The 72,089-nt window shown below is 43.7% G+C and overlaps 2 protein-coding genes and 1 long non-coding RNA gene across 3 annotated transcripts; all 3 read right to left on the bottom strand.

Moving 5' to 3' along the window:
- Positions 1–47,729: 47,729 nt before the first annotated feature.
- Positions 47,730–62,811, bottom strand: LOC123731461 (uncharacterized). The gene is made up of 3 exons (XR_006762594.1): positions 62,419–62,811; positions 48,684–48,766; positions 47,730–47,987 (listed from the first exon to the last, which is right to left on the bottom strand). It is a non-coding gene; the product is annotated as an uncharacterized lncRNA (long non-coding RNA).
- On the bottom strand, positions 55,929–58,212 carry LOC106589284 (homeobox protein Hox-B5b). The gene is made up of 2 exons (XM_014179049.2): positions 57,408–58,212; positions 55,929–56,886 (listed from the first exon to the last, which is right to left on the bottom strand). Exons 1-2 carry the CDS (start codon positions 57,997–57,999, stop codon positions 56,639–56,641), a joined length of 840 nt encoding a protein of 279 aa, XP_014034524.1. The 5' UTR covers positions 58,000–58,212; the 3' UTR covers positions 55,929–56,638.
- Positions 58,603–60,779, bottom strand: LOC106589285 (homeobox protein Hox-B6b). The gene is made up of 2 exons (XM_014179050.2): positions 59,982–60,779; positions 58,603–59,441 (listed from the first exon to the last, which is right to left on the bottom strand). Exons 1-2 carry the CDS (start codon positions 60,406–60,408, stop codon positions 59,170–59,172), a joined length of 699 nt encoding a protein of 232 aa, XP_014034525.1. The 5' UTR covers positions 60,409–60,779; the 3' UTR covers positions 58,603–59,169.
- Positions 62,812–72,089: the final 9,278 nt, after the last annotated feature.

Raw genomic sequence — 72,089 nt, 5'->3', positions numbered from 1 at the left:
ACGTAACAAAATCTGGAAAAGTCAAGGGCTCTGAATACTTTCCGAATGCATTCTATGTCAACAAATCATGCCCCCTTTCGCCAAGCTCCAAATGCAAATTACTTCTTCGCCCACTTTGCTTCCCTTCATTGAATGGGGCTCTGTTGATTTGTTGTTTTGTCCAATTTATCACCTCTAAAATGTACATAAAACACTATTAAGAGTGTGTATAACGTCTCATTACATACCTATTTGATGGTTTGTGTCGAATTTGAAAAGGGTTTATCTTCACAAGTGATCAACTGTGTTTTGTTATTCTAAACTAAACTGTTGTTCTGGTCTGTCCTCTCTCAAGGTTATGGCGAAGATGACCACAGATGGTATTCTGTCATGCTGCCAGCATCTCTTCAGGAGCAAGTCAAAGTAGTCCAAATCAGCGGGTGCAATTCCCCTTTTAAAAAATATGTATATATAAAAAAAATTGTGCCTAGCACTGGGATTGAACATGCAACCCTCGGAGCCGGAGTCTGCGGCTGGTTCAAGTACTTAAATTAAGGGTTAAAACCACTAAAAGTCTAAGCCTTTGGGGGGTTCTACTAAGCTAACATATGGAATTGTTTTAACATGGTCATAGAATGTATCATTTAGCTATTTGATTTAGAATTGTAGGGACCCTGTAGGTATTTTAAATATATATATATATATATATATATATATATATATATTGCATTTGGCCTTTACTACTAATGTATAGCCCGAAGAAATTATTTGAATAGCACATTCCTAGAGCAAAGTGAATACCATCGTGTTCGTTAGAATCTCATAATTGTAGGCCAAACCGTTCGGACACTACATACATTTTCGTGAGAAGACCGATTTTCGGGATGTCTCATGGTCTGACAAACACCGCTGTAGCTCGGCCAACTTCCACCACAGATGCGGTAGGCCAACATAGACGGATGTGGTGGATTGAGATGCAACCCATATCTCTATCTTAAACTGAGGGATTTTGATAGGGATTTTTTTTATTATATTACAGTTGCGTCAATAGCCTCTTAAGGATTAAGGTTTGGGAAAGGCTTAAAACAAAAACCAGTGCCTAGCGCTAGCTTTAAACACCCATCCACCATCCCCCATCCACAACACCCTAGCAAGCCTCAAGCCTACTTTAAGGTAATAGGCGCTCACGGTGCCTCTAGTGGGTGATATAGCTTCCTCATTTTGCCTGGTCAAAGCGTGATCTGCTACCTGCAGAATCGGCATCTCCTGGCATATTCCAGAAGAGAATGGTATGAAAATCAATCAATGACTAATGCCAAATGTTAGAAGAGAACGTAAAAACTCATGTAGATGTATTTCAAATCCTCAGGGCTTGCCTGCTGACTAGCTGTTCAAACAGTCTGAAGAGGGAAATGGGAGGAAGAGAGCTTGAAAAAGAGAGAGACAATGAGGGAGGAGAAGATGGCATGGGTTGTGGGCGGCTGGAGGCAATGAGGCAGATATGCCTTTTAATGAAATTATCATCATCTAGCACGAGTTCCATCTTGGTTAACAATTAATGGTAACATTTTGAAAGGAACTATGATGATTATCCACTTCAATTGTCTAACAAGCCATACAATATGTAGATGAAAATATATCCCCTGCCATTTTTAGCCTCGAATATTAAAGGTAAAGAAAAAGAAGAGAGGGAGACCTGTAGTTGACTCTTCGAAGCCATTCTGGTGTCCTGACAGATTGACTAGAGGCCTTCGTGAATCCATTTGTGGGTGAACTTTGAATGAACCTCGGCTTTGGTGGAGAGGGCACTGACAGGCCAGTGCCTCTGGGGGCAGGAACTGTGCAAACCTAACAACCAGTGCAAATATTGAGAATGCCTATACCATCCGGAGATGAATGAACAATTATAACAATCAAAGAAAAAGTGGCAAGTGCAAGTGAGAAACTGTGCTAATTGTTTGTGGATCTCAGGGCATATGTTTTACAATTGTAAATATGAAAATAAAAGCTTCCAAATGAAACACCTTTATGTTATTGTTTAATAAACCAGTACATTTATTTGTGTCAGCGCTGTCCACTCAGTAGTAGGACTGGTGTTGATATATATATATATATTTTTTTTTTTTTTTAACCTTTTTTATTTAACTAGGCAAGTCAGTTAAGAACAAATTCTTATTTTCAATGACGGCCTAGGAACAGTAGATTAAGTGCCTTGTTCAAGGGCAGAACGACAGATTTGTACCTTGTCAGCTCGGGGATTCGAACTTGCAACCTTTCGGTTACGAACCCAACACTCTAACCACTAGGCTACCCAAATTTCGGTCTTAGCTGAGCTACTTTACATATATATTTTCCTTTCTACTTCCTAATTTTCGACATCTGTTTGGCATGGATCTTTTAATAAAAACAGCCTTTTATCCGTTGATTTATACTTTTTTGATTTTGTCAGTCAGCTGTTCATAGTGCTAATTGCTATGTTTTTCAGGTGCGCGCGGATATTGCTGTTCTCCTTGCCATCTGTGGCCAGAAGTAGTAGACCATTTATTTACCTTTATTATTTTCTATCGATATTTGTGGTCGACAATATGATGGTCGAGAATATCACTAGACAACTAGCCTAGAGCTAGACACAAATGCGCATCCAATCCATACAACAAGTATGCTATGCGTTAATGACAGTAGGCCTATAAGGTGACTTTCAGTTAGAAGAGGTTTAACGCTCGGTTAGAAGCATGTGATTTTGCAATGGCATAGACCTACAATGTTTTGGATGTGTGTGCCCATGAGAACTGTTTTCACAGCGAAACGTGTAATATAGGCATAGCTACACTTACAGGCATAGTTACACTTACAGTGCATTTTCCCCCGAGATCTCCAAGATCCATAATTTGTACAGGCTTTAAATGCAATGTTCTATTTGAATTGTTGAATGCTTAAGAATTACAAATAGCCTAACACTGTCATAAATGTCCTTAACGCAAGGAAAGAAAGGTAGTATATTATGTAACAACATCTGTGAAGACTCCAGGCATTAACTCGTGAATTACGGACAGCTGATGAACTAGGGTGTAAGACATGTTTTGATTCAACTCATGTATTATATTGAATGTAGGTTACCTGTTCTGCGTGTGTTCATGTGTGTATAATTGCCTCGGCTTACAGGGTAGGCTACCGGCGGTGGTGTAGTCTTAGTAAACGCAAGTAAGCCCCGTTTACCCACCTTTTTCAGAAAAATGCAGTGAAAGTATACGGACCATTACTTAATATATTTAATGTACTTAATGTTTACCCACATATTTTGTATTACCACTAGCCTACATCACTGGCTACCAGTAGGCCAATTTGAAGTTCATGGTAATACACATTTTAGCCTAGTCTAGTAAGTTGACCGTGTGGGTTAGGGTGACCATCACGTTTTTCCTGGGACAGACCCACTTCAGTTTCAGACCCACTTCAGGTGTCCCGACTTTTCAGGCTACAAAAATTGTAAATTGGTCAACAAGATGAATCAATTAATTTAGGCCTAATCAATGACAATTGCTGAATGTCATTAGGCACACATTTTGGTGTTTTGTAACAGATTTATATTTACATTCATCAAATGGCTCGAGTATACATGCAGTTTGGATGCTGGAATTATTTTGGAGTGGAAGAACATGCACAGGTAGCCTACTTTTTGAAGTGATTTGTTTGACAAACAGATGAAAATATAATGACTGGTTGTGTTCATGCCACATTAAAAGGTAATTCATTTTGACCGTTGAAATTGTATTTTTATTAGCCCCATAAACAATTTGGTACTCTGGTAACACTTCTAGTGTGAAACCTAGCGCCCTGCAGTTTGTTGTCATGTTTAGAACCCCTGGAGGTATTCCGAGGTGTAGAAGTCATTAGTAGCCACCCCATCCATGTGTGGTGAAAGACCTCTCGTGTCACATTATGCAAAGAAAAATAATGAGTAAAACTCAACTGAAAAGAGAGACAGAACATTGTATATTAGTTGTAGTTGTATTAAAATATATATATATATATATATATATATATATATATATATAGAAATCAATAATACGAGATTGTCAATCGATCTGATTCCTAATTTCCTGAGTAGCCTGATTTAAAATAGCTTCACAAAACAGCGATATATTTTGCTTTCAAAATACTATTTGCATAAAAAGAACACCAAGAAGAACTATAGATTTATGTTCTTGTGCACCATATCCTTATTGTCATACTTTATAGCCTACTGTATGGGAACATTCTGTTCACTCACAAATATGCAAATCATCACAAATACAGACTTACATTTTCAAAACAAATATTTCATTCATTTTATTTCTCGCATAATTAGTTAAATTATAAAACGAATTTGTCTGAAAATGCCATGTGTGAATAGTGCAAACCTTACACTGAATTGTTTGCAGAAATTAGTGCGCCTTAATCCTACCTGTAAAACCTGAGTTATCCTTGAAAATGTGATAAGCAAAGTGCAGCACCCTGAGTGCGGTATTTCAAATATTATTTGTAAAATGATTGCTTTTGGTCTTTGAGCTTGGTGACACATCAGGAGAAGATGAGGTGATCTCTACCACATCATTTGCCGGTGCTGCTGTGTTTATAAAAACCGCGCCTACTTTCTCACGCTTTTTCTGCTTCATCCTGCGGTTTTTGGAACCAAATTTTAACTTGAGTTTCGTTGTGCTCTTGAGTAACGGCAATTTCCACTCGACCGTTGTTGAAATGGAACTCCTTCTCGAGCTCTGTCAGCTGCTTTGTGATGAAGTTGGTGTGGATTACATTCTTTTGGCCAGGGACTCCATATTGTTAAACTGTAAAAGTGAATGAATGGATGAAGGAACTAATTGAATAAATGTCATTTTGAACGAAGAAATGAAAACAGGAATCAACTATGTAGACTTATTATGATTATGTGATCATTGTGAGCAGCCAAGCAAACAGTGCAGTTATACAAATACACATTCTATATTTGATCATTTATTTTACGCATCACGGTACATTTTTTTTATGCACAAACATGGACAGCACACACATTGATTAGGCAGTGTCTCTGTTAAATGTCCTAAAAAAATATATATATTTTGTAATGTTGTCTATAAATTTTGTCATGACAATGTTATTTCTGACCATGTCCCAGTAGTTAACCAACCTGTTTTACGGCATTCCTCTTAACTTTCATCCAGTCGAAAGTTTTTTTTAAACGTTTGATCAGCCGAATCCGTATCACTAGATTGGGAAGGAACTAATCTCGAGTAAATACTCTCCAAGTCTTCTTGCTGCCCCTGTTTCCCACTGCTAAAGTGAAGATACTAGCTGCTTGGTGCAGACCCTGGCCCACTGTTTTCCTCGTCCGGGGGGGGGGGCATGTTCGTTCCAATGGCTGAAACAGGAATCCCAGGCGACAGAATCAAACCTCGTTCTTACTCATGATTGAGAGCGTATTGATGAAGTCCATAGTCCAAGTTTGGCCCTGTTGGCAAACAATACACCGAGTTTCCCGTTGTGCCAAACTGGAGATCTATGTGGCTGATGCTGGTGGAGAATGTGGCTCGAAGTCTTTTGCTGAGGCACCGAAGAACCACCAACTAACCGCCCATCGGACACGTAACTATCACTTGTTGCGCATGAATTGGAAGACTAGGATATGTAAACATTGTTTCAACTGTGGTATCCGGCCTTGGCATTGAATATGTTCATCCCCCGGTTATTACTTGTATAATCTAAGTAAGAGGTCGTACTGTAATGTTATGGCAAAAATAATGAAGACGGATCATTTATCTTCCCTGTGCCCTACAACCTGTATGTCAAAGCTGTAAAACTGCCTACCAAAGCTCATATCACCTTAGTGACAGGCCATGTGACTCACTTTAAGTAAATGGAAAGGCACCTATAGCAGTTTGTCAAGTCAGGCTCATCCATCAAACGTCTGACATTTACATGACAAATGGTTGAATCAAACTCACCAATCAATTTGATAAGAACACGAACACGTAACAGAGATTCTGCAAATACCTTCTGGTCAGACTGTGGGAGAATGATAAAGTCTTAAAAAATGAAAGATTTCGTTTCTCGATATTTCATAGTTTGAAGCAATCGGTTGATTTGGATGGGCTATGTGATCGAAGTAGTCAATTAGCTGTGCTTTTTTTTTTTACGAGTGTGCTAAGAATAGGCCTATGTAAGTTCAGTGAACTGAAATGTTCCATTGTCATTCATGCAGTTAACAAGATGATACATGATTGGTGTATGATCCCCTACCATGCATCTTCCATGAAAATTATGTTCCCAATGTGTATAAGTGAAGCAGCTCGTGAATTATTTTATTAACTCGGCGTGTTTTACTGGCTGAGAGAGATTTTAGAGAGGAGGCTTGAATGCAATGATCAATCTTCCGCTCCTCTAAACGCTTGACAGCTGGTTCTTCAATTTGTTCGAGCGGGAACAAAGAAACGGCAAAATCATTGTGCCTTTTTAGACTTTTAACCATTTATTATTGCATACAATTTTCACCAGACTACACTTCGTGTGGCCTATTTCATTTGACATATTTTAACATACTTTTCATGTATTTTACATTTAGTTGATTTGTAGCTAGGGCATGCTCTTTTTTGAAAACAATATGTGTCATAAATAAACACACAGGTGCTGTAGAAAGTCTGAACAACACGTGCATTTCATTCAACAATACGACAATTCTTCGTCAGCATATAGCCTACATGCACTTGATAGGGTATATAAAAGGATATCACAATTAAATTACATTTTGAGGAACATTGATTGATTCATCGGTCCCTCGAGCATAAGAGAGTCAGTCTGTCTGTAAACACTAAGCCCTATGATAAAAAAAAGAGAAGAAATTCCCATAAATTCAATTAATAAATAGCCTATAAATAACACAAAATAACATTGTAATAAATATGTTTCTAATATTCCAATGCATGCCTGGTCCAATTACAAAAGTTCACCATGTCAAGTCTAGCACAAACACACAAGTGAGAAACGTTTTTGCTTGATATTGATTTAAATTTGAACTACATTTGATGTTTTACATTAACCTGTGGTTTCAGATAATTGGATAAGACACCAACATAATATAAATAGAGAACTGTCCAACAGGATCAATAGCCTGCAGGTGCTGCATGCATTTGGATATTGCGAGTAATGTGCCTTTGCGCAAAAAACAAAATGTTTTAATTGCACAACCTGAAGTTTGGATTGCATCAACTAATGAGCGTGCTTGATTCTTTCTTGAGAAGAATTATGCCCCAACAGGTATGATGTGTTTGGATCACAGTGTATGTTTATGTTGCCTTGATGTCATCTGTGTCATCTATTACACAAGTTATGTATCCCATATGCTGTGAATGGCAAGTTCACGTCAACATAAACAGGGCCATCTTGAGCATTATGAATAAAATAGTATAATTGTCCTGCATACTGCATGGAGCATATTCTGGGGTTGTGTTGGCATATTTCTGTTGGGCTTTCATTGAGTTTGAATAGACTGATGCACTGACATATTTTTTTATTTGAAGCTTCTTAAATTGAACTAAATACAATCTACTTAAATCCCCCAAAGCAATTATTTATCATGAGAGGGCCATAAACAATAACTAGTAATGCTACATACTCCAAGAAAGGTTCAAATCTTACCTTTCTAGTAAAAATAGTTGTACATTGCTGAGGTGTAGTCACTTTTGAGGACAAGCTCAAGAACACAGTACAAATATGATAAAAGATGGAAATATGAAAATACGAAACAGTATTTCCTATTCAACAAAACTGTATGAATAAGGCTTCACATATTTTTCTAAATATAGTATAATCAATTTATAAAACAACTAACTATAAGATTTCACCTTCCTTATAACTGTAAAATACATATTTGTATATTTAGAGTTAGAGAAAAGGTTCATATTTTCTAAAGGTCTCTCTTGATCAAAACCTCTGCCCCTATTGCGGTGAATGTCTCAAAGAGCTCTAGCTTGGTTCACTGAACTCCTAAGGAACTTGCATTTCATCTCATATTGATGTTATCCATCCATGACAAACAGAAAGTGGTTTTGTTTAAAATCCATGAATTATTTTAGATTACTGGCTATAAATCGATCTCTGAATGTGCTACAGCAACGAAAAACACTCTCTCCTTCTGCATTACGATGTAAGGATTCCAGGCATATGTGGTGTTAGTGTCGTTGACATAGGGTTCAGCTCGGAGTTGATGGACAGTTGGAAGAGCAAATGAAATGGTAGGAGGGACATCCCAGCTTCAAGTGGAGTCAGATTTCAAATCCAGCTTCATACAGGCAGAAGATACATACTCCTGTGTCAGTAAGAAACAGGGCTACCATTCACTGCAAACCATTTCCACATATCGATTTATGAGCAACAATGTCGGTCGGAACCAGTACCAGAACCAAGCAGGTCCCCTAAACAGGGGATTTTACATCAAAGGGCTTTTAAAAGTGCAATATGCAGATATCGCTCTGCCATTTCCTGGTTACTAAACTTCTAATAGTTCCCCAAATTTCAGTTTATGTGACAAAACAAGCAATGCATAGTGTAGAGAATCATTGTACCAGCTAAACCACTGTGAAATATATAGTCAACAACCCAAAATATTGTATTTTCAGCTGTTTAAAGCTGGTGTACAAAACCTAAAGCTAAAGACCCAAAAACGAAACTTAAGAATGGGAAGCATAGAAATAGCACAAGTAGAACAGATCTACTGCTTCTTAGACTTGCTGTCAATGATAATGACATATCTATAACTCCCATTTCTATGTGAATTTGGTCAGTCACCCAGAAAATTACATATTGCAGCTTTAAAGACGGCGGGGAAATAGCATCATAATCATCATCATCATCATCATCATCATCCTCACCCATTGTATTAATATAACCAAGGATGGTAAAGAGCTTCTGGGCTACCTGATGAAGAGCACAGTCCTTCAACTTTTAATCTTTCTTGCACTTTCTTGTACTTCTCAGATTTTGAAACCAAATCTTGATCTGCCTTTCCTTTAAATTGAGTTGGTTAGGCATCTCCACGCGCCTGGGATGGCACAGGAAACAATTTAAGTGGAACGCCTCGAAGTCCACCAACTGTCCGCTTGTGTACGCAGTGCACACCCTTTTTAGGCTGTAGTTGTTGGGCTTTCCTCTTTACCAGAGAGTTCTGCCAAGATAAAATTAAATGTAACATAATCATAAATGGAATTTTATCAACATTATATTATATTACATTATATCAACATTTAAGCATCAGTCAAAACTGGGAATAGGCTACAACTAGCCATCGCCCATTGGCTGTAATCACCAAATAATATTAGCATTTATCAAGCTTAAAAATGTATTATTTGTAAATGGGATTTCGCCTACTGTCCATCTGTTTGGCTACGCATTTGAATACACACCATATACTTTTACGGGTTTGTCTCGGTTGTTCTTTTTACAGCTCTGCCTTGTCGACTCCTTCATCCATGGGAAGATGCTTTTGGTGAAGGTAGAATTTGAGTTAGGGTCACGCTCCTTTGGGTGCTGTGGATGATGTGATTTGTTGTTGCCGTTTAACTGCGATGAGCAATCCAACTCCTTCTTTTTGCTCTGGCTCTCCAGGTGGGCCAAGGGTTGGTGGGCTGGTGCGTCATGATTGTGTCTAAACCCATTGACACCTTGGTATGGGGAATCTCCAAATATATACGTAACAAAAATATAAACGCAACATGCAGCAATTTTTACGATATTGCTGTTATAGTTCATATAAGGAAATCAGTCAATTGAAATAAGTTCCTTAGGCCCTAATCTATGGATTTCAGATATGCATCTGTTGTCACAGATACCTTAAAAAAAATGGGCCTCACAATGGGCCTCTGGATCTAGTCATGGTATTTTTCTGCATTCAAATTGTCACCAATAGGTCCTCCCGAGTGCCGCAGCGGTCTAAGGCACTGCATCGCAGTGCTAGAGGTGTCACTACAGACCCGGTTTCGATCCCGAGCTGTATCACAACCAGCCGTGATCAGGAGTCTCATAGGGTGGCGTACAATTGGCCCAGCATCATCTGGGTTAGGGGGGGCTTTATCGCGCTCTAGCGACTTCTTGTGGCAGGCCGGGTGCCTGCAGGCTGACCTCAGTCATCAGGTGAACGGTGTTTCCTCCAACACATTGGTGCGGCTGACTTCCAGGTTAAGCTGGCGGGTGGTAAGAAGCGCTCTTTGGCAGGTCATGTTTCGGAGAAAGCATGACTTGACCTACGTCTCCCGAGCCCATTGGGGAAACCATAGGGGAGTCCGTTGGAGAGTTGCAGCGATGATTCAATGAAAGGGAGGCGTTCCAATGCCATCTATAAAATTGTCTTTGTTGTCCGTAGCTTATGCCTGCCCATACTATAACCACACCGCCACCATGGGGGACTCTGTTCGCAATGTTGACATCATCAAACCGCTCGCCCACACAATGCCATACACATGGTCTGTGGTTTTGAGACCGGTTTGATGTACTGCCAAACTCTCTAAAAGACTTTGGAGGCGGCTCACTAACAGGCATGTAAACAAATCTGTGCTCAAAATTTGAGAGAAATAAGCTTTTTGTGCGTATGGAAAATGTCTGGGATCTTTTATTTCAGCTCATGAAACATTGGACAAACACTTTACATGTAGCGTTTACATTTTTGTTCAGTGTAGTAGTTATGACGTCATGGTAGGTGTATATTTTTCAGCATTGCCAAGAAAGGCCTCACCAGCTACTGGGGACCTTTTGACCTTCTGAAGGATCATCGGCACCCAGAAGTCACGTGATAGTTTTCTTCCAATGACCTCTTGGTTGCTGTCCTGAAAGGTTATGAAAAAAGACAGAATCAATGAAACAATCAAATTTATTTATAAAGCCCTTTTTACATCAGCCGATGTACAGAAACCCAGCCTAAAACCCCAAACAGCAAGCAATGCAGATGTAGAAGCACGGAGGCTAGGAAAAACTCCCTAGATAAGATGGATTCATGCTGTCACCCTTATCATCTCAATAGCATCATGACGTGAATAGGACACTTTCAAGCGACTTAGAGGCAATGTCAGACTAACCTACACTACCGTTCAAAAGTTTGGGGTCACTTTGAAATGTCCTTGATATTTAAAGAAAAGCAAATTTTTTGGTCCATTAAAATAACTTCAAATTGATCAGAAATATAGTGTAGATATTGTTAATGTTGTAAATGACTATTGTAGCTGTAAACGGCAGATTTTTGATGGAATAACTACATAGGCGTACAGAGGCCCATTATCAGCAACCATCACTCCTGTGTTCCAATGGCACGTTGTGTTAGCTAATCCTGTCACAATGGGTGGCTTGTGGATTCCGAAGAGTCAGGCGCAGGAGACAGAAAGATTCCGTTAATGAATTTAATAAAAATATCCACACGGAAAATATGCAAGGTATGGAGTGCAAGGTGTGCAAAAGTAATGCACCACCCTTAAAAGAACGTAACCAGGGACGCAGCCCAAAAGGAATAGCGTAACTCCACAATATACAGAACCACATGAAACACACCCTGACAAACGAACAATCCCGCACAAACAACAAACCTAACTAACTAGCCTAAATACCCCTCCCCACTAACAACTAACACAAAACAGGTGCGCAACTAACCTAGGCCTAACTAACAGAACGTGAAACATAAATCGATGGCAGCTAGTCGGCCGGCGACGACGGCGCTCGGCGGGGGCGCCACCTTCTGTAGGTGTCGTGACAGTACCCCCCCCGACACGCGGCTCCCGCAGCGCGCCGACGCCGGCCTCGAGGACGCCCCGGAGGACGAGGCGCAGGGCTATCCGGATGGAGGCGGTGGAAGTCCTGGATGAGCATAGGGTCCAATATGTCCTCCACCGGTACCCAGCATCTCTCCTTCGGGCCGTACCCCTCCCAGTCCACGAGGTACTGCAGACCCCTCACCCGGCGCCTGGAGTCCAAGATGGACCGGACTGTATACACCGGGGGACCCTCGATGTCCAGGGGGGGGCGGAGGGACCTCCAGCACCTCATTTTCCTGCAGCGGACCAGCTACCACCGGCCTGAGGAGAGACACATGAAACGAGGGGTTAATACGATAATAAGAAGGAAGTTGTAACCTGTAACACACCTTGTTTATTCTCCTCAGGATTTTAAATGGCCCTACAAACCGCGGACCCAGTTTCCGGCAGTGCAGGCGGAGGGGCAGGTTCCGGGTTGAGAGCCAGACTCTCTCCCCTGGGGCAAACACTGGAGCCTCACTGCGGCAACGGTCCGCGCTCTTTTTTTGTTGTCCCCTGGCCCGTTCCAGTGACTCCTTAACGGCGTTCCAGGTTTCCCTTGAGCGCTGGACCCAGTCTTCCACCGCAGGGGCTTCTGTCTGGCTCTGATGCCAGGGCACCAGGACCGGCTGATACCCCAACACACATTGGAAAGGTGACAGATTGGTTGAGGAGTGGCGAAAAGAGTTCTGAGCTAACTCGGCACGAACCTCGCCCACTCCCCTGGCCGGTCCCGGCAGTAGGACCGCAGAAACCTGCCCACATTCTGGTTTATCCTTTCCACCTGCCCATTAATTTCGGGGTGAAAACCTGAGGTCAAACTGACCGAGATCCCCAGTCGCTCCATAAATGCACGCCACACCCGGGACGTGAACTGGGGACCCCGATCCGAAACGATGTCCTCAGGCACCCCGTAGTGCCGGAAAATGTGGGTGAATAGTGCTTCCGCGGTCTGCAGGGCCGTAGGAAGACCGGGTAAAGGAAGCAGACGGCAGGACTTAGAGAACCGGTCCACAACGACCAGAATCATGGTGTTGCCCTGGGACGGTGGGAGATCAGTGAGGAAATCCAACGCCAGGTGGGACCAGGGTCGCTGCGGAACCGGGAGGGGCTGTAATTTCCCTCTAGGCAAATGCCTAGGAGCCTTACTCTGGGCGCACACCGAACAGGAGTAGACATAGCGCCTCACGTCCCTCACCAAGGTGGGCCACCAGTATTTCCCACTAAGACCACGCACCATACACTCAATCCCCGGGTGACCCGAGGAGGGTAGCGTGTGCACCCACCGAATCAATTGATCGCGGACACCAAGCGGGACATACTTACGACCCACGGGACACTGAGGAGGAGTGGGTTCCGCCCGTAACGCCCGCTCGATATCCGCATCCACCTCCCAGACCACCGGTGCCACCAGGCAGGAGGCTGGAAGTATTGGAGTGGGCTCGGCGGATGGTTCCTCAGGGTCATGGAGACGAGACAGTGCGTCGGCCTTAGTGTTCCGGGAACCTGGGATATACGAGATTGTGAACTGAAATTTCATAAACAACATCGCCCACCTGGCTTGACGAGGGTTCAATCTCCTCGCTGCCCGGATGTACTCCAGGTTACCGTGGTCGGTCCAGATGAGAAAAGGGTGACGTGCCCCCTCAAGCCAATGTCTCCACACTTTCAGGGCTTTTACCACAGCCAGCAAATCCCTGTCCCCCACGTCATAGTTACACTCCGCTGGGCTTAACTTCTTAGAGAAGAAAGCGCAGGGGAGAAGCTTCGGTGGCGCGCCCGAGCGTTGTGATAGCACAGCTCCCACCCCAGCCTCGGACGCATCCACCTCTACTATGAATGGCAAAGAGGGATCCGGATGCGCCAACACCGGCGCATCGGTGAACAGAGCCTTCAGCCGACTAAATGCCCTGTCCGCCTCCGCCGACCACCGCAGCCGCACCGGGCCCCCCTTCATCAGTGAGGTAATGGGAGCCGCCACCTGCCCAAAACCCCGGATAAACCTCTGGTAGTAGTTGGCAAAACCCAAGAATCGCTGGACCTCCCTCACCGTGGTGGGAGTCGGCCAATTACGCACGGCCGAAATGCAGTCACATTCCATCTCCACCCCGGACGTGGAAATGCGATATCTCAGGAAAGAGACGGCTGGTTTGGAAAACTCACATTTCTCCGCCTTGACGTATAGGTCATGCTCAGCCAGTCGTCCAAGCACTTTACGAACCAGAGACACATGCTCGGCTCGTGTGGCGGAGTAAATCAGAATATCATCGATGTATACCACCACACCCTGACCGAGCAGGTCCCGGAGTACATCGTTCACAAAGGATTGAAAGACGGCGGGAGCATTCTTTAACCCATACGGCATGACGAGGTACTCATAATGGCCAGATGTGGTACTAAATGCTGTTTTCCACTCGTCTCCCCCTCGGACACGCACCAGATTGTATGCACTCCTGAGATCTAACTTCGTGAAGAAGTGCACCCCGTGAAATGACTCTATCGCTGAAGCGATGAGAGGTAGCGGGTAACTGAAACCCACCGTGATGGCATTTAGACCTCTATAGTCGATGCACGGGCGCAGACCCCCCTCCTTCTTCTTCACAAAGAAGAAGCTCAAGGAGACGGGTGAGTTAGATGGCTGGATGTATCCCTGCCTCAAGGACTCAGTGACGTATGTTTCCATAGCCACCGTCTCCTCCTGAGACAAGGGATACACGTGACTACGGGGAAGTGCAGCGCCTACCTGGAGATCTATCGCACAGTCTCCTCGTCGATGAGGTGGTAATTGGGTCGCCTTCGTTTTAGTGAAGGCGATAGCCAAATCGGCATACTCTGAGGGAATGTGCACGGTAAAGACTTGGTCTGGACTCTCCACCGTAGTCGCACCGACGGAAACCCCTATGCATTTGCCCAAGCACTCCCTTGACCACCCCTTAAGAGCCCTCTGTCCCCACGAAATCTTAGGGCTGTGAGTGGCTAGCCAGGGGATCCCTAGTACCACCGGAAACGCCGGGGAATCAATGAGGAAGAGACTGATACTCTCCTCATGACCCCCCTGCATTTTCATTACCAGCGGCACGGTCGCCTCCCTGACCAGACCGGACCCTAGTGGTCGACTATCTAGGGCGTGCACGGTGAAGGGTTGGCCCAACTGAACCAAGGGAATCCCTAACTTAGTTGCGACCCCACGGTCCATAAAACTCCCGGCCGCGCCTGAATCGGCTAGTGCCTTAGGCCGGGAGTGAGGGGAAAAAGCGGGAAAGGACACTAATACATGTGACTGACAGAGGGATCTGGGTGAGGCTGGTGCTGACTCACCTGAGGTGTCAAAGAAGTGCTCTGCCTACCATCTAGACTCCCGGGTGAGTTCCTCCAGCACCGGTCCACAGTGTGTCCTCTGCGACCACAGGCGGTACAGGAGAGACCCCCCCCCCTCCAACCTTCCTATCGGCAGCCCCCCCATCTCCATAGGCGTAGGAGCAGGAGGGCTAGGAGGTGGAATGAGCAGGGCCCGGTTCGGACGCCCGCGGGCCGCCAGCAAATTGTCCAAACGGATCGACAAGTCAATCAGCTGGTCGAGAGAGCCAGCAGTGTCCCTACATGCTAACTCCCGGCGGACGTCCTCCCTTAAACTACACCTGTAGTGATCTATAAGGGCCCTCTCATTCCACCCCGCCCCAGCAGCCAGGGTCCGAAACTCCAGAGCAAAGTCCTGCGCGCTCCTCGTCTCCTGTCTCAGGTGGAACAGCCGCTCCCCTGCCGCTCTCGCCTCCGGGGGATGATCGAGCACTGCCCGGAAGCGACGGGTGAACTCCGCGTAGCTGTCCCTGGCTGAGTCCGGACTGTCCCAGACGGCGTTGGTCCATACCAGGGCTCTACCCGTGAGACACGAGACGAGGACACTGACACTCTCCTCCTCCAAGGGAGGAGGACGGACGGTCGCTAGGTACAACTCCAGCTGGAGTAAGAACCCCTTACATCCAGCGGCCGTGCCATAATACTCCCTGGGAGGGGAGAGTTTAACCCCGCTGACACTGGCTACTGGAGATGCTGGTTGAGGTGTCGGCTGTTGGACCGGCTGGTTAGTGGGGCCGGAAGCGCTTCGGTCCCAACTCTCTAGGCGTGCCAGCACCTGGTCCATAGCAGTACCCAGACGGTGGAGGAGGGTGGAGTGTTGATCGATCCGCTCCTCTATGGACGGGGCTGGTGTTGACGTTCCTGCTGACTCCATGTGGGTGCGGGATTCTGTCACAATGGGTGGCTTGTGGATTCCGAAGAGTCAGGCGCAGGAGACAGAAAGATTCCGTTAATGAATTTAATAAAAATATCCACACGGAAAATATGCAAGGTATGGAGTGCAAGGTGTGCAAAAGTAACGCACCACCCTTAAAAGAACGTAACCAGGGACGCAGCCCAAAAGGAATAGCGTAACTCCACAATATACAGAACCACATGAAACACACCCTGACAAACTAACAATCCCGCACAAACAACAAACCTAACTAACTAGCCTAAATACCCCTCCCCACTAACAACTAACACAAAACAGGTGCGCAACTAAACTAGGCCTAACTAACAGAACGTGAATCATAAATCGATGGCAGCTAGTAGGCCGGCGACGACGACCGCTGAGGGGCGCCACCTTCCGTAGGTGTCGTGACAAATCCAAATATAAAAAGGCTAATTGATCATTAAAAAAACCTTTTGCAATTATGTTATGTGGCAAACCTCTTCAAAGTTAGGAGCGTTTGTCACAAATTAAGTGGGAAACTGTCACCAAAGTCAGCCCAGAATGAAAGTTCTTTCGAACATGACAATACCTGTGTGTTTGTTTCGCTGTCCTGGTCCACCCAGGCCGCAGGTAAGGTCAAGGATAGCAGGGTTCGGTACACAAATCTGGTTCTCGGTAGGTCCAGGTCTAAACGCCAACAGGTAAGTCCAAAACAGTCCAGCTCGTACACGGTAAATCCAGCCAATGTATATTGTCTCTTTCTCTATGGTTCATAGATCCTTCCCGCCCTCTCTCTCTCTTCCTGGTTTCTCTTGCCCTTTTATCTGTGGGTCGGCTCCACCTTCTGAGGGTTCCCCTTGCTTCTGGGAATTGTAGTTTTGGCAGTCGGCCATTTTGTGATCTGTAGTTCTGATCGGGGTGGCCATTTTAGTGATCGGGCAGAGCCTGTTTATTAGTTCTGCCCTCACATATCTGCCATTTATCACTCGACCCCCTTCTTTGCCACACATCTCCCCCCCTAGATCCGACCCCCTAGGTCGGGCTACCGCAGCAAAATATGCGTGCATGCGGGATAACCCATCCACATTTCCCATTTCCTTTCCTGCTCTGTGTGAAACGGTTGGAGACTCAAAAACCACCGCATCACCCGAGCGTTCTTCTCTTTAGCCCTATGCATCCAGGTGAGTGGTGCATGGTCACTGATGAGGGTGAAGTGGCGGCCCAGCAGGTAGTATTTCAGGCTTTCCAGAGCCCACTTTACTGCCAGCGCCTCTTTCTCAACAACTGAGTAGTTGGTTTCCCGTGGGTCCAGCTTCCTGCTTAAAAACAGGATGGGGTGTTCCACCCCTTCTACCTCTTAGGACAGCACTGCTCCCAAGCCGACCTCTGAAGCATCCGTCTGAACCACAAACTCTCTCTAAGTCTGGTACCACCAGCACTGGATTACAGCAGAGGGCCTCCTGTAATGTCCTAAATGCTTTGGTGGCCCTTTCATCCCACTTGACCATGTTTGGCCCTCTGGCTCTAGTCATGTCGGTGAGTGGGGCGGCCACTGTGGCATAACTTGGGATGAACTTCCGGTAGTACCCGGTCAGCCCTAGGAAGGCTCGAACCTGCTTCTTATTTACTGGTTTCGGCCATTCTCTAATTGCCTCCACCTTCTTACGTTGGGGTTTGATTAATCCTCTTCCCACTGTGTATCCCAGATACTCCGTTTCCTCTAACCCCACATAACACTTGGCAGGGTTCGCCGTGAGCCCTGCCTTTCTAAGGGCGTCTAACACCGCCTGTACCCGGGGTAAGTGGGATTCCCAATCTGGGCTGTAGATCCCCACGTCATCTAAATAAGCTGCGGCGTATGTTTGGTGCGGTTTTAGGACCTTGTCCATGAGCCGTTGAAAGGTGGCTGGGGCCCTGTGTAGGCCGAATGGCATGACGGTGTATTGAAACAAACCGTCAGGGGTTGCAAAGGCTGTCTTTTCTTTGGCCCTGGGGGTCAGAGGAATTTGCCAGTACCCTTTTGTCAGGTCCAGGGTCGTAATGTACCGAGCTTTACCAATTTTCTCCAGTAGTTCGTCTACTCTCGGCATGGGGTAGGCATCAAACTTGGATATTTCATTTACCTTCCGAAAGTCGTTACAGAACCGCAAAGACCCATCGGGCTTGGAGACCATCACAATTGGGCTAGACCACTCACTATGTGACTCTTCGATCACTCCAGCTGTCAACATTTTCTCCGTCTCTGCTCTAATCGCTGCCTGTCGTGCCTCAGGTACCCGATATGGCCTCATGCTCACTTTTCTCCCTGGTAGGGAAACGATATCATGAGCTGTAACCTCAGTTCGGCCGGGTACTTCTGAAAACACATCTCTGTTTTTCTGGATCAGGGTCTTTACTTCCTGTACTTGTGCTGGGGACAAAGTAGGTGAAATATTTACTTCAGCTGTCTCCTGAGTGTGTGTGGGGTACGTGACCATTAGTGTTTCTCTCTCTCTCCATGCTTTTAACAGGTTTATGTGATAGATCTGTTCCTGGGGCCGTCGACCTGGCTGTCGGATCCGATAATTAACTTCTCCTATTCTCTCCAGTACTTCATATGGTCCTTTCCATGTGGCTAGTAGTTTGCACTCTACCGTGGGGATCAGCACTAACACCTTATCTCCCGGTTGAAATTCCCTCAGGGTAGCCTGCCGGTTATAAGTGTGCCGCTGGTGCTCTTGTGCTTGTCTCATGTGCTCTCTGACGATGGGCATGACTGTGGCTATCCTGTTTTGCATTGCCGTGACGTGCTCTATGACACTAGTATACGGGGTGGATTGGTGTTCCCAGGTTTCCCGGGCGATGTCTAAGATTCCCCAGGGGTGCCTCCCATATACCAGCTCGAAGGGAGAAAACCCCAGCGAGGCTTGAGGAACCTCTCTAATGGCAAACATCAGATATGGCAACATGCAATCCCAGTTTTTCCCATCCTTGTCGATTACCTTCCTGAGCATTGACTTCAGGGTCCAGTTGAATCTCTCAACCAGCCCGTCCGTCTGTGGATGGTAAACCGATGTCCTCAACTGTTTCACCTGCCACAATTTACAAAGGTCCGCCATAAGGCGGGACATAAAGGGGGTCCCCTGGTCAGTAAGGATCTCCTTTGGGACCCCAACCCTGGTGAACAATAGCACTAGTTCCTTGGCGATATTTTTGGAAGCCATTGTCCGAAGGGGAATGGCTTCTGGGTAGTGAGTGGCATAATCTAGAATGACCAGAATGTATTGGTGCCCTCTGGCAGATTTGGGTAGTGGGCCCACTATGTCCATCGCTATCCTCTCAAATGGCGTTTCGATTATGGGGAGTGGCACTAACGGGCTTCTAAACGCTGGTCGGGGAGCTGTTACCTGGCACTCCGGGCACTCTCCACAATGCCGAGCCACTTCAGCCTGAATTCCTGGCCAGTAAAACCTCCTTACAATCCGGTCTCGGGTTTTATCGATACCAAGGTGTCCACCCAGAATGTGCCCATGAGCTAGATCCAGTACTGTCTTCCTGTACCGGGTGGGGACCAACAACTGTTCCACCACATCAACCCCTATTTTTGAGACTCTGTACACCAAACCATTTTTCATGATGAAGTGGGGAAAACTATTAGGCATCATCCTATCATTTATGGGAGTACCATCTACGACCTGCACGTCTGCTCTGGCTTGCTGCAGGGTTGGATCCTGGTGTTGGGCCGTCCCGAAATTAGTCATGGACCCTGCCAGGTCTGCTGGTTCTAGATAGTCGTCCTCTGGATTCAGATCGACCCCAGCCCCACTAGTACTGGGCTGTTCATTATCAACGAGGTTTGCCACTTCATCCTCATCCTCCCCTACTAGTACCTGTGAGGTTGGCCCCTGGGAGACCTCTTTTCTTGGCCTTGGTTGAAGGCCCCATGCTTCTTCCGGCTTAGTCAGGGTTGTTGACTTCTAAAGTATGCCGTTCATTTGATCCTAATTTCGCAACAGTTAAAGTATCTAAGCAATATTACATCATATGGCATCTTTGGGACCACGCCGACCTCATAATCCAGCAGACCATCCTCTGTTTGTATGCTCACTAATGCTGTGGGGTACAGACGGGTATCACCATAAATGCACGTAACACTGATATCCTGACTTGTATCCAGTTTATGCGTCGGCACTAGGTTTGCAACGACCAGGGTTAGCATACTGCCGGAATCCAGTAGTGCTTCAACCTCCTTCCCTTCAACCTTCACCCTGCACATATGTTTGTTTCTTGATCTTTCAAGTACAGTGGTTACCACGGGACCTGCATACCATATCTCATCTTCTTTTTCACCGAGGTTACATTGCATTGGCTCTTCTTTAATAGGGCAGTAGGCTGCAATATGTCCCGGTCGATTACAATTGTAACAGATAATAGGGTTCCGGGGGGGAGACCTCCTCGACCCCCAGTCCCGGTTTCCGGTTTTTCCCTTAGTGTCTCGGCCCGATTCTGATTCTTTCCTCATGGCCCCACGCTGCTCTCCTCCCCCTCCCCCTGTTGGGACAGTCTTACCCTGTCCGCTGGTTCGCCCAGGCCTGGGGAATGGGAATCTTTCCTCCTGCGCCTGCTCAGCTGTTCCTGCCGTACAATACCGTTCAACCAGGCCCACGAGATGGTCGGCGGAAAGTACCTCGTTCTGGCCAACCCATCGTCGCACTTCTTGGGGTAGACCTCGCTGAAACTGGTTGAGTACGATGGTCTCGACGACCTCGGCGGACGAACGGGTCTCCGGTCGCAACCATTTCCGTGCCAGGTGAATCAAGTTGAACATCTGTGTTCGGGGGGGTTGTCCCGGTCTGTAGGACCACTGGTGGAAGCGGTGTGCCCTCACGGTATCAGTCACTCCCAGTCTAGTCAGAATCTCTCCCTTGAGTTTATCGTAATCCTGTGCATCCTTCAACTCCAGGTCGAAATATGCTTTTTGAGCGTCCCCTGCCAGGTATGGTGCCAGAAGCCCTGCCCATTCTTCTTTCGGCCACTTCTCCCTCTCTGCCGTCCTTTCGAAGGTGGTAAGATATGCTTCCACATCATCCTGCGCTGTCATTTTTTGAAGAAAATTATTGACCCACCTTTGGGTATTTGCAGCTGGTAACTGAGCCCCAATTTGGTCCGCTAGCCCCTTTAGGCCTTCTCTTAACTCCCGGGTGTTTCTCTCTTGCTCTTCTCTGAGCAGCTGGTTGGTGCGGTGCTGGACCTGTAACGTGTCCTGATACATTCGCATTGCATCCTGATGAGCTATTTGTTGAGCTCTAGTTGCCTCTTGTTGGGCGGCCGCCGCTTGTAACAGGGCCTGTATGGCTCCCTCCATACTCATTTTCCTGAAAAAACTGTCCTAACCAAACAAAGCCAAAAAAAAATCAAAATTAAAAAAAAAACTTGACTCCCCTTTGGAGTGCTAACTAAACTTTATTTTTATTTTAATTTTTTTAAATAATTTTTTCTACCTAACCAGCGGTATGGTTAATCCAGTGCCCACACTCTCCACCACGTGTGGCAAACCTCTTCAAAGTTAGGAGCGTTTGTCACAAATTAAGTGGGAAACTGTCACCAAAGTCAGCCCAGAATGAAAGTTCTTTCGAACATGACAATACCTGTGTGTTTGTTTCGCTGTCCTGGTCCACCCAGGCCGCAGGTAAGGTCAAGGATAGCAGGGTTCGGTACACAAATCTGGTTCTCGGTAGGTCCAGGTCTAAACGCCAACAGGTAAGTCCAAAACAGTCCAGCTCGTACACGGTAAATCCAGCCAATGTATATTGTCTCTTTCTCTATGGTTCATAGATCCTTCCCGCCCTCTCTCTCTCTTCCTGGTTTCTCTTGACCTTTTATCTGTGGGTCGGCTCCACCTTCTGAGGGTTCCCCTTGCTTCTGGGAATTGTAGTTTTGGCAGTCGGCCATTTTGTGATCTGTAGTTCTGATCGGGGTGGCCATTTTAGTGATCGGGCAGAGCCCGTTTATTAGTTCTGCCCTCACATATCTGCCATTTATCACTCGACCCCCTTCTTTGCCACAGTTAGCACAGCTGAAAACTGTTGTTCTGATTAAAGAAGCAATAAAACTGGCCTTTAGACTAGTTGAGTATCTGGAGCATCAGCATTTGTGGGTTCGATTACAGGCTCAAAATGGCCAGAAACAAATAACTTTCCTCTGAAACTCGTCAGTCTATTCCTGTTCTGAGAAATTCAGGCTATTCCATGCGAGAAATTGCCAAGAAACTGAAGATCTCGTACAATGCTGTGTTAAATGAATAGACAAATGAATAAAACTAAAACTAATAAATATAGCTGTTACATAATAATAACATTATTACAACTATCTATAGATATTTATCCAACAAAACTCCACAAAAAAAACAAGATAAGCCTGTCAATAGTCTTGATCATAAGGTCCCATTTACAGAAAAACATAAACAAAACCCTAACTTGCCACTGGCAGACTACACATTTCTTTATTCAATATCAGATACAGTGCCTTCAGAAAGTATTCACACCCCTTGACTTGTTCCACATATTGTTGTGTTACAAAGTAGGATTAAAAGAGATTTAACTGTCATTTTTGTCAACTATCCACACAAAATACTCTGTAATGTCAAAGTGGAAGACAAATTATTACATTTGTAAAAAATAAAAAATAAAAAAAACACTAATATAACACTTGATTAGATAAATATTCATCCCCCTGAGTCAATACATGTTACGTGAAGAGCTGACACTGGTCAACCACAGTACAACTACAGGTCAAGGTCATTGGTACCTCTGAACATAATGAATCTGGATGATCATATGAGTATATCACTGTGCTCTCGCCAGCTGTTCCATTTCATTACTCTAGAATTATGCTAGAATTGCATTGAAAACAGGTTTACTGGTTGAGAAGGAAAGCTGCCTACCAACCATATTGCTCATTCACAATTGGCTACAGTTCCAGCATGTTACCCCATTGCCCCTTTGGCAAAAATGTCATAATCTCTGAAGCGTGATGGGTTTATGGTAGCCTTCCCTTAACACCTTGGTCTATGGTGGAATGTACCGTCTGTAACTTGGGTTATGAGAGTGTACACCAATAGGGGCTCAAGTAGGTAACCGGCCCAAGCTTTTTAGGTTTGGTACACTGCAGGTTCTATTCTCCAAATATTCTAAGAATGGACCATGAAGCAGGCTATGGTTTATCGTCCTTATTAAAGCAGTGTGGAAGAGGCCTGGCGGACGCAGAGGAGAAGGGGGAGGGGGGCTGGAACACTGACCTCCAATCAGGAGAACGTATACTCCTGTAAGATCCTCCTATTGGACATGGAGTCACCTGGACTGGAACCCAAATTGAATATTTCTCCGTTTCAACCAATGTTTGAGAAACCATTCTTTAAACAACCTGGTCAATAGGGCACTATGGTAAAAATGTGTTGTTGAATTAAAATAAAGATCATTTATTTGTCTCCAAAATGGTGGAGGGTTGCCAGCCTGGCCAAGTTGTTTGGTAGTTTTCCATCACCTCTGAGAGGATTAAGTCTCCTCAACAAAGCCACTTGTTATTCCTTAAGTAAGGTAGTGGGTAAGCAGGATTTCCGTTTGCAACAATTCGTGACAGCACACATTATTTTAATAGGCTTGCCAGACTGTTTAACACGGCGTAAGTATAGGGAAACATTTCTCGGCCTGCTTCCACTAGCAATACGTAAACGTTGTGAAATGCTGTTGTGAGGTGCGCTTGGTACCTTGATCCGGAAGGGGGATTTCATAGACTATGTACGTCGGTTGTATTAGCGGAGGTGAGGGAAGAAACGCAAACATGCAACAAAAAAATCTCACATACACACTCATTCAGAATTCTTCAAGATAGAGGCCAGGTCATGTGATATGGTAAGCTTTTGAAGTTGAATGAACTTCGGCCCATTTCGGTTCCTGACAAACTGAAACCTAAATCCTCTGTTTTGAACTTGGTGCGGTGTTAGGCCTTTACACCCCGGGCAGCTAAACCAGTGGTATGTTTTCCCCTCTCAGCCCTAGACAGTGACATACTCACACACCCCTTACCGTTAGACTACTGGAGCTACTGCACGTACCCAAAACCACAATGGCCCATTTAACCACAATTCAGTCTTGTGTGTATTAGTGAGTCTATTGTTTATTTCAAAAGTGTCTAACTGTATTTACAACCCATGATTAGACAGTATTAGCTGTTTATTGGCACAATTGCCAACTTCCTTGTACTGTACCCCGTGGTTATGAGAAAATGGCACTGGTGATTGAGGTTTGGCTTCCTTATGAAGGCTATGTAACCCTTTCCGTGGCAATATGGTCCCGTGTGGCTCAGTTGGTAGAGCATGGTGTTTGCAACGCCAGGGTTGTGGGTTTGATTCCCACGGGGGACCAGTATGGAAAGAAAAAAAATGTATGAAATGTATGCATTCACTACTGTAAGTCGCTCTGGATAAGAGCGTCTGCTAAATGACTAAAATGTAAATGTAATGTTAGAATCACCTTTGGCAGCGATTACAGCTGTGATTCTTATGTTCACAAAGGATCTAACGTGGTCAACACACACCAGCACAGTCATGAAGAAGGCATGGCAGCGCCTCTTACCCCTCAGGAGGCTGAAAAGATTTAGCATGGGTCTTTCAAGCCTCACAAAATTCTACAGCTGCACCATCGAGAGCATCTTGACTGGCTGCATCATCCCCTTAGTATGGAAAATGCACCACCATTGCACACAAAGCGCTACATAGGGTGGTACGGACAACCCAGTACATCACTGGGGCCGAGCTCCCTGCCGTCCAGGACCTCTATATCAAAAATTGCCAAAGACTCCGGCGACCCAAGCCATAGACTGTTCACTCTGCTACCGGCAAAGGGTACCGGAGCATCGGCTCTCGGACCAACAGGCTCCAAGACAGCTTCTACCCCCCAAGCGGCAGCGTAGCCTAGGGGTTAGAGTGTTGGACTAGTAACCGAAAGGTTGCAAGATCAAATCCCTGAGCTGACAAGGTAAGAATCTGTTGTTCTGCTCCTGAACAAGGTAGTTAACCCCCTGTTCCTAGGCTGTCATTGAAAATAAGAATTTATTCTTAACTGACTTGCCTAGTTGAAAAAAATAAGACTGCTAAATAGCCAGACTGCTAAAGCATACCCATAACATGATGCAGCCACCACCATGCTTGAAAATATGGAGTGGTACTCAGTGATGTGTTGGATTTGCCCCAAACATAATGTGTTTTTGTATTCAGAACATAAAGTTCACAGCCATTAAACACCATTGGCCTCATGGTGAAATCCCTGAAGAGTTTTCTTCCTCTCCAGCAACCGAGTTAGGAAGGACGCCAGTATCTTTGTAGTGACTGTGTATTGATACACCATCCAAAGCATAATTAATAACTTCACCATGCTCAAAGGGAATTTCGATGTCTGCTTCATTTTATCTTTACCCATCTACCAATAGGTGCCCTTCTTTGCAAGACATTGGAACACCTCCCTGTTCTTTGTGGTTGAATCTGTGTTTGAAATTCACTGTTTGACTGAGGGACCTTGCAGATAACTGTATGTGTGGGGTACAGAGATGAGGTAGTCATTCAAAAATCATGTTAAACACTATAATTGCACACAGAGTGAGTCCATGCAACTTATTATGTGAATTGTTAAAGATATTTTTACTCCTGAACTTATTTAGGCTTGTAAATTGTTCTTCCTGTTGTGAGAAATATGTGTGTACTCAGGGTACCATTGGGAATGAGACCCTGTCTCAATTGGGCTACCTTGAATAAATAAAAGTTAATCAAAAAAACACAATAAAAATAACTGTTCATGGTAGTCTATATGTTGTAAATGTCTAATAACGTTTCTTTACATTTCCATTGAAATCTTCAACATGAAGAAAATCAAGGTCTCTAAATTCATGATAACGATTATGCTATAACGGGTATGCTGTTATAAGTAACCAAAATAGGTAAAACATAAGATTAGACACAGTTGTTTTGAAGAGAAAACAAATGTCGTTTGGTATGGAGGCACACAGCTTTATGAACTCTGCTTGAACCGCGCGCGAGTCATATGGTCATAAATCAAAAAGAAAAAAGCCAACCATTTACAAGCATTTTTCAGCCCTCGGCTTACCTTATTTTAGCGTAGTGTAGCCATAACGTAGATCGCGGAACTACTGACTAAATATGATTCATTTCACATCCATTGCCTCTAGAATCAATAACGAGAGCTCTATCCTTTCAAAAAAATAAAGGAGTATTATAATCCAGTTCCAATGATTGGTTACCTATAAACACATCGGCGGGAGGCGCCCACTATGGGAGAGGTCGTAGGAGAACATGGGTAGCTTTTAGCCTACGCAGCTGACTAGACAGCGAAGAAGAGTAATGGCCACATCGCCTATTGGGAAACACTATTCGCCGATCACCAGGATCTCATTCCGTAAATAAGAATCAAATCAAATCAAATGTTATTGGTAGCATACAGATATTTAACAGATGTTATTGCGGGTGTAAATGCTTGTGTTCCTAGGTCCAACAGTGCAGTCATATCTAATAATGCAAAACAATACACGCAAATCTAAAAAGTAAAATAATGGAATTAAGAAATAGATAAATATTAGGATGAGCAGACTGCGGAATATAAATATATACAGTATGTATTATAGTTTAATTGCCTTACATTAATTCGTTTAGGATATAATTGCTGACGTGAATATGGCTGCCTCGTGGTCTATGATTAGTTGTTTGAACATTAGTAAATCCATTTGATTTGCAAATCCTGTTTATTGTATTTAATGTTGCCAATTGGCATCGCATCGCAGGAGGCCTTGCCGTTTTTAATAATCATTTGTCATATAACAATGTAAACTAATCCGATATATATATATAGTACCAGTCAAAAGTTTGGACACACCTACTCATTCAAGGGTTTTTCTTTATTTTTAATATTTTCTTTTAATATTTTCTACATTGTAGACTAATAGTGAAGACACCAAAACTATTAAATAACACATATGGAATCATGTAGTAAGCAAAAAAGTGTTAAACAAATCTAAATATATTTTATATTCTTCAAAGTAGCCACCTTTTGCCTTGATGACAGCTTTGCACACTCTTGGCGTTCTCTCAACCAGCTTCACCTGAAATGCGTTTCCAACAATTCCCACATATGTTGACCACTTGTTGGCTGCTTTTCCTTCACTCTGCAGTCCAACTCTTCCCAAACCATCTCAAATTGGGTTGAGGTCGGGTGATTGTGGAGGCCAGGTCATCTGTTGGAGCACTCCATCACTCTCCTTCTTGGTCAAATAGCCCTCACACAGCCTGGAGGTGTGTTGGGTCATTGTCCTGTCGAAAAACAAATGATAGTACCACTAAGCGCAAACCAGATGGGATGGCATATAGCTGTGGAATACTGTGGTAGCCATGCTGGTTAAGTGTTACTTGAATTCTAAATAAATCACAGACAGTGTCACCAGCAAAGCACACCCAAACCATCACACCTCCTCCTCCATGCTTCACGGTAGGAACCACACATGCAAAGATCATCCGTTCACCTACTCTGCGTCTCACAAAGACACGGCGATTGGAACTAAAAATCTAAAATTTGGACTCATCATACCAAAGGACAGATTTCCACCGGTCTAATGTCCATTGCTCATGTTTCTTGGCCCAATCAAGTCTGTTCTTCCTATTGGTGTCCTTTAGTAGTGGTTTCTTTGCAGCAATTCGACCATGAAGGCCTGATTCACGCAGTCTCCTCTGAACAGTTGATGTTGAGATGTGTCTGTTACTTGAACTCTGGTAAACATTTATTTGGGCTGCAATTTCTAAGGCTGGTAACTCTAATAAACTTATCCTGTGGCGGTCCTCATGAGAGCCAGTTTCATCATAGCGCTTGATGGTTTTTGAAACTGCACTTCAAGAAACTTTCAAAGTTCTTGAAATTGTCTGCATTGACTGACCTTCATGTCTTAAAGTAATGATGGACTGTCATTTCTATTTGCTTATTTGAGCTGTTCTTGCCATAAAATGGACTTGGTCTTTTACTAAATAGAGCTATCTTCTGTATACCACCCCTACCTTGTCACAACACAACTGATTGCTTCAAACGCATTAAGAAGGAAAGACATTCCACATATGAACTTTTAACATGCACACCTGTTAATTGTAAAAATACAAAATAAACTGTTAATTGAAAAGCATTACAGGTAACTACCTCATGAAGCTGGTTGAGAGAATGCCAAGAGTGTGCAAAGCTGTCATCAAGGCAAAGGGTGGCTACTTTGATATTTTGATTTGTTTAACACTTTTTTGGTTACTACATCATTCCATATGTGTTATTTCATAGTTTTGATGCCTTCACTATTATTCTACAATGTAGAAAATAGTAAACATTTTGAAAAACCCTGGAATGAGTAGGTCTGTCCAAACTTTTGACTGATACTGTATATATATATGGCATCAATTGGAATTGATCAAATTGTAACGAAACCAACCATTTTCTGATATAGAAATAAATGGCCCCATTCAACGTTTCAGGAGAGGCCTAAGATGTGGGCATTGTTCAGGATATTACTATATATATATATATATACTTGCCTTGCAGCACATCTATATGAGACCAGACCGTCTGCCAAAGAAATATGAAAGTTCTTTGTTCTTGAAGGCAAAGAAAAAACTATGGGTATGTTTATTTCATATTTGCAGCACCCTGCAAATAATATAAAACACAAAGTTGTATTGCTCTGAAGCAAGTTCCTAAATCATATGTCAGGTAGTCCGGTGAGCAACCATCGTTGACCCCCACCATCTCTGTCACGTGATTCATGAAATACTCGAGGAAGAGTTTGCAGAGTAGATGCATTGGTCAGGCCAACCACTGTCATTTACAGCCGGTCTGGTGTAAAAATCATATTCTTAAAGTGTACATAGCCTGAATGAAGAAGATCCCGTGAATGTATTATAAGTAGCCTATATCGACAATCTTTTTTTCGGGGGGGGGGAAGGATATGATTGGTATTATTTGAATGTAGCTTACTCTGTGACATTGCAGAAAATGTATAGTCCAATTCAAGGAATGTTACATCATGTTGTTGGGTTTTCTATATTGAAGTTTCAGTAGAGGAGAGATCCATGGGCTCGCCAGACTATCTATCTCTATTTAATTGATTTTGATGTTTTAGAATAGATGATGTATACATTGCTTCCTATGCTGTCTTCCTCTCTTTCCAGTCTGCCAGTCGTTCGTTTTGATTTATAGACTTAGTGATATGGGACCCAATGTCAGAGCCAGCTGCCATTTCTGCGAGACTCTTTTTGTTAATGGCTGTTTGTGCGATTCATCTTCAAATCTACAAGTGATAAGATTAATCGGTGCTCTTCGTCGTCTTTCTCCAGCCTTCATCTGGGCTGATCAATGACTGATATAAAGACTTTATGAATGGAGGTCTCGGGTTACATCAACTTGGCAATAACAGACTTAACATTTAAGTTTAAATCTTGAAATAAATAATTGTCAAATTTCGACACCACATATATTTATGCATCTTTTCGAAATGATGCATCGTTCCTCCAGGATAGGAGCTTATTATGAAATAATATTGAAAACTATTATTATAGTATTCTCAGGACAGGGTATATGACAATAATTTGTCTTGAGATTTAGCCTATTTGATCACTGCCTCACTGAAAGATTAGGGTATAGGCATGTATCATCATACATTGGCCTACATTTCTAATGACAATGTAAAGGGAAATAGTGGGGGATTGACAACAATTCAAAAGAATTACGGTATCCATTGGATAGCTAAATTCAACACATCCATGTGCATGTTCTGAACGGTCACAGACATATCTCGGCAAAATTTCGTTAGATTGCCAGTCCTGACGTATTTGACCAAATGACTGGTCAATGTCTAGGTTATGGTGTGTTATAGCCTAATTACTTTCAATTGTAATTAAACATGAGCTATCCTGCCTGGAGTAATACATATTTTCCCTAACGAATGAATCGAGGGGATAAAAGATGAACACGATAGATCATAGCACCGCCACAGTCCTAATGGGTATCGATCCACTTGCAACAGTCCCATAGCAGCACGTCTGATCCTCACCTCCAGTAGGCTCAATGTCTAAGCTAAACTACACAGCTAAGATGCAGATGGTTACCCAAAGAAATTGATGCAATTTGAGTCCATGAACTTTTGAGCACGAAGATTCTAGAATTTAAACGTTACCGCTCCAAAACGGAATATGAGTCAGTGGTTGGTGTTTTTGACCTGCGGTGTGCAAAAATAATAAGCTTTTCGTTGTGGTTCTCTGCCAGGTTAGACAACAGCACAATCCTGAAACCTCAAATTCACAGATCATGGAAATAAATTCTATTGAGATAGCAAATTTACATGAATGTTTTGGCAAATTCCTCATTGACAACATACATTATTCATGCAGAGATTCGATTTACTCGTGTGGCATTGGGCCACGTCATATTATGCAAAGTCATAAATTGTCCAAATCAAAATCATAACCACAATTTAGTTTGGAGTTTGGCACAGTTAAATTAGTAAACAATACAAAACTTATTAAAAAAATAAAAATGGGTGTTTATGCAACTTTCCACTGCTTCTGAGTGGTTTGTGCGACTATAACAAACCTGGGACACAACATCCCGGATGAGCCCACATTTTGTGACGTTCCCCGATAAGAAAACCCAAAATTGTTGCTCAACAGAAAAAGGGAACTAACAAAGGAGCCACTGACAACCCAAACTAAACAGGTGGGATTTCAAAATGGGTTTTGAAAGGCATCCATGGATGTTCTACTTAGTTGTGGCCAAGCAACTCTAGGTGGGTCTAAAAAGACACCCACTGGATTTAGCCTACCTGATATTTTTTATTTATTCACCAAATCGACCTCTAGTGGCCTCATGGGTGGAACGTTATTAATATTTTTCATAATTTCATAATTAATAAACATTGTTTATTTCTTTACCGCAGAAAATCCAGTGGTTCAATGTCAAACGGTTTTGTTATATTTTTGTGTTCTGTGATGTATATGTAAGAATATTTCGAAGATAAATACACAACGCAGAGGACGAGAGGTCAATACAGTACTAAAGGTCAAGAGGACTAAAAGTCAATAGAGTACTAACGATCAATGGAAATAGTGTTTTTTTCTGTAATAGGGGATTTATGCAGAGACATGGGAGGAATTTGTCTATATATTGAGTCTGAAATATGATACTTGTTATTTGGCCATTGGCCCAGTTATATTGCAAGGATTTCTAATTGGTCAACCACAGGCTAGGGCTGGGTTATAAAAGTACATCCTGTCCCTTTGTTCTGTGGAGAGAATCACAGGAGAGAATCACTCAGGAGAGAATCACTGAGGACAGAGGAGCATGAACATCTACCATCTATTTCCAAGCATGATTTGTCCTCTTTGAATAAACCTATTTTCCTCCCCCTGATTTGCTTTGGGGTCTGTGTTATTGAAGAGTAACATCAACTGCTAACATATATAAAGTGTAATATTGGGATGCAAACTCAAAACTGAATACATTTCAATTCTATGTCTGTCATGGTACAGGTGTGTTATTTTTTTAAAGCCCATAACCATGTGTGTGAGGTGTATACTTTTGTTTGAAAGTAGATTTGTTTAAGACTACCAAGAAACACTATGCGTGACCCTGATTTGCCCCACTGCAGTAAAAGGTTAGTCAAAAACCGCTGCCCCTACAAACGTATTCAGTCCGATAGGTGGCAAGTCTAATGGTCACTTTATGGACGATGTAGTCTTGTTCTTATCAGAGGCTAGATATTGAGTTAGGTTGGCCCACATTACCTCTTTTTTCCCTAATGTCCTGGTAAATGGCCCTGTTCAAAATCCGGTATGTGGTTCTCGGTAACAGTCGGATGGCACATGAAGAGAGGCAGGAGTGTGTTGTGTACCTCCAATGAAGTTGATTTGCAAATGTTCATCGACATTGGCACCATATTGGCTTAGATATGATGGTAGGGAGATTTTAATTTAACATTGAGCTTCATCCAATGCCAACCAGCGCGACTATAACTTAGAAATGTTATTCAGAAACATCAAATACCATCAACAATATGATATGATATTTTGTCAATATCGCCCAGCCCTAATGTGAAGGTGGGGAAAAAAAAGTCAAATTATATTATTTGGGAGTGAAGAAAACAGGGGAAAGGCATCTTGTCTTATTTTTACTGACCAGAATATGACGTGTTTTTCTCACCACCATAGGACCAGCTGGTCATAATTCTGACCACTATATTATGTGCTATATTATGTACTGTTTATAGTTAAGACCTCATCATAATCTGATAATGACCACCTGACTACAGCTTATTACCTACTATAAAAAGTATTGCAGAGGATAAAGTTGGATATTGAATGTTTACATTTCTATGTGTTTCCATAGGCACCAATTGAAGTTTAAATCTGCAACATTTAAAACAAATCTACATCCCCATTTTTTGCACATCTGCATACAGTAATTGTTTCATAATTCACCCACAGACATTACATGCAAAGAAAGACTGGGACACAGCATATATAAAGGCCAGTTGTTTTATTTGATTAATGATTAATTGGGCCGGCAGGGTAGCGTTGGGCTAGTAACCGAAAGGTTGCAAGTTCGAATCCCCAAACTGACAAGGTACAAATCTGTTGTTCTGCCCCTGAACAAGGCAGTAAACCCACTGTTCCTAAGCTGTCATTGAAAATAAGAGTTTGTTCTTAACTGACTTGCCTAGTTAAATAAAGATCTAAAAATGAATAAGAGTGGTGTGATGGGGTAGATCCTTATCAAGGTTCTCTGAGCACAGAAGGTGATCTGAAGCATAATGGCCCTCTTGAAGAGTCATGTGATATGTCAGATCTGCAGTGAAGAGAATCAGCGCATTACCACTTTATTCATTTGAGATTTTAAAAGAAAAGAGATTTTAAAAAGGACATTTCTGAATAAGCTTTGTGGATGTAACAGTATAGCTTCCGTCCCTCTCCTTGCCCCAACCTGAGCTTGAACCAGAGACCCTCTGCACACATCAACAACTGACACCCACGAGGATTCGTTACCCATCGCGCCACAAAAGCCGCAGCCCTTGCAGAGCAAGGGGAACAACTACTTCAGGTCTCAGAGCTAGTGACGTCACCCGATTGAAACGCTATTAGCGCGCACCATCGCTAACTAACTAGCCATTTCACATCGGTTACATGGACACAGTTGGCTAAATGTATTTTCATTGTTTATAATGTCCTTAGTTATATCTAAATATAAGAGACTTCTTTCCATTGGTTATTTTCAATGTGTTACCACATTTGATAACATAAATGCCAAGTAACAAACAACTGAATGCTAAGTAGCTATGTTCCCAACTGCCCTCATGCTCAAGCGCATGTGCACAAGTTGCAATATGAATTAACCCATTAATCACATCTCCCCTTTAATAAAACATTCCCCAATCGTTTATCAAAGGTGTGTTTACATTCAAACTCTGTCTACTGTTATTAAATAATGTAGCTATCAAGATGACAGTTTACAATCACAAGTAAACCTTTACTGTGAGCATAACCCATAAAGTAACTATACGTGTAACTATAATGTTACACACACCAACCACAGTTTCATCTTAAACTTAACTGTTCCGTGTTCGGAAAAGCAACAAGTAAGCTCATAAACAGGATAAACAACATTCAATGTCTCTTTTAACCATCCCTTACTTAAATGTGTTTTACAGGAGAGGTGATTCGTAGCCGTCTATTTACCACCACAAACCGATGCTGGCACTAAGACCGCACTCAACCAGCTGTATAAGGCCATTAGCAAACAAGAAAATGCTCATCCAGAAGTGGTGATGCTAGTGGCTGGGGACTTCAATGCTGGCAAACTTAAATCAGTTTTACCTAATTTCAACCAGCATGTCACATGTGCAACCTGAGGGAAAAAAACTCTAGACCACCTTTACTCCACACACAGACACATACAAAGCTCTCCCTCGCCCTGCTAGCAAAACTAAAACAGGAAGTACCAGATACTCACTCAATATGGAAGTGGTCAGATGACGCGGATGCTACGCTACAGGACTGTTTTGCTAGCATGGGATTCATCCAATAGCATTGACCACCTCAGTCCTCGGCTTCCTCGACGTCATCCCCACAGTGACCATACATACATATCCCAACCAGAAGCCATGGATTACAGGCAACATCCACATCGAGCTAAAGGCTAGAGCTTCCGCTTTCAAGGAGTGGGACACTAATCCAGACATTTCTAAGAAACCCCGCTACTCCCTCAGACTAACCATCAAACAGGCAAAGCGTCAATACAGGATTAAGATTGAATCCTACTACACCGGCTCTGACGCTCAGCGGATGTGGCAAGACTTGAAAACTATTACGGACTACAAAGGGAAACCCAGCCGCAAGCTGCCCAGTGACGCAAACCTACCAGATGAGCTAAATGCCTTTTATAATCGCTTCGAGGCAAGCAAGACTGAAGCATGCATGAGAAGACCAGCTGATCCGGACGACTGTGTGATAATGCTCTCGGTAGCCGATGTGAGCAAGACCTTTAAACAGGTCAACATTCACAAAGCCGCGGGCCAGACGAATTACCAGGACGTGTATTCAAAGCATGCGCGGACCAACTGGCAAGTGTCTTCACTGACATTTTCAACCTCTCCCTGACTGAGTCTGTAATACCAACATGTTTCAAGCAGACCACCATAGTCCCTGTGCCCAAGGAAGCAAAGGAAACCTGCTTAAATGATTACCGCCCGTAGCACTCACGTCAGCAGCCATGAAGTGCTTTGAAAGACTGGTCATGGCTCACATCAATAGCATCCTCCCGGATACCCTAGACCCACTCCAAAAGGCTCCTTAACAGCTTCTACCCCCAAGCCATAAGACTGCTGAACAATTAATGAAATGGCCACCGGACTATTACATTGACCGCCCATTTGTTTTGTACACTGCTGCTACTCTCTGTTTATTATCGATGCACAGTCACTTCACCCCTACCTACATGTACAAATTACCTCAACTAACCTGTACCCCCGCACACTGACTCGTTACCGGTACCCCCATATATGTATTTTTAATTTTTTACTTTAGCTCATTTGGTAAATATTTTCTTAACTCTTCTTGAACTGCACTGTTGGTTAAGGGCTTGTAAGTAAGAATTTCTTACAATACTTGTTGCATGTGTGACAAATCAAGTTTGATTTGATTTGACTTGATGAATTAACCCATTCATCACACACATGTTAAATCTGGCAAGGCAGTCTGCCCAGACGGCATCCAAAGCCTCAGAGCACATGCAAACCAGCTGGCTGGAGTGTTTACGGACATATTAAATCTCTCCATATCCCCGTCTGTTGTCCCCACTTGCTTCAAGATGTCCACCATTGTTCCTGTCCTCAAGAAGGCGAAGGTAACTGAACTAAATGACTATCTACCCATAGCACTGGCGAAACGTAGTTTCTCTGGACACCCACTTTCTATGGAACTCCTCAAAGTCAGGGTCTGGAATTTTTGTGTGCAAATGTTTTCACCACAGCCTATATGTCCAGGTTGTGGGCCTACTGTTTTGTATACTGAGTATTGACAACCCAGACAGTCTTTCCTGAGACATTGGACGTTATATGTCCATTGCACTGTACACAATTTAAACTTAGTCTTGAATGATGCATGCCAAGATATACCAGAGACAAGTGACTGTTGATATTGCAACCACACAACTCAAACGCCAGTTCACCAGTATGGACAAAAGCGCAAACCGTTTATATTTTTGTGCCCTCAAGAACTGGGTGTCCGCTAAAAATGATAATCTGTTTGCATCTGTCAATTTATTGGCTGTCTAGTATCCAGATGACCTGTCCCAGAGCTTCCTCTACAGTTAATATTTGTTTATTATTAAGGAGAATGCAAGAGGCTCAATTAAAGATTTTTTGCAGAACTGCTGAATTTGAAGCACCACTCCCTTCTGCCCAGTTTCCTTGATGTTGCTATGACAATCAAGCTGTTTTTAACCATCCCTGTAACTGTCGCTTCTGCAGAGAGAAGTTTTCTAAACTACCTAAGAAGCATTAGGCTCTCGGTCTAATATGCACTTTTGAACACCTGAGAAAACTCCACTCATTGCACTGGTACAGTTGTGGCCTCAACCATGGTATTTGTTCACCAATATCCTCTTACTGTCAATCAGTTAAATTATATATTTTTCAAGGCCTGAGGCACTTTGGTCAGTCACATTCTTGAAGCCCAAGAAACAAATACTTAGCTTCCTACTACATAGGGAAATGAAAAAGATTTCTGAATGACTTTTTGGAGGGTTACTGTCAATTATTTGAAGGTTTCAAGGTTTTACTGCTAACCTACAAAGCATTACATGGGCTTGCTCCTACCTATCTTTCCAATTTGGTCCTGCCGTACATACCTACATGTACGCTACGGTCACAAGACGCAGGCCTCCTAATTGTCCCTAGAATTTCTAAGCAAACAGCTGGAGGCAGGGCTTTCTCCTATAGAGCTCAATTTTTATGGAATGGTCTGCCTACCCATGTGAGAGATGCAGACTCGGTCTCAACCTTTAAGTCTTTACTGAAGACTCATCTCTTCAGTGGGTCCTATGATTGAGTGTAGTCTGGCCCAGGAGTGTGAAGGTGAACGAAAAGGCTCTGGAGCAACGAACCGCACTTGCTGTCTCTGCCTGGCCGGTTCCCCTCTCTCCACTGGGATTCTCTGCCTCAAACCCTATTACAGGGGCTGAGTCACTGGCTTACTGGTGTTCTTCCATGCCGTCCCTAGGAGGGGTGCGTCACTTGAGTGGGTTGAGTCACTGACGTGGTCTTCCTGTCTGGGTTGGCGCCCGCCCTTGGGTTGTGCCGTGGCGGAGATCTTTGTGGGCTATACTCGGCCTTGTCTCAGGATGGTAAGTTGGTGGTTGAAGATATCCCTCTAGTTGTGTGGGGGCTGTGCTTTGGCAAAGTGGGTGGGGTTATATCCTTCCTGTTTGGCCCTGTCCGGGGCCACAGTGTCTCCTGACCCCTCCTGTCTCAGCCTCCAGTATTTATGCTGCAGTAGTTTATATGTCGGGGGGCTAGGGTCAGTCTGTTATATCTGGAGTATTTCTCCTGTCTTATCCGGTGTCCTGTGTGAATTTAAGTATGCTCTCTCTAATTCTCTCTTTCTCTCTTTCTTTCTTTCTCTCTCTCGGAGGACCTGAGCCCTAGGACCATGCCTCAGGACTACCTGGCATGATGACTCCTTGCTGTCCCCAGTCCACCTGGCCATGCTGCTGCTCCAGTTTCAACTGTTCTGCCTGCGGCTATGGAACCCTGACCTGTTCACCGGACGGGCTACCTGTCCCAGACCTCTTGTTTTCAACTCTCTAGAGACAGCAGGAGCGGTAGAGATACTCTCAATGATCGGCTATGAAAAGCCAACTGACATTTACTCTTGAGGTGCTGACTTGTTGCACCCTCGACAACTACTGTGATTATTATTATTTGACCCTGCTGGTCATTTATGAACATTTGAACATCTTGGCCATGTTCTGTTATACTCTCCACCTGGCACAGCCAGAAGAGGACTGGCCACCCCTCATAGCCTGGTTCCTCTCTAGGTTTCTTCCTAGGTTTTGGCCTTTCTAGGGAGTTTTTCCTAGCCACTGTGCTTCTACACCTGCATTACTTGCTGTTTGGGGTTTTAGGCTGGGTTTCTGTACAGCACTTTGAGATATCAGATGATGTAAGAAGGGCTATATAAATAAAATTGATTTGATTTGAATTATTTATTAAATAAAAAAGATATATACCAATGTCAGAAAGAAGCACGGGCCCACAGAGCTCTCGACCCACTCCACAACAGCCCAGTCGATGTGGACGGGGGTGTGCTCTCCCCTCTTTCTCCTATAGTCCACGATCAGTTCCTTGGTCTTACTGACATTGAGGGAGAGGTGGTTGTCCTGGTAACACAATGCTAATTCTCTGATCTCCTCTCTGTAGGCTCATCGCCATCGGTGACCAGGCCTAGCACCGTTGTGTCGTCAACAACCTTGATGATAGTGTTGGAGTTGTGCTTGGCCACGCAGTCATGGGTGACCAGGGAGTACAGGTGGGGACTAAGCACACACCTCTGAAGGGCCCACTTGTTGAGGGACGGCCTGTCAGGAAGTCCAGGATCTAGTTGCGGATGGAGGGGTTCAATCTCAGGGTTCCCAGCTTGGTGATGAGCTTGGAGGGGACTATGTTGTTGAATGCTGAGCTGTAGACTATGAAGAGCATCCTCACATATACTGAAAAAAATATAAACTTAACATGTAAAGTGTTGGTCCCATGTTTCTCATGTTTCATGAGCTTAAATAAAAGATCCTAGAAATGTTCAATATGCACAAAAAGCTTATTTCTCTTACATTTTCTGAACAAATGTGTTTACATCCCTCTTAGTGAGTATTTCTCCTTTGCCAAGATAATCCATCCACCTGAGAGGTGTGGCATATCAAAAAGCTGATTAAACTTCATGATCGTTATACAGCTGCACCTTGTGCTGGGGACAATAAAAGGACACTCTAAAATCTGCAGTTTTGTCACACAACACATTGCCACAGAAGTCTCAAGTTTTGAGGGAGCGCGCAATTGTCCAACCGGCCTCACAACCGCAGACAATGTGTAACCACGCCAGCCCAGGACATCCACATCCGGCTTCTTCATCTGCACGATCATCTGAGACCAGCCACCCGGACCACTGATGAAACTGAGGAGTATTTCTGTCTGTAATAAAGCCCTTTTGTGGAGAAAAACTCATTCTGATTGGCTGGGCCTGACTCCCCAGTGGGTGGGCCTGGCTCCCAAGTGGGTGGGCCTATGCCCTCCCAGGCCCACCCATGTCTTCGCCCCTGCCCAGTCATGTGAAATCCATAGATTAGGGGCTAATGAATTTATTTCAATTAACTGATATCCTTATATGAACTCTAACTCAGTAAAATCATTGAAATTGTTGTATGTTGCGTTTATATTTTTGTTCCGTATAGTTATTTCCATTTTGTCCATGTGGGAGAGGGCAGTGTGAAGCGCAATTGAGATGGCGTTATCTGTTTAGGCAATATTCGAATTGGAGTGGGTGTAGGATGTCTGGGATGATGGTGTGTACTGTATGTGTGTCATGACCAGCCTTTCAAAGCACTTCATAATTACAGATGTGAATGTTACAGGGCGATAGTCATTTGGGCAGGTTATTTTGGAGCTCTTGGTAACAGGGACAATGGTGGTCAGCTTGAAACATGTTGAGATGACAGACTGGGACAAGTATAACCTGTCCTGAACCTTATTCACTGTTCTAGCTGGCTACAAGCCGGTACTCTACCCTGCACCTTCGAGACTGCTGCCCTATGTATATAGTCATTGAACACTCATCCTATATAACTTCTTTTTGTATTATTCTGGATTATGTGTGTATTGTTTTTATATTTTTATTGCTAGTTATTACTGCACTGTTGGAACTAGAATTATATATATTTTTAATTTAACCTTTATTTAACTAGGCAAGTCAGTTAACAACCAATTCTTATTTACAATGACGGCCTACATTTTTTTAACTTACATCAAAACTCCCGTAGTGTGGGAGACTACGCGGTGGGCTTTCGCACGTTGGCCACCGAGAGTGTCTGGAATTCGGAGTCTCTTTTCGATACTTTTCTGCACGGATTATCTGAGGTTAAGGATGAGCTAACTACTCGGGAAATGCCGATGGACCTCGACTCCCTTATCGCCTTAACCATTAAAATTGATGGACGCCTAAGGGAACGTAAGAGTAAGAGGAGGTCTGGGGCACACTCGTGCACCCGATATGGTGCGTTCTTCACCTATGGAATCCAGAAGTTTCCGAAGGCAGCTCTTCCGAGAGTCGTCGACGCCACCGAGCTCTCTCGTGAATCTACGACGGGTGAGTTGGATACTCCTGAGCCTATGCAGTTGGGAAGAACTAGGGTATCAGTTTGGGAGCGCTCACGGAGGATGAATAATAACTTTTGTCTGTACTGTGGAGGGGCAGGACATTTTATATTTATATTAGAAAACCCTTGTCTCTAGTGGGTACCAGTACTATGGGGAGTCAGACTGGGAGTTCCCTAATTCCCATCACCCGCACACCCCTCTTTGCTCTTGTGCTGTGGGGAGACCAATCTAAGTCTCTCCGAATGCTCATTGACTCTGGGGCTGATGAAAATCTTATGGATGGCACGATAGCTTTGGAGCTTGGTATTCCCATTCGGCCTCTCTCTGTGCCCATGGATTCTAGGGCACTGGACGGCCGCTCTATAGGGGAAGTCACCCATAGTACTGTGCCCGTTCAATTACGGGTTTCTGGTAACCACAGTGAGCCAATACAGTTCCTCCTCATTACCTCTCCCCATGTTTCGGTGGTTTTGGGATTTTCCTGGCTTCAAAAGCACAATCGATGATTGATTGGACCACAAGCTCCATCCTGGGTTGGAGCCCATTTTGCCATTCCCACTGCCTTCAAGCAGCACAGCCTTCCTCAAGTCGTCTTCCTCGGGATGTTAGCAAGACTGTGGATGTCTCTGCTATTCCCACAGAATACCATGGTCTCCTGGAAGTGTTCAGTAAGGAACGTGCTATTTCCCTTCCCCTGCACCATCGTTATGATTGGGCTACAATCACCTATCCGGACCCGTTTTACTGCCAATGCGGAGCCCCACCGGGCCTTCACGACTGGACTACCGACGTTATCTGCCCGAGGGAGTTATCCAACTGGACCCTCTGTCGCGACGTAACCTGAACGCCCATCTGCGGCCCGCTAATCGTTAGCTGTCTTATCGGCTGCTATCTGAATAGGTCTATCGGACAATTTTCGTGGGCCACAATAACTATAACTATTTTGCCAATTGAACTGGTCCCCCCTACCACACGGAACCCCACAAATCTACAGACAGAAACGCACGAGGTGGCTAAAAACAGACCTCCCTCCATCTTCTACCAGCATGTTACCTATGATCCGGCTAGCTGTCTAATTCTCACTGGACCCTTTGATCACTCGGCTAAGCATGCCTCTCCTTAATGTCAATATGCCTTGTCCATTGATGTTCTGATTAGTGTTTATTGGCTTATTTCACTGTAGAGCCTCTAGCCCTGCTCATTATACCTTATCTAACCTTTCAGTTCCTCCACCCACACATGCTCTGACATCTTCTGGTTTCAATGATGTTTCTAGAGACAATATCTCTCTCATCATCACTCAATGCCTAGGTTTACCTCCACTGTATTCACATCCTACCATACCTTTGTCTGTACATTACACCTTGAAGCTATTTTATCGCCCCCAGAAACCTGCTCCTTTTACTCTCTATTCTGGACGTCACAGACGACCAATCCTCATAGCTTTTACCGTAGCCTTATCCACCTCCTCCTCTGTTCCTCTGGTGATGTAGAGGTGAATCCGGAACCCTGCAGTGCCTAGCTCCACTCCTATTCCCAAGGCACTCTCTTTTGATTACTTCTGTAACCGTAATAGCCTTGGTTTCATGCATGTTAACATTAGAAGCCTCCTCCCTAAGTTTGTTTTATTCACTGCTTTAGCACACTCTGCCAACCCGAATGTCCTAGCCGTGTCTGAATCCGGGCTGAGGAAGTCCACCAAAAACTCTGAAATCTTCATTCCTAACTACAACAATTTCAGACAAGATAGAACGGCCAAAGGGGGCGGTGTTGCAATCTACTGCAGAGATAGCCTGCAGAGTTCTGTCCTACTATCAAGGTCTGTACCCAAACAATTTCAACTTCTACTTTTAAAAATCCATCTCTCTAAAAACAAGTCTCTCACCGTTGCCGCCTGCTATAGACCACCCTCGGCCCCCAGCCGTGCTCTGGACACCATATGTGAACTGATTGCCCCCCATCTATCTTCAAGGCTCATGCTGCTAGGTGACCTAAACTGGGACATTCTTAACACCCCAACCATCCTACAATCCAAGCTTGATGCCCTCAATCTCACACAAATTATTAATGAACCCACCAGGTACCACCCCAAAGCCGTAAACACGGGCACCCTCATAGATATCATCCTAACCAACTTGCCCTCTAAATACACCTCTGCTGTTTTCAACCAAGATCTCAGCGATCACTGTCTCATTGCCTGCATCCGTAATGGGTCAGCGGTCAAACAACCTCCACTCATCACTGTCAAACGCTCCCTGAAACATTTCAGCGAGCAAGCCTTTCTAATCGACCTGGCCCAGGTATCCTGGAAGGATATTGACCTCATCCCGTCAGTAGAGGATGCCTGGTTATTTATTTTAAATGCCTTCCTCTCCATCTTAAATAAACATGCCCCATTCAAGAAATGTAGAACCAGGAACAGATATAGCCCTTGGTTCTCTCCAGACCTGACTGCCCTTAACCAACACAAAAACATCCTGTGGCGTTCTGCATTAGCATCGAACAGCCCCCGTGATATGCAACTTTTCAGGGAAGTTAGAAACCAATATACACATGCAGTTAGAAAAGCAGAAATTTGCTTCCTGCAACACAAACTCCAAAAAGTTCTGGGAAACTGTAAAGTCCATGGAGAATAAGAACACCTCCTCCCAGCTGCCCACTGCACTGAGGATAGGAAACTGTATCACCACCAATAAACCCACTATAATTGAGAATTTCAATAAGCATTTTTCTATGGCTGGCCATGCTTTCCACCTGGCTACCTCTACTGCAGTCAATAGCACTACACCCCCCACAGCTACTCGCCCAAGCCTTCCCCATTTCTCCTTCTCCCAAATCCATTCAGCTGATGTTCTGAAAGAGCTGCAAAATCTGGACCCCTACAAATCAGCCGGGCTAGACAATCTCAATTCTTTCTAAAATGATCTGCCGAAATTGTTGCAACCCCTATTACTAGCCTGTTCAACCTCTCTTTTGTGTCGTCTGAGATTCCCAAAGATTGGAAAGCAGCTGCTGTCATCCCCCTCTTGAAAGGAGGGGACAGTCTTGACTCAAACTGCTACAGACCTATATCTATCTGCCTTTCTAAGGTCTTCGAAAGCCAAGTCAACAAACAGATTGCCGACCATTTTGAATCCCACCGCACATTCTCTGCGATTCAATCTGGTTTCAGAGCTGGTCATGGGTGCACCTTAGCCACGCTCAAGGTCCTAAACGATATCGTAACCACCATCGATAAGAAACAATACTGTGCTGCCGTATTCATTGACCTGGCCAAAGCTTTCGACTCTGTCAATCACCACATCCTCATCGGCAGACTCAATAGCCTTGGTTTCTCAAACAATTGCCTCGCCTGGTTCACCCACTACTTCTCTGATAGAGTTCAGTGTGTCAAATCGGAGGGCCTGTTGTGCGGACCTCTGGCAGTCTCTATGGGGGTGCCACAGGGTTCAATTCTTGGGCCGACTCTCTTCTCTGTATACATCAATGATGTCGCTCTTGCTGCTGGTGAGTCTCTGATCCACCTCTACGCAGACGACACCATTCTGTATACTTCTGGTCCTTCTTTGGACACTGTGTTAACAACCCTCCAGACGAGCTTCAATGCCATACAACTCTCCTTCCGTAGCCTCCAACTGCTCTTAAATACAAGTAAAACTAAATGCATGCTCTTCAACCGATCGCTGCCTGCACCTGCCCGCCTGTCCAGCATCACTACTCTGGACGGCTCTGACTTAGAATATGTGGACTACAAATACCTAGGTGTCTGGTTAGACTGTAAACTCTCCTTCCAGACTCACATCAAACATCTCCAATCCAAAGTTAAATCTAGAATTGTCTTCCTATTTTGCAACAAAGCATCCTTCACTCATGCTGCCAAACATACCCTCGTAAAACTGACCATCCTACCGATCCTCGACTTCGGCGATGTCATTTACAAAATAGCCTCCAATACCCTACTCAATAAACTGGATGCACTCTATCACAGTGCCATCCGTTTTGTCACCAAAGCCCCATATACTACCCACCACTGCGACCTGTACGCTCTCGTTGGCTGGCCCTCGCTTCATACTCGTCGCCAAACCCACTGGCTTCAGGTCATCTACAAGACCCTGCTAGGTAAAGTCCCCCCTTATCTCCGCTCACTGGTCACCATATCAGCACCCACCTGTAGCACACGCTCCATCAGGTATATCTCTCTGGTCACCCCCAAAGCCAATTCCTCCTTTGGCCGTCTCTCCTTCCAGTTCTCTGCTGCCAATGACTGGAACGAACTACAAAAATCTCTGAAACTAGAAACACTTATCTCCCTCACTAGCTTTAAGCACCAGCTGTCAGAGCAGCTCACAGATCACTGCACCTGTACATAGCCCATCTGTAATTTAGCCCAAACAACTACCTCTTCCCCTACTGTATTTATTTATTTATTTATTTTGCTCCTTTGCACACCATTATTTCTACTTTGTACTTTCTTCTACTACAAATCTACCATTCCAGTGTTTTACTTGCTATATTGTATTTACTTTGCCAACATGGCCTTTTTGCCTTTACCTCCCTTATCTCACCTCATTTGCTCACATTGTATATAGACTTATTTTTCTACTGTATTATTGACTGTATGTTTGTTTTACTCCATGTGTAACTCTGTGTTGTTGTATGTTGTCGAACTGCTTTGCTTTATCTTGGCCAGGTCGCAATTGTAAATGAGAACTTGTTCTCAACTTGCCTACCTGGTTAAATAAAGGAGAAATAAAAAATAAATAATTGTGCCATTGATCTTCTCCCAGGCACTACACCACCTCGGGGTCGATTGTATTCTCTGTCCGGACCAGAGACCAAAGCTATGGAGGAGTCTCTGGCCACTGGGGCTGTTCATCCGTCTGCACCTCCTGCCGGCGCAGGGTTTTTCTTTTTGAAGAAGGACAAGACCCTGCGTCCATACATTGACTACCAAGGACATAATGACATTACTGTCAAGAATCATTACCCCCTCCCTCAGCGTTTGAACCTCTCCAGGGGGTCACCATATTTTCCAAGTTGGACTTTCAAAATGCGTATCACCTGGTTTAGATACACAAGGGGAAGACAGCCTTCAACACAGCCAGTGGACATTATGATTACCAGGTCATGCCATTTGGACTCACCAACTGTTTTCCAGGTTTTAGTCAATGATGTGCTTCGGGACATGCTAAACCAGTTTGTGTTACATTTTAGTCATTCAGCAGACACTCTTATCCAGAGCGACTTACAGTAGTGAATGCATACATTTCATACATTTTTTCCCGTACTGGTCCCCCATGGGAATCGAACCCACAACCCTGGCATTGCAAAGACCAGGCTCTACCAACTGAGCCACACGGGACCGTGTTTGTGTACCTTGACGATCCTGTTTTTTTTCTTGATCTGCACAAGAATATATTCATGTCAGACAGGTCCTTCAGCGCCTCCTGGAGAACCAACTGTTTGTGAAAGCCGAGAAGAATAAAGCAGTGGAGCTCAATCACCTTTCTGGGATATGTCATTGCTGAGGGCAATGTTCAGATGGATCCCGGAAAGGTGAAAGCAGTGGTGGATTGGCCTCAACCAACGTCCAGGGTGCAGTTGCAACGGTTTCTTGGTTTTGCAAACTTCTACCGCTGTTTCATTCGGGACTACAGCACCCTGGCGGCCCCCCTCTCGGCACTCTCCTCTCCAGCTGTCGACAAAGCCCTTGTGGACCTGAAACATAGGTTCAAAACGGCACCCATCCTCATCCATCTGGACCCCTTGCATCAATTTGTGCTGGAAGTGGATGCTTCGAATGTTGGAGTGGGGGCCATCCTGTCCCAGCAATCTGCCCAGGACCAGAAGCTTCATCCCTGTGCCTTCCTGTCCCATCGTCTCAATCCTGCTGAAAAAGCCCTCAACTCCAGGCAGGCCCGGTGGGCCCTCCTGTTCACCAGATTTAACTTCACCATCTCCTACCACCCAGGGTCAAAGAATGTGAAGCCTGACGCCCTCTCCTGCCTATACAGTCCTCTGCCACACCCTTGACCTCTGAAACCATTCTCCTTACCTCATGCCTTGCTGCCGCTGTGGATTGGGGTATTGAGAACCTGGTCCGCGAGGCACAAAGCTCCCAGCCTGGACTTGAAGGGGGCCCGGCTAACCGGCTGTTTGTCCCTAATCCAGTCCGGTCCCGGGTCCTGGAATGGGCTCATTCCTCCAGGCTGTCCTGTCATCCAGGGTCCTGTCGTACACTAGCCTTCCTTCGACAATGTTTATGGTGGCCCACAATGATCCCTGACATCTCTGCCATCATCACCGCATGCACTGTGTGTGCTCAAAACAAGACTCCACGGCAAGCTCCTTCAGTCCTCCTGCAGCCACTACCGTTTCCTCATCGTCCCTGGTCTCATATCTCTGGACTCTGTCACTGGGCTCCCTCCGTCTGATGACAACACTGTCATTCTGACGGTAGTCGACCGGTTCTCCAGGGCCGCCCATTTCATCCCTCTCCCCAAACTACCTTCTGCCAAGGAGACGGCCCAGCTTATGGTGCAGCATGTCTTCCAGATCAGTGGACTCCCGGTAGTCATGGTCTCTGATCGGGGTCCTCAGTTCTGGAAGGCATTCGGCACCCTTATCAGGTCGTCAGCCAGCCTGTCATCCGGATTCCATCCCCAAACTAACGGTCAGTCGGAGCGAGTCAACTAAGACCTGGAGACCACCTTAAAGGTGCCTGGTCTCAACCAATCCCACTACCTGGAGCCGTCAACTGGTCTGGGTGGAGTATGCCCGGAACACTCTTGCCAGTTTTGCCACCGGACTCTCCGCTTTCAAGTGCTCCATGGGGTATCAGCCTCCACTCTTCCCTGAGCAAGAGCAGGAGGTCAGCATACCCTCGGGCCAGATGTTTGTCCGCCGCTGTCGACATACCTGGAGAAGAGCCAGGGCGGCTATTCTCAAGACCAACTACAGTTATTGTCGACAAGCGGACCGTCGCCGGACCCCAGCTCTCTGATACCGCAGAGGGTATGGCTGTCCACACGGGACCTGCCCCTTCGGCTAGAGTCCCGCAAACTGTCCCCTCGTTTCATTGGTCCTTTTCCCATCTCCAGAGTCCTGAGTTCCACTGCTTTCTGTCTTGTTACCCCGTACCCTCCGTATTCACCCTACCTTCCATGTGTCTAAGATTAAGCCTGTGTCTCACTGTTCTTTGTCTTCCGGGCTATACGGTAAAACGTCTCCTGGGTGTTCGACCACGGGGCAGGGGTTTCCAGTACCTGGTTGACAGGGAGGGTTACGGCCTGGAGGAGAGGTGCTGGGTTCCCACTAGAGACATCCTTCTGGAGGGGGGGGGTACTGTCACACCCTGATCAGTTTCACCTGTCCTCGTTATTGTCTCCACCCCCCTCCAGGTGTCGCTTGTTTTCCCAAGTGTATTTATCCCTGTGTTTCCTGTCGCTCTGTGCCAGTTCGTCTTGTATGTTTCCAAGTCACCCAGCGGTTTTCCTGTTCTCCTGCTTTTTGCATTCTCCTTTTTCTAGTCCTCCCGGTTTTGACCCTTGCCTGTTTCTGGACTTTGTGCCTGCCTGACCACGAGCCTGTCTGCCACTCTGTACCTCCTTGACTGATCTGGTTTTGACCTTCGCCTGTCCACGACCATTCTCTTGCCTACCCCTTTGGATTAATAAACATTGTAAGACTCCAACCATCTGCCTCCTGTGTCTGCATTTGGGTCTCGCCTTGATAAGGACATTGTCCCAGATAGAGGTTTATGTGTAAAGAGACAATTAAATATTCTCCTTTTTTAAAAGTTGTGTCCATCTGATCCTTACTGCAACAAACACTGTTAGAAACCAGTGTAATAGACAAATCTCTACTTCTCCAACTGCGCACGTGTGTGAGTTTGAGTGACCGACAGGAAGAATAAGCAAGAGAAATGGGAGGAACTTTGCAAGACTCACCAAGGTTGGTGTCTGTTGAATCAGGACACAAGGGTTCAGCACCTGAAAAAGAAGGCAAATTAAAATAGGATTTTATTTGCTTTAAAAACATATTATTAGAAGGGCAGCTGAATAGCATGTTTCTTGGGGAATCCAGTCTCAGTGAGACCTGATGTAGAGAACTTTAATAATCATCAGCATAGCTAGTACAAACCAAGCTGTTTAGTAGGAATCAATACACATTGAAGATCAGCGTATCAAAACATTTTCACAACTTACTGTCAATGACTATGGATTTAAGTAGGAGTAATTCTGCTCTCTCCTTTCCCTGTGATGTGGCAGAATAGGTCATTGGTAACTGAGTGGATGGCCAAGCAGTGCTGTAGAGGCCATGGGATAATCTCAATGGCATACTCTTCACGTTGTCTCTCCTCTCTCTCCTTGCCTCCTTCTCAAACCCCATTCGATGAGAAAGCCAGCTGTCCCTCCCTTCTGACCTTCTCCTCCAATGGGTTTTGAGAATGAAGCGAGGAGAGAGGACGCGAGGAGTATGCAATTGAGATTCTCCCCTCGCAGGTAATTGACGTTTCAGGAAATGTAAAGACCGAGACGAACATTGATTAATTAACCATTAGCTATAGTCTTGACTAAGTTAGAATTAGCCAAGCAAGTACATTGACTATTTTGCCCCTCAGCAATCTGTCAGTCAGGAAAACAAATGGAGAGAGAGAGAGAGGCTATATTTTGCTGTCTATTTACATTTCTTAATCAGCAGGCTGGACAACTTCTGTACTCCTTCCCTTTGTTCCGTCCTCCATTCTTCCATCCAAGCTAGAAAATTCCTGCAAAAAGAGAATCAAGAATTGAAAAAGGCAGTTGAGGTGCAACGTTAGAATGAGTGTTGAGGGGGAGCAGGGATAGGCAAAATGTATTGTCAAATACAAAACACACAAAAATACAAGGATCCCTGATGGATCAAGAAAAACTTCGCATTCATATTGGGGGTACATGTTTCAAGGATTAAGGCTAGTTTACAATGTCTCTCTCACACACACTCAATGTTTCCTATATGTGTATTCATAAACCATCTCTCTCACACACACTCTCTGTCTCACACACACAGTTAGCATGACACAATGTTGACATGAAGACAATATTTTCGATAAGTTATTGTGACCATCTCCCTTCCCCTCCTTTCTCATACAGAACACTCACACACATGCACACAGCTTGCGTGACAACGTTGACATGACAATGTTTTCTAAAGTTATTGTGATCATCTCTCTGTTTTTTTCTCTCTCTCACACACACACACACACACACACACACACACAGAGAGAGAGAGAGAGAGAAACACATACACATACACACATTTACTGTCATTAACTAAACAGATATAAAAATGTCAAAACGTTAGCTAGCTAGAACAGGTAAAAATGAAAACTTACCATGTCCATGGAGGATTAGCCAGTAAGCTAAGCTAATGTTAGCTAACTAAAATTAGCCAGCTAACACAAGTCAGCTAATGTTAGCTAATTAGCAAATATTTCCTTGACGTTCTTCTCCCTAACTAACCGCCGGTTTACTTACAAAAGTAAAATATATCTATTGCTGCGCGCAAAGCACAGATTTCAACCCAAGTTTTAGCTTGAACTGATATATACCGAAGTCCAGAGAAGACATATGAATAAAAAAACTATTCCATCGTTATGTCGAGATCACAACTTATTTAAATCATGATCACTATAACAAAAGTTTTGTCGAGATCACGAGATAAGCAAAAATACAACACATAAACCATTCAGTTGTTCAGATACACAATAACCACCTCATCAAGGAGCCCTGTGGCTGCATTGATCACAATGAACTCGTGGGTCATTTAAGCCCTGAACATGCCTGACAGGCTGTACTGTCTCCCAGGCTTCGTGCAGCCCCCAAGACCCCAGCCAATCACATGCAAGAAGCAACGCAGCAAACTTGGCTTGTGAGCTAGCTAGTTAGCTAGGTAGTCGGGTTAGCTAGCTAGGTAGCTAGCTTGTTATCTATGCTGGTTGTTAGCTTGCATATCTGATATGAGTATAAATTACAAGGGACACTTCATGTTTTGAGGATAATATTCAAATTGACAGTGGGTGAGCTCCATTCCTGATAGGCTAATCAGATTCAATTTCAGCCTCAGAGACTGATTAGTCAGGATGCTGTTATGTAGGCTGTTTCTAGGTAAGGCTCCTTGCAGGCAGATTAGCTATCAGCACTTTATAGGCTGATGCATATCATCCAGAGTGGGTGAGCTCATCCTGGCAGGGTGATCAGATTCATAAGCAGCCTCAGAGGCTGATAAATCAGGATGCTGCCTTGTAGGCTGTTTGATATGTAAGTCTCCTTGCAGACAGCCTACAAGGTGGCATCCTGACTTATCAGCCTCTGAGGCTGCTATTGAATCTGATCAGACTGCCAGCAATAGAGCGCACTCACTTGTGATCCCATACATAATGCACTGACTGCTAAAATGCCTGCAAGGAGCTTTACATATGAAACAGGTTGATAATCCTGAATCTGATCAAACTCTGAGGCTGAAATTGAATCTGATCAGCCTGTCAGGAATGGAGCTCACCTACTCTGTAAATGTAAATAATATCCATAAAACATGGTGTCCCTTACAATTATACACATATCAGTTATGCAAGCTAACAACCAACAAGACTACCTTGTTAACTAGCTAGGTCGCTAGCTCACAAGACTAGCCAAGTTAGCTGCGTTGTTGTTTGCATGCGACTGGCTGTGGTCTTGGGGGTGGCACACAGCCTGCGAGATGCTGCCTGTCAGGTATTGTTCAGGGCTTAAATGCCCCACGGGGGGCTTAGCTCCCCCACGAGCTCTTAGCTCGAGGCAGGGGTGATTTAGCTTGCTAACATTCTAGCTCCAAACACAAATAAAAGCATGATGTTAGCATGAAATGTACCATCCCTTAGTGTAGCAATCAATAAAAACGTATGTGCTGATCCACTGTAGGCTCTGCCTCCTCAGCCATACTATCAATCTATCAACAATATTAACACTCCTATTTATAGAGTTCATCTCATGATCTCGACAAAACAACTTTTGTTATGTCTTGATCATGAGAAAATTAACTTGTGATCTACACAAAACAACTTTTGTTATGTAGTGATCATGATATAAATAAGTTGTGATCTTGACATAACGAGCGAATCGGTTTTTCTAATTAATATGTCCTCTCTGGACTTCCGTAGATATGCCTACCTCCTTATTTAGCTACTGAAATTAAAATAAAATTAGTACACACATTATGTTGCTTAAAATATTTATTCAGAGAAAATATATCATATTCTCAATGTCAAATTCAGGTGAATTATTTGTTTTACTAATTATTGATGGAAATAAATGCGATACAAAAAGGGTTTTGTCCTGGTGGATTGTAGTAGGATATTTAAATAAAAGGCATAGGCCTATGTGTTATTTGTTACATTCTGATAACGAATTTAGTTAGTTATAATAGAACATCAAAATTGCATTCAGTGGAACAGAAGAAAATGTGCAGCACAGTTAGTAGTGCAATTAGCTAAGACAGACAAAAGATTACCATTAGAAACCAACACACACAGAAAGCTACCAGGTAGCATTAATTAAACAATCATTATTTAATTGTACTGCAGTGTTACTGCATTTTAACGGCAGTGAATTTTTGTAAGGGTATCCTGTATTGTTGTGTATGTTTATTTTTCTTGCTGGTAGCCTAGAACAAATGTTATGGAAGTGAATGTGCACTTTTGAATTGGGTGGACTGCAACTACGAAAAACTGCCATATAGATTGTAGTAAAATCAAAAGCATTTATAGTATCGGAGATTCGCGAAATTACGGACCATCTCTGATAGCTATTGGACCGCAGAGATTGTCACACCTTTTTGGTTTTGATAAATTCGATGACTTGGAGGTGAAATCTATTTATTTTTGGGGTTTTGTAAAATTGGTATTCCATCACCTGCACAATAAAAACAAAAAATGGCCCAACTACTGAAAAGGTTAATCCGGCAGGATAAACTGAAGTGGACTCGGCCCGAGTAGCCTACCATTAGCCGGAACCCAGAGTAATATGATTCTGCCGGACTCGGGAAGAGTTCGCCTGCATGAAGCCCTTTGAATCCAAGTCCATACCGAGTCTCAAACGGAACAGACACGAGTCCAGCGTGTTGACTGGGTGCAGTAGACTCTAACCCGCTTTGGTGCGCTCTGCCAGCTCTTGTTTTCCAACTGTGCTTAAGCTGAATCATGCAAACCCTGCTCAAAAAGAACATTACTCCAATTGGAATAATTGGAATGGCTCTAGTGTCTTAGGCTATCTCCAATGCGTGCATGGCCCACAAACACATGCAAATGTTTATATAGATTGGTGTCTATTTGAGTAGCATTTAGATATCTGGTCAGTAGTTCAATCAGATTACAACTAAAAAAACAGATATCGACGAAAATAAGATGTAGGCCTATTTTTCATGACGTCAAAAAGATGTCATGAAAAATACGTTGTAATCTAGTTGTGATCTGGTATAAAACGTCGACCAGATTTCAACAAGAAAAGGGGTCTTTATCACATCATATGGCCACTGGGTCCTAACTTTTGTTTGGTCCTGCCTTCCCGTGCAAACACCACTTGTCTCTCCTATTCAAAAAGCATGTAGTTGCTCTTTCATCCTGAAAATCCTGCCCCCTAAGAGGTGGACACAAGAAATCTCTGATTAATCTCGTTTTTTGACATGAAGCCTTTGATGATCCGCGCGCCTCACGAATCGCATGGCATTTTAATATTTGTTAGACGTTGTGACCTGCGTTTCACCCCTCCCTCAAGGCCTCACACATGAACAATTTCTGATTTGTTCGATGATATTGAATAATGTAGGCCTACTCCTTTTACCAAAAAAAGGAGCAGGGGCCCAAGAGATATAGGAATTCTGAGCCTAGAGAGAGCAATGAAACGTTTAGTGATTTACTAGAGTTAAATAGCAAACAGTGGGTATAGGCCTACACCGTGCGTTAATTAAAACACAATTCCGAATAAAATAAATGATTTTTGATCCAGAGGGTTTTTACATGTTACTCGAGAAAATTAAATTGTATCGCCCCTCATTGGATATATAGGCCATTGTCGTATAATCAGACCTTTTTACACTTAATTTACAAACTTTTAAACAATATTTGAGTAATCTAAACGTCATACATGTGATCCATTGGACACACAATAGCCTATTGTTTTGTTTGTAGGCTATAAAGTGTTCATAGGCCTAGATCGATTGCGAGCCATAACAGTGAACCCGGTCTGAAGCGCGCTCTGCTGGTGTGCAGGTGGCGTTACAACACGTCACTGAAAACGCATAGGCCAATCTGCTCAAATCGCATGTTTTAAGATTTACTTTGAGGTCACTTTGTGAGGCAAGATTATTATGCCATCTATCCATGCATATACAAATATTTGTTCGATTGCATTTTCTGCAAGACATGCTTTCAGAGAAAGAACACATATGTTGATCTCCCGATGCGTTTTCAATATGACACTTGATTCCTAACTACATAATTTTCACACACAAAAAAATCGGCCTACAGACTAATACATGTGTAAATAATATCCATGCAATTGTATTTTATTTAAATAATAAGTAGGCCTAGAAATGTAAAAAACGAAACAGCCAATTCAACACAAAACATGAATTATGTATGCATGAATCCATACAGAATACACAAGGTACAATTCCATAGGCTAGGATTTACGCTTCCAAAAGCACACATGAAAAAATGATTCAGACTTGTCTCGTGTAGGCCTATGTATTTCGAGGATGGTGTCTGAGAAACAGGCCTATTGGTATTGTAGGTTCGAGCCACGGCTTTGCATCTGTGGACTGTGGCTCTCGTCTAGTGACCTCGCTATGATCCCAGGGCTATGAATTATTAATGAGATCCGTGCACAGATTACCTCTATCAATATTCAATACTCATTACCCTGGTTAAATGGCTATTTAACAGTTATGAATAGTGGAACTGTTTCAACCGAATGGAAAACATTGGCGTGTGTGTGCTTTAGCGTCTTTATTTTTAATAACATCTTGCTTAATTATTTAAGCAAAAAAAAGTTTCCGACATCTTCTGGAATATTGCATTTAGTTGAATTTTCGATTATTAGATTACAGCTTTTTACGAAAGCTGTCATAAACAGTGTTTTCATATTGGCCTATATTTGATTGGATATCACTACGCAAAACTGCGATTGCAGGGTTGAATGTATACAATTTGGTCAGGTACGCAATGGGAAAAATATCAAACTTTGAAAAGACATGATGCATTATAAAGCAAAGGCGAGAAAGCACCTATAGCAACGCGTAGGCCTAATTACACAATGTAAAATAGTTTACAAGTACACAAGTCGTACGTAATTCCAAGTTTGGCATACACAAGCCTATACAATCAGGATGAGTGTGTGATGAGTTTATAGAATCATAAAGGCTAACATTTATATTGTTAGATCTCCATATATACAGCATAACTTGTTCAAATCGTCTGAGGTCTGATCCCCAAAGTTATCAGTGGATTCACCTATCCTCTCTTTGGACGCACGTTCAACGGTTTATCTTGGAGATCCCTGCTCAAGTTCCTGTCTATACCTTAGGCTATACACTTTTATCAAGACGGTCCAATTTTTGTATACAGACTTGAATTTCACATCAAGATTTTTTCCCGAATTTTCTGAATTCAGTCTGAGCCATATGCAGTATAGTAAAGCCTACATTGCCTTTCCATCAAAGCATCTGTTGACTTTAATTTTCCTTCTCATATCAGAACCTCTACACTGACTGCACGAGGTTCAATTAAGTCAATGTAGAAATGTAATTACTTAGTGCCCTGTTCATAAAGCCACAGAATTTCCCCCAGTTTTTCTAGTTTTACGCAGCACAAAATGAATTAATTCATTCTTATTTGCTGGAGTTTAGGTAGCCAATAATTCGATTATAATCCATGGATTCCTAAAATAATGTATTTTGAGGCTAATTCTAACATGAATAACATAAATATTTTTTTCATTATAATCCTATAAAGTGGAAGACTTATTTGACTTTATCACTGCATTTCTGATATGAACTTTCAATCCCAAGAGTAGTGCTATACAGTCCACAATCCTTTCTAATCCCCTCGCAGCAGTTAAACCGTCACTTTCCTTAAAGAATGTGAATTATATAGTACATGGCCTACTCCCCAAAACCATAGAAGGAACTTTATGGACCCCACGTGACCTTTCAAAGTCAGTAAAGGGGTTATATGTTCTATGGTACGGAGACATTTACTAACTTCGAGCCATGCACCTGTAAAACAGACTACACCTTGGGACATTTGCTGGGGAAACGAATATCTAAATACAAGCAAACAGAAGAGCAACTCAACCCAAAGTCGTTAGAAGGTAAGTTTAAAAGGTTAAGCGTTTGTTTTTCTGGTAAAGAAGGCCAGCTTGCAAAAAAAGAATGACTCCAATAGCCTTGAAATGATGGCGGGCAATTTTAAGTGGCAATATAGGTTGGACTAAAACAATGCAAATACTTGCCACATTAAATCAACAACAAACCTGACTCAAATGTAATCCACGTATAAACCTAGCCCCAAAAAGTCATCTCAAAACGATAGTATGCATAGAAACGTCTATGGAAATCATTATTGTTAATGTGTTATTATATGATCTATTAATTTAAAACAGCACAAAAGATATAGAAACATGTTTTTTTATTAAGTGAATTTTTTTGAACGTGGCAAGGTGAAGTAGACTAGGTCTAAATTGTCGACACATGTAATCCAAAATGCCATGAATGGTTTACGTTCACCAGTGTTAGGCTATAGCTCATTTGTGTGGATAGAATATGTTCAATATTGCATTCAACATTTGTGGGGCTAATGTCTTATTTTCTCATATGTTTAATGAAGAGGTGAATTAATTGCAATACTTCGCTTCAAATATATCAAGCGATGGAGAGAAACTTTATTTCCAGCTCTATAGATTCACATACAAATACAAAAAGCATAAATTGGCAAAATGTTTACCATCACTGTTGCCTTATAGGCTAATCCACAGAATACCACTCCCTCATTGTCCACAACTAATGGATCACATTGAAATGTTGAATAGCCTACATTCACATTAGTATGCAACATAATAAGTACTTAGTTCTAAACAATTACAATTGATATATTTGTGCATTTGTTATAGGCTACATAACATATTTACTTGTATTTTTAAACCTCCTTGAAAACATAAGGCTCTGGCCACGATAATCAAGCATAAATACAGCATTAAAACTTACACTAAAGCGCGTTGAATGATCCCATCATCTACAGGTTTACATTCAATGAAGAGCAGCATATGGTGTGGAAACATAGTCTACTGTACACGTTACACCTGTTAGACGGTTTACACAATATAAGAGCTCACGTGAAACATGACAACCTTCAAGAGATAAAACAGAGCACATGGCTTTAAAGCCTTTCGACAATGAGTCTTTTTTTTCCCCTATTTCCAAAGATAACTTCTACAGGCTACCATAACACAACGGAAAACTAAACGTCTGTTTAAGGACCATTTTTTCGTCTAAAATCGGAACATTCCGAAAGGTGCTGCGCTTTAGTTTACACTCCGGATTCCCCCTTATCATCACTTGCAGTTCGAGCTCAGTTATGGAACGCGCTACCTCCTGTAACCAGACTCATACTTTTCAGTTTATTGTCCTTCTTCCATTTCATCCTTCGATTCTGGAACCATATTTTTATTTGTCGTTCCGTGAGGCACAAAGTGTGGGCTATCTCTATTCTCCTCCTCCGGGTTAGGTATCTATTGAAGTGAAATTCTTTCTCCAGTTCTAGCGTCTGGTAGCGGGTGTACGCTGTTCGGGCCCTTTTCCCATCAGGTCCAGCCATTTCTAAATTGTATGAAAAATCCAAATTAGAAGTGAACAACACATAGGGGAAATATAATTTCAAACATTACAAAAATAAACATGTTTAATCAACTGAACAGACGAAATATGGAGCAATTATGGGTGTGGAATAGGCTGCAAGCGGGCGCGTGCCATGCGCGTATTGTAGCTACAGAACCAGAAATAGAACTTGCTTCCAGCCATAAATATAAATACTCACCAATTGTCCAACATTTAAATTCAATATTCGAACAGTAATTTTCTGAATTCATACTGTTTTCAATTCAAATTTCCTGCTTAGGTCACCAATTATTATGTGTTATCTTGCACTGGACCCCGTCAAAAAACAATGATCATTAAAATGCTACCCCATCCTTTGCCATATACCATCCTTAGTGACCTTACCGAGTTCATGAAACACTTGACAGATTTATGATGCTACAAATTTAGATTATAGCAAAACACAACAGCAAGCATGCAATCCACTCCAAAGCAAGACCACAAAACACAGTAGAAGTATGTACCATGGTTAATGTGCAGTTTCCGCATCCAAGGGAATATTTGTGGCGTTTGGCAATCGTTTGACGTCGTGGAGGTTGCATTGGACTCCTGTTGTGGTTGTTGCGCCCGGGCAGCCGTGCTGCTGGAGCGGCTTGTGTGTGCGCCTTCCTCGGACTCAGAGACAACGGCGGTATCCACTATCTCTGTGAAATGACTGTTGTTGCCTTTGTTGAGATTATTATTGCCGCCCGGGGTCGTGGTCCGGTCAGATGGAGGAGAGGGGCTTTTTATTTCCAAAGACTCGGGAGTGGCGCAAGGCAGGGGATGTGGATGTGGAGACGAGAGCGAGCAGGTCGGCTGTCTGTACCGGGCGTCTGTGCCCGTGGACGGGAAACCACGGGTATCATCCCCAACAGCCCCGAAGTGGCTACCAGTGTTGGTGCGATTTACGGTTAGGTCCATGCCATTGTAGTTGCAGCCGAAAGACCCGGAGTTCATGGTGCCAGAATCCCTAAACGTACCGTTCACAGCGCCGTTAGTCCCATAATTTAATAACTGGTAGTCGGAGCCATTCGGATAGCGCCCTGAAAACGAGTTAACAAAGTAAGAGCTCATTTGGTTGTTTTTAAAGACTCGATTTGTAGATCTTTGTCGCTATAATCCTCTGCTTCACGATTTATGATGCAATCATGAATTATAGCAATGAAGCCTACTGAACTTTGCCAGGTATGCGGCCAAATATGGGAGAGCGCTCGGGAATCACGTGCCTTTGTTGACCAGTCGTAAATTCTCACTGATGACTTCAAGAGGTAATTCATGCTCTATGGTTACAAATGATGACGAAATGATGGTCGTTATGCTCAAGTCAACGGTGCCTCCCCATTGCGCCCTGAGATCCAAGTAGGCAGACAGCGTCATCTACTGGCAGTGGAGGTAACTGTCAGTGACGATGCTATCGAGGATTTTTTTTCATTCTTCATTTCTTAAAACATTCTCGGACATAAAAGTAGGCTAAACTATTTTACCAACAGGTATCTCAGACATGTATCCCAGTAATCTGTTATAGTAATACATTAGCGTTTTGATCATTAGAGAGAGAGACTAAAGGTTGGGCTTGTTCAACTAGGTCAATATTTACAGGATATAATAATAATAATAATACAATAAATATGAAACCAGCCTGCACATCAATAAAACAATCAAACTTTCTATTAAATATTCACACAACTAAACAATGTTTTATTTGTATTTATAAAAGATGACAAAACATTGCTTACACTGCACATGACATCCAGATGCAATAAATAACTTGTCAAAACATTATTCAGTTGAACATGACAAAGCGATGTAAAAGCCAAAAACGAACAATATACAACACACACTAGGCTATTACAAAGCCTCTCTCTTGTATCGATATTAAGGACGTTTTTTTGAAGCAAACTATTTAATTATCGTGTCATTTTGACTAGGCCTGTTGTTGCACATCAACACCCCTCCAAAAACTGGTGTCCCTGCAATTATGTGCGAGAATATTTATTTCACTGTCAAGCAACAATATTTACAAAACTAAAAACACAAATACGATCAAATAAGAATAGGCTAGCCTACAGTTGTTTTAAACCTGTTTCTAACCTACATACGCTATTTAATCGTGCAAATATATTAGTCTAGGCCTATTTACATATTTCACAAAAATGTGTAGGCCTATGAAGCTATTTTCTGAAAAACATCAACAATAATTCAACATCTCTCAATTCATATTACAACAGTTATGGCGTGTGTAGCTTATTTATTCAGTGTCTTTTGATCTGTCTTATTTTCCTCTTCTTCGTCGCTGGGTTTCGAAGGATTCATAACTTTGTTCTCCTTTTTCCACTTCATTCTGCGATTCTGGAACCAAATCTTTATCTGACGTTCAGTGAGACATAGAGCATGCGAAATCTCGATTCGACGACGCCTGGTCAAATACCTATTGAAATGAAATTCTTTCTCGAGCTCAAGAGTCTGGTATCGAGTATAGGTCTGACGGCCCCTGCGCCCACTGCTGCCAAAGGTCCCTGCAAAAAAAAAAAAAAAAAGCTAATAAAAGTCAGCCATTATGTAAAAAACAAAGGTATAGACAGGCTAAAATATTGATTATAACCTTTCCACAATTATCACTTTCACTTACTGTTATAATCTCTATTAATAACTATTATCAAAGACTACTATTATTGTTGGATGTAATACATTTGCCTCCATTAGCCTATAGTAATGATTTTTGATTCACATGATAGCCTACTGTATTTTGACATAGCTTAGCAACATTTTGTATTTTTCACGTGAATCACGTCCTAGGCTATTGCATCCAATACGTATCCAAATGATCATGCATGTGTTCACACAATGTCTTGTAGAATTAATCCTCTTTTCAAAATTGAAATATTTTTTTCCCGTCTTAATTGCATAAGAAATAGTTACTTATGGACTAAAACCTGAATGCATATTGTGGACAGGCAATGCTGTTACAGTAGTCACATGATTGATAGGCAACATGCTGATAGTAAACAGGTCAGAAGTTTAAAACCATTTTTTTCAAATAAAAAAGTTTCACTCACCGGCGGTGCAAGAATTCATCCTTTGCATCCACGGATAAAGCAGAGAAGAAGACTTGTCGTCCACAGCAGTGGTTATGTTTACATTTTGCTCGAGGCACTCTGACCTGCGCTGATCCTGAGTTACTACGAGTGGCTGCTCCTCTCGATTTGCGAAAGCGCACGAACGGTCACTGTCCTTGTAAAAAGTTCCAGCTGGGTAGTCGCAGGGAGAGCTGGTGCTGGGGCGACCGTAGACACCAGAGGTTTGCTGGTAATATGAGGTTGGGTAAGCCTTCTCTTGCATATTGGCAGCTCCATATGTAGCGTTAGAAAAATGTCTTAAAGGGTCAGTATATCCGGAGGAATATAATGGTATCTGACCCAGGAGAGACTCATGTCCTCCCGGCAGAGAAACAGGAAAAGTTGAGTTGACAAAATAGGAACTCATTGGATGGACAACGGTATGCTCCGAGGAATATGATTTGTAATGTTTTATAGTCCAAGTGGTTTTGCCATTACTTTATCGGAGATTTGGTTCTAGCAGAAGGGGGCTTGCGTGATGCCACTGAATAGGGCAGAAGGGAACTGTACCATCTGATCAACGTCTGGCCAATAGCGAACGTCTGCGGTTGCAATATTGCCCTCCTGGGAGGCTCATGTTGCGTACAGGGGTCACCAGTGACTGGAAACGTAGCGCCCAGGCACATATCAAATGAGCAACCTCGATCATTCAAAATTGAAGTATTTCGTTTTCGTTCTTAATTTCGATGCAAACTAATTATATAAATAAATAATATAATGCTGACAGCACCGCTCTTTTTCTAACCTCCCCACCACCCCTTTAAAAAAAAAAAATCAAATATAGGCCTACTTGAGACGAATAATCCTGTTGTTCTCTGGTTGTCACTTTCAATTACCCACAAATGTAAAGTACTGATTACTAATTAGTAGGCTAGTTGCACAATGAAAAGTGGTCATATCCAACTGGGCACAGACGTCAATTCAACGTCTATTCTACATTGGTTCAACGTAATTTCATTGAATACACGTGGAAACAACGCTTGATTCAACCAGTGTATGTGTGCCCAGTGGGATTACATTGTTGCAGCTGAATGAATCTCTACTTTCCTGCAGCTGTTATTTTAAACTGTTGGATAACATTTATGTTTCATCATTCCTTCACGTATAAGCTAACGTGTTCGTTATGCTTTCTAGGTATTCCCATACTGGGCGGATAAAGAGTAAAACACGATCAAGACGTCTACACTGACAAATCAACGCACAGATGCTCACACAGAGGCAACATTATTTTCCAACGGATCAAGACCAAGTATATTATCAGTAGGCCTTTATTATTTAATTGAATATGTATTATTATTATGCTATTATCGTTGTTTTTTGGATGACTAAAACGGTCAAGAAATTTAAAAAATAAATAAACAAAGCCACTTTCTTTACAACATGACGCATTTCCTTTTTCCAATCAATTATATTTTCCTTGTTGAAAATTACATGTCAACACAAATTTCTCACTCAAAATCATTTCGTATTATCTATCACAAGTAGCCAAATGCAAAGTCATTTCTAAAATCAACGTCAAGAAAAGCAGGCCTTTGCTGAGCCAAGTTAATAGTTGATATGTGTAACTCATTCAATTTTCCTTCAACAGCATTAGGCCTTTGTTTCAACAACTAATCAAACCTTTTAGCTTAGTATCCTACGACTTCGCTGTATGCAGAAGGACAGTTATTCAACTTCAATAGCTTCTGTGCAAAATGCATATCAGTTTGCTTTTGTTTAATTTGATAATAAAAAAACAAAGAAAAAAAGAAAGAATATGTGCCAATATGTAAATTGAGTGTATATGTGTGTGTGTTACTGAATGCATTTATTGACCTTGGTAAATCCTGGAAATGCATTAATTGATAACGAATACACCCTTAACTCAAAAGTAATATGGATTTCTTTGGGAAAGAAGCCTTTTTGGAGGTGCCACCGCCACCAAATGTAGGCCTATTATCGCCCCTAGATGGCGCCAAAGAGCAATAAATGAGACGAGGTGAAGAAAATTCAGCATAAAGCTGAATTAATGCAGACATTTCAGTTTCCTAGTTCCGACTAGCATATGAACGCGGCATGAATTAATATGAATTGGACTGCCGGTCGAAACGCAGAATACTTGTGGCAGCTTCCAAGAGGTATCATATAGGCCTACCTATTTATCTGAAACCTTCGTCACCCGCCAAAGATGCTGCTGCCATTTTGCCATTAACACATTATCAGTGTAGCAACCAAGTCTTGCAAATGGAAACAATGCTATACTTTAAGACACTGTAGCCATTTTGAGGGCTACCAATGTTTGTGTAACTGTTTTTTATCGAATCCAATTTTAACCTCTAATGGCCTACTCTAGTATGATTGTGGTGGTATAGGAAATTATTGAGACTTGACGACCTACCTTTGTTTATAATCCATCATTTCGCTTGTGGGTATTCCGGATGCGATAATCTTGGTTCTTTTTAGATATTCAATTGTTGTTCCTTTGGTATAAAGCATACGGTAAATAACAATAACTAAACGAGTCCCTGTTGAAAATAAAATAAATATTCCATTGTCCTGGCGTATATTGAGTCTTTGACCGTACAATTAGCATAGGCTAGCATTGGATGAGAGATTCCTCATTGACTCCATCTCTCAGTTGGTGGAGCTGCACAGTTACTGGACACATTTCTTTGACACAATTAAACCATAGCTAAGACAAAGAGCCAAGAAAACGAAGGTGTTACTGAATGAGCGGTAGAAAACAGACAGCTGCAATATAACCTCATGGGAAAAAAGTTCCCTGTCCAGAGTCCACATGACCAACCTCAGCCAATCCCAGAACCCAGGCAGTCGTAAAATTCCATCACAAAGTTATACATTTTCATAAAGAGACTCAAATTTATTGCATTTTTCAGTAGAAGGCGTTTTTTTCTTCATCGCCGTCTTTTTCTTTTAAAGACGGGTGTGCATCTTAAGCAATTTTTGGAAGCTACATTGTCTTTAAAGCGAAATGGCTAGACCTATAATATTTCAGGTTGGTATCATATTTAGAGAATTTGATGATCATACCTTATCAATTCAATTCAGAAGGCAAAAATATGGAAACCTTTAACCAATTGTAGTTCCACACTATAGCATATAGGCATAATCTATAACATGTTTGATAACTATTTACATTGTATTATAAGGTAAGTAGCCTATTATACGTATACTTAAAGGATTGATAAAATGTTTAAAAGCTTAGGTAGCTCATGTAAGCGGCTAATAATAGTTGGCTAGGCCTAGTCTACATTTGCATTAGCCTACATTTAGTTATTAATTTAGTTAAACTATATATCAACATAATCAACCGTGCAGTCTTTGACTCCCTTACGTATGCCTACCTTCATAGCGTTAGCACACATTTTCAAGCAAATGCAAGCAAAATGTGTTATATTTCCCATCCATTTTTAGATTTTGCTCACATATAAAATAGTTGTGTGTTAAGATAGAGATATATACCAAATATATCCCTGTATGAAAACACAAGGCATATGAAGTGAAAAGTAAATATCAAATGAATTTCTCTTTTTTAATTATTTTTATTTAACCTTTATTTAACTAGGCTAGGCCTATCCCCAGCAACTGTTTGCATGGTGCCCTGTTTAATTTCATTTCGTTGACAAAAAGGATTTCCGACATTTATAGATGCAATAAAACCATAACCCCCGCTCCCCACAGAGAGAATTCGGCCTAATCTCCCGAAAACGGGGTACCCAAACCGAACATAGGTTATTCTAGAAAACGGACAGTTATTTAGTTAAATTATCGTAAAGGTAAGTATTTTTTTAATCGAAATAACCCAATTTACCTCCACGATTATAAATGAAATTTCGTTTTCTATCATTATTTTCTAGAAAATTCTTAAATATGATGTATATTATGTAGTCTATCTTCTGATCTTTTGAATTGGATGTTGTCTAATAGTGCAGTGTGAAATGATTCCTCCTCGAATTAATGTGACAAGTAGATTCTAGTCCTACATTTGCCCGTTTTTATTGCAGCTAAAACATGCTAACAATCTATCAACAATAATTAAACGAACATAAAGCATTTCAATAAAGCATTTTCATGAACTGCACACTTTTGGGCTTTGTTGGGTCATGAATGTGGATCAAATGAATTGAAATAGTGTGTGTGTCCCTCTTTCCTGGCATTAACTCCCTAATTAATCCACACTTTCAGACTTTTTTACATTAACCTTCAGTAGACACTTTTTTGTACACTAAGCCAATTAATATATAATTGCCCAATTAGCATAAATGCATCAGTTATAGATTTTCTATATTGCCTTTAGGTCTTTTGAATTTGTGATGATAGTGCCAAACTGTATAGGTTAGCCTATACTCAAAATATTGATATAACACTGAGGAAACCGGATACAGAACTGCAAGATGTTATCTTGGTTGTAAACGTTTATATCCCTTTTCCTCTCCCCGGGAACCAACTCTTGAGGGAATACCATATGCCAAAGATCCCCAAAATTACACTTTTAAGTAGGCCTACTATGTTTCACAATAAAATGAGGCTTACATTTTAAAAGGTGACATTTTATTGACAGTGTATATCCAGTATAGCCATCACAGCCAAGGCCTGACAAGACAACAGACAAAAAACGACCAATTAAAATGACAGAGACTCGATTTGCGCAAAGTTGTTTACAAACATCTCAAGTTAGTATTCAGTTCCATCTAACGAATAATCATTATTATTAGTGTCAGAAAATGTGGCAGTTGTGCGACCATACTGTACTAAGTTACCAAATTATACATTCTAACAACATAAATTCCTGTTCAGACTTTTCTGCAGAGGTTGATTCACACCTTAAACCTTTTGTGCAAACCTCTAATTAGAATGATGCGTAAAATGTTGCGTAAAAGCTAGTTGTGCGCTAGTTGTGCGTCTTGTCAAGTTCAACTTGACAATGAATGATCAATAAACACAATACATTTCACTGTTGTGGCCTCTGTGTAGCCTCCCATCACCAAGTCTAGATCTAGTCTTATCCTTTACCCTCCTCATCTGACGTCATAATCTTATTTTCAGTTTCTTTGCTCTGTTTCTCGATTTCATTCTGATCCAGCATATTTACTGAAAATGTGTCCTTCTTGTTCTCCCTTTTCTATTTTATGAGTCTGTTTTGAAACCAGATTTTAATCTACTGATCGGTGAGTCAAGTAAGGTTGAATAGAAACTCTGTCTGTCTGCCTCTTCTCTGTCCCGTAGCTGTTGAGAGATTAACCATTTTAGACAAATTTAGATAGGCCAAAAAATGTACCCAATACCAAAGGCTACCCCAAACCATAGACGTTAGTGAACACACACACACACACACACACACACACACACACACACACACACACACACACACAGTTTGTGTATGTATTATTCTTAACAATAAAAATAAACTATAAATCAGGCGAAGCAAGACCTTTTCTCACATCATGAAATAGATTTACAGATTTACCTTGTAGTTTCATCCAGGGAAAGTGGTCCGGCTGAGAGGAGCAATGTTCTGCGCACTCGGAATCATCTGCAACCCAGTGGATTTCAAATGACGATCAATGTAGGCCTACTGGGTACAATCCATATTATGGTTTTGCATAAATGGTTGGTCTCTTTATCGCATCGTGGGCATGATACAAGCTGCCCTTCGGCAGCGACAATAAGCACGGATTTTGTTGGTGAGAGGTTTTGAACAACATGTGCCATTGGTAGAATTCCGGTAACTGCTTGGGTTGCTGCTGTTGGATGGTGCCACCGGCACAGTATCCCGGTAAGTGCTTGGAAAGCTGCTGCTGGATGGTGCTACCGGCACGGTATCCGTATGCTGAAGAGGGTGTACTTTTCCAAATCATGTGCTAGCCCATAATCGGATTGCAAGGACTCGCTCTTACTGTATTTTGAGAATAGACCATTAATGAAATAAGAGCTATTTTCGACTTTGTTTCAAATCTCATTCAACAGGCAGGCTACTACTTCATGAAATAACGACAGGTTTCGAAAGTTTAGGCATGAGTTGAGAGATAACCCTCGACGAAGACCAACATTTTCATGTCAATTCAATACCTCGAAAGTACATGAATGATAATGTTGGGCAGACTATGGATTATAGCTTCACGGGGTATAGTCCACCATGTTTTGGATACGATGATGGGCGTCTACAATCCACTGCATGTCTTCAGAATCTCCAGACAGACAACAGACAAAGCATTGCGCCTTTGTCAAGTGGAAAGTGAGAGAAACAAACATAGGGAGAAAGAGGAAGAAGGAAGGAGTGGGTGATGAAGGGAGACAAGGGAAGAGTGAACCTGATACAAATATTCAACTGTGAAGAGAATTTGCTGAAATAATAGAGAATATTGATGCATTGGCTAGTTAACTGGATCGTATATAAGAAGACAGCCTACATCTTATGATGTATTTCTAACAACAAATGGATAACTTATATTATTGCTTTCTAGGCATTCAAAAAGGCCAATAATACAATTCTATTTTTTATGATCAGTACTCAGACTGGTTCAATGGGCAAAGTAAAGGCTATATCTACACCCCAACCAGAAGCCATGGATTACAGGCAACATTCGCACTGAGCTAAAGGGTAGAGCTGCCACTTTCAAGGAGCGGGACTCTTGCAAACTGCTGCCGATGTGAGTAAGACCTTTAACAGGTCAACATTCACAAGGCCGTAGGGCCAGACGGATTACCAGGACGTGTACTCCAAGCATGCGCTGACCAATTGGCAAGTGTCTTGACAGGCATTTTCAACCAATCCCTGTCTGAGTCTGTAATACCAACATGTTTCAAGCAGACCACCATAGTCCCTGTGCCCAAGAACACTAAGGTAACCTGCCTAAATGATTACCGCCCCATGGCACTCACATCGGTAGACATGAAATGCTTTGAAAGGCTGGTTATGGCTCACATCACCACCATTATCCCAGAAACACTAGACCCACTCCAATTTGCATACCACACCAACAGATCCACAGATGATGCAATCTCTATTGCACTCCACACTGCCCTTTCACACCTGGACAAAAGGAACACCTATGTGAGAATGCTATTCATTGACTACAGTTCAACACCATAGTGCCCTCAAAGCTCATCACTAAGCTAAGGACCCTGGGACACAACACGGAGGCGCCTCAGGCGTGCATGCTCAGCCCCCTCCTGTACTCACTGTTCACTCATGACTGCACGGCCAGGCACGACTCCAACACCATCATTAAGTTTGCTGATGACACAACAGTGATGGTGTTGGAGTCGTGCCTGGCCGTGCAGTCATGAGTGAACAGTGAGTACAGGAGGGGGCTGAGCATGCACGCCTGAGGCGCCTCCGTGTTGTGTCCCAGGGTCCTTAGCTTAGTGATGAGCTTTGAGGGCACTATGGTGTTGAACTGTAGTCAATGAATAGCATTCTCACATAGGTGTTCCTTTTTGTCCAGGTGTGAAAGGGCAGTGTGGAGTGCAATAGAGATTGCATCATCTGTGGATCTGTTGGTGTGGTATGCAAATTGGAGTGGGTCTAGTGGCCTTCCCTGTAGCTCAGTTGGTAGAGCATGGTGTTTGCAACGCCAGGGTTGTGGGTTCGTTTCCCACGGGGGGCCAGCAAAAAAAAAAAATGTATGCATTCACTACTGTAAGTCGCTCTGGATAAGAGCGTCTGCTAAATGACTAAAATGTAAATGTAAATGTAAAACAGTGGTAGGACTGATCACCGACAACAATGAGACACCCTATATGGAGGAGGTCAGAGACCTGACCGTGTGGTGCAAGGACCTCTCCCTCAATGTGATCAAGACAATGGAGATGATTGTAGACTACAGGAAAAGGAGGACTGAGCACGCTCCCATTCTCATCAACAGGGCTGTAGTGGAGCAGGTTGAGAGCTTCAAGTTCCGTGGCGTCCACATCACCAACAAACTAACATGGGCCAAGCACACCAAGACAGTCGTGAAGAGGGCATGAAAACCTATTTCCCCTCAGGAGACTGAAAAGATTTGGCATGGGTCCTCAGATCCTCAAAAGGTTTTACAGCTACACCATCGAGAGCATCCTGACGGGTTGAATCACTGCCTGGTATGGCAACTGCTTGGCCTCCAACAGCAAGGCATTACAGAGGGTACTGCATACGGCCCAGTTCATCAACGGGGCCAAGCTTCCTGCCATCTAGGACCTCTATACCAGGCGGTGTCAGAGGAAGGCCCTAAAAATTGTCAAAGACTCCAGCCACCCTAGTCATAGACTGTTCTCTCTGCTACCGCACGGCAAGCGGTACCGGAGCGCCAAGTCTAAGTCCAAGAGGCTTCTAAACAGCTTCTACCCCTAAGCCATAAGACTCCTGAACATCTAATCAAATAGCTACCCAGACTATTTGCATTGCCCCCCCCCCCTTCTACGCTGCTACTCTCTGTTATTATCTATGCATAGTCACTTCAATAACTCTACCTATACTACCGTTCAAAAGTTGGGGGCCATTTAGAAATTTCCTTGTTTTTGAAAGAAAAGCAAAAAAAATATCCATTAAAATAACATCAAATTGATCAGAAATACAGTGTAGACATTATTAATTTTGTAAATTACTATTGTAGCTGGAAACAGCAGATTATTTTATGGAATATCTACATAGGCGTACAGAGGCCCATTATCAGCAACCATCACTCTTGTGTGTTAGCTAATCCAAGTTTATCATTTTAAAAGGCTAATTGATCATTAGAAAACCCTTTGCAATTATGTTAGCACAGCTGAAAATTGTTGTTCTGATTAAAGAAGCAATACAACTGGCCTTCTTTAGACTATTTGAGTATCTGGAGCATCAGCATTTGTGGGTTCGATTACAGACTCAAAATGGCCAGAAACAAAAAACTTTCTTCTGAAACTCATCAGTCGATTCTTTAAGGGCTGTCGTCGGAGAGAGACCAAGGTGCAGCGGAGTTAGTATTCATCATAAAAGGTTTTAATTAAAAAACAAGAGAACACTACCAAAATGAACCAAAACGACAGCAAACAGATTTGCAGGCTAGACAAACAGCAGTGCAAATACAACTACCCACAAAAACCCAAACCAAACACACACCTATATATAGGACTCTCAATCAGAGGCAACTAGAAACACCTGCCTCCAACACCCAAACCTAAACTAGACAGAACGTAGAAATATCTACAAAACACAAACCCTCTGCCACGTCCTGACCAAAACTAATACAATTACTCCCTCTGCTGGTCAGGACGTGACAGTACCCCCCCCCTAAAGGTGTAGACCCCGAATGCACCTAAAAGAAAAGACAAAAAAACCCAAACAACAAAAAATATCCCCCTCAACTAAAGGGAGGGAAGGGAGGGTGGCTGCCGTCAACGACGGCACTGTGCTACACCCCCCCTCCCCAACCCACCTATATTGGAGGCGGCTCAGGTGCGGGACGTGGACCCCGCTCCACCCTCGGCGTCGCCCACTTAGGTGGCGCCCCTGGCCGCGTCGGAGGACTGGTGGCTGCGCCCGGCTGGCGGGTGTCCCTTGCTGCGCCCGGCTGGCGGACGACCCTGGCTGCGCCCGGCTGGCGGGCGGCGATGGCTGCGCCCGGCTGGCGGGTGTCCCTTGCTGCGCCCGGCTGGCGGACGACCCTGGCTGCGCCCGGCTGGCGGGCCACTCTGGCAGATCCGGCAGACGGGCCACTCTGGCAGCTCCGGGCAGACGGGCCACTCTGGCGACTCCTGACTGGCGGGCGGCTCTGGCGGCTCCTGACTGGCGGGCGGCTCTGGCGACTCCTGACTGGCGGGCGGCTCTGGCGACTCCTGACTGGCGGGCGGCTCTGGCAGTTCCTGACTGGTGGGCGGCTCTGGCGACTCCTGACTGGCGGGCGGCTCTGGCGACTCCTGTCTGGCGGGCGGCTCTGGCGGCACCAGACTGGCGAGGCTGGGCTGATGCACTAGATGCCTGATGCGTGGGGCTGTTACAGGATGTGCCAGTCTGGGCACACGCACCTTAGGGCTAGTGCGGGGAGCGGGAACAGGCCGAGTCAGACTGGGCTGATGCACCTCAGGGCTAGTGCGGGGAGCTGGCCTGGGGCTCCATCCTCACCCCGCAAAACTGCCCTTGTGCCCCCCCCCCAAAAAAATTCTTGGGGCTGCCTCTCGGGTTTACTTAACTCCTCCATAGCCCTGGAAATGCTCATCCTCATCTCCGCCCACATCCATCCTTCTTCCTCGTTCCTCCGCTGCTTGGTCCGAGTTTGGTGGGTAGTTCTGTAAGGGCTGTTGTCGGAGAGAGACCAAGGTGCAGCGGAGTTAGAGTTCATCATAAAAGGTTTTAATTAAAAAACAAGAGAACACTACCAAAATGAACCAAAACGACAGCAAACAGATTTGCAGGCTAGACAAACAGCAGTGCAAATACAACTACCCACAAAAACCCAAACCAAACACACACCTATATATAGGACTCTCAATCAGAGGCAACTAGAAACACCTGCCTCCAATTGAGAGTCCAACACCCAAACCTAAACATAGAAAAACTAAACTAGACAGAACGTAGAAATACCTACAAAACACAAACCCTCTGCCACGTCCTGACCAAAACTAATACAATTACTCCCTCTGCTGGTCAGGACGTGACAGTACCCCCCCCCCTAAAGGTGTAGACCCCGAATGCACCTAAAAGAAAAGACAAAAAAACCCAAACAACAAAAAATATCCCCCTCAACTAAAGGGAGGGAAGGGAGGGTGGCTGCCGTCAACGCCCCTGCGCCCTCCCCAACCCACCTATATTGGAGGCGGCTCAGGTGCGGGACGTGGACCCCGCTCCACCCTCGGCGTCGCCCACTTAGGTGGCGCCCCTGGCCGCGTCGGAGGACTGGTGGCTGCGCCCGGCTGGCGGGTGTCCCTTGCTGCGCCCGGCTGGCGGACGACCCTGGCTGCGCCCGGCTGGCGGGCGGCGATGGCTGCGCCCGGCTGGCGGGTGTCCCTTGCTGCGCCCGGCTGGCGGACGACCCTGGCTGCGCCCGGCTGGCGGACGGCGATGGCTGCGCCCGGCTGGCGGGCCACTCTGGCAGGTCCGGCAGACGGGCCACTCTGGCAGCTCCGGGCAGACGGGCCACTCTGGCGACTCCTGACTGGCGGGCGGCTCTGGCGGCTCCTGACTGGCGGGCGGCTCTGGCGACTCCTGACTGGTGGGCGGCTCTGGCGACTCCTGACTGGCGGGCGGCTCTGGCGACTCCTGACTGGCGGGCGGCTCTGGCGACTCCTGACTGGCGGGCGGCTCTGGCGACTCCTGACTGGCGGGCGGCTCTGGCAACTCCTGACTGGCGGGCGGCTCTGGCAGTTCCTGACTGGTGGGCGGCTCTGGCGACTCCTGACTGGCGGGCGGCTCTGGCGACTCCTGACTGGCGGGCGGCTCTGGCGGCACCAGACTGGCGAGGCTGGGCTGATGCACTAGATGCCTGATGCGTGGGGCTGTTACAGGATGTGCCAGTCTGGGCACACGCACCTTAGGGCTAGTGCGGGGAGCGGGAACAGGCCGAGTCAGACTGGGCTGATGCACCTCAGGGCTAGTGCGGGGAGCTGGCCTGGGGCTCCATCCTCACCCCGCAAAACTGCCCTTGTGCCCCCCCAAAAAAAAAATCTTGGGGCTGCCTCTCGGGTTTACTTAACTCCTCCATAGCCCTGGAAATGCTCATCCTCATCTCCGCCCACATCCATCCTTCTTCCTCGTTCCTCCGCTGCTTGGTCCGAGTTTGGTGGGTAGTTCTGTAAGGGCTGTTGTCGGAGAGAGACCAAGGTGCAGCGGAGTTAGAGTTCATCATAAAAGGTTTTAATTAAAAAACAAGAGAACACTACCAAAATGAACCAAAACGACAGCAAACAGATTTGCAGGCTAGACAAACAGCAGTGCAAATACAACTACCCACAAAAACCCAAACCAAACACACACCTATATATAGGACTCTCAATCAGAGGCAACTAGAAACACCTGCCTCCAATTGAGAGTCCAACACCCAAACCTAAACATAGAAAAACTAAACTAGACAGAACGTAGAAATACCTACAAAA

Source organism: Salmo salar, chromosome ssa28 (genome assembly GCF_905237065.1).
Source record: "Salmo salar chromosome ssa28, Ssal_v3.1, whole genome shotgun sequence".
In the NCBI taxonomy this organism is placed as follows: Eukaryota; Metazoa; Chordata; class Actinopteri; order Salmoniformes; family Salmonidae; genus Salmo; species Salmo salar.
Note: the sequence above shows the minus strand (reverse complement) of the source record. Positions and strands in the feature narration are given on the sequence as shown.

What these genes read in the sequence shown, in the direction of transcription:
- LOC106589284 (XM_014179049.2), bottom strand. Translation starts at nt 57,999, where the DNA reads ATGAGCTCTTACTTTGTTAACTCGTTTTCAGGGCGCTATCCGAATGGC. An exon ending in GAAACTGCACATTAACCATG is followed by an intron (nt 56,887 to 57,407) that starts GTACATACTTCT and finishes CATACAATTTAG; the next exon opens with AAATGGCTGGACCTGATGGG.
- LOC106589285 (XM_014179050.2), bottom strand. Translation starts at nt 60,408, where the DNA reads ATGAGTTCCTATTTTGTCAACTCAACTTTTCCTGTTTCTCTGCCGGGA. An exon ending in GATGAATTCTTGCACCGCCG is followed by an intron (nt 59,442 to 59,981) that starts GTGAGTGAAACT and finishes TTTTTTTTGCAG; the next exon opens with GGACCTTTGGCAGCAGTGGG.